Source organism: Anoplophora glabripennis, unplaced genomic scaffold (assembly GCF_000390285.2).
Source record: "Anoplophora glabripennis isolate ALB-LARVAE unplaced genomic scaffold, Agla_2.0 scaffold1027, whole genome shotgun sequence".
NCBI classification, from domain to species: domain Eukaryota; kingdom Metazoa; phylum Arthropoda; class Insecta; order Coleoptera; family Cerambycidae; genus Anoplophora; species Anoplophora glabripennis.
In genome coordinates, this window is record NW_019417377.1 from 52,210 (window position 1) to 124,298 (window position 72,089).

The 72,089-nt window shown below is 32.2% G+C and overlaps 1 non-coding gene across 1 annotated transcript; it reads right to left on the bottom strand.

The window, feature by feature from the left end:
* Nucleotides 1–25,223: 25,223 nt before the first annotated feature.
* Trnav-uac lies at nt 25,224–25,296 on the bottom strand. Its single transcript has one exon. It is a non-coding gene; the product is annotated as a tRNA-Val (tRNA).
* Between the last annotated feature and the right edge of the window lie 46,793 nt (nt 25,297–72,089).

Genomic DNA, 72,089 nt, shown 5'->3' on the forward strand with positions numbered 1-72,089 from the left:
ACGTTGTGCAAAACTATACTTATCTTATCAACTTCAACGTCACCTGTTACATGGGTGTTGTATAATAATGAAAAAGTAATATTAACGGTTGGTAGAAGGAAGCACAAAAAACAAACGCCTAGGTAGGAAATTCTGGAAGGAAACCTAGATAGTCGAAGATAGGCAGTTAAAGTGAGGACAGCGCGGAGTGAAAAGTAAGACGATCAGTGTAGTGTGAAAAATATAGAAGTAGTGGAAAATTAAGTGTTTAACCGTTATTAGTTAGCAGGTAATATTCTTTAAGTACTTTGTTGTTAATTGTTCTATGTAATCTTATGATTGTGATGGTTATGCATGCTTCATGACAATAATTCTTTGTATGTTTAGTTTCCATTGTTTTATGCTCAAGGGCATATATTTTTCTAAGGTAAAATTATTATAATTATTATTAACGATTGCTCATTATTTATTTCTTGTTAAAATATATATATTGTCATGGGCGTCCAGACATTTCAAAAATGACTCCTTTGTTTCACATTTAACTTGTTTTTGTCCTGGTTACGTTGTCCGAAAAACATAGATGTTTCATGATAATAATTCTGTATATGTTTAGCCTTCATTGTTTTACACTTAGGGGCGTATATTTTTCTAATATAAAATTGTTCAATTATTATTAACGATTGTTCATTATTTATTACATGTTAAACTATGTATATATTATCATGTCTGCCCAGATTTTGCAAAAACAACTCCTGTGTTTCACATTTAACTTGTTTTATCTTGATTATGTAGTTCTTTGATTTCTTGTTCTCACTTTATGTCATACGCATATAAGAGCTTTGTTGAATTTACTAACATTTTCGCCCTTGATTATTATTATTGTTGTTGTTCCCCGAAATCTCAACTCGTAGCTGGATAGCCTCCCATCGCGTCGTATGGGACTCCAGTACCTTACCTATTATTATTATTATTGTTATTGTTGTTATTATTATTATTCTAAACTCTTCAGTTTTACTTGGAAGTGTGTATGTCTAATTTGAGTGAGATGACATTTAGTGAGAAATTAAATAAGTCCAGTTTTAATTATCATTAGCAAAGGTTCTTAATGAATGCCTTTGGTTAGCGGTGGTTTTATATTTATATTTGGGCAGTAAGCGCAACGATCGTGGGTTTCTCTTCCATGCTCTTTCCCCACAGGAGCTCTAGGTGAGCCTGGCACTCTCATTTTATGTTAAATGGTTGTTGATGTTTTTGTTGTTCTTTATATTTGTCACATGTTTAATTTGAAGACTGTTTTAATAAAGTGCTTTTGTTTTATATAATTAAACCATACATCCCCTCAAAGAAAGTTAGTAGCCAGCGCCTTCCGGTCAATTAAAAGGATAAATACACACAACGTAGGGATTCCTTATGATGATCACACATTTCTGGCCACAACTACGTTTATGATATTTTTTTCGATCGAACCTGGGGTTGTTATACTACAACGTGGGTTCCAAAATCTTGTGGCAGAAATTTTCTTACGATTTTAATTTAGTAGAGATGGAAATTAAGTCTTTCAGAATGCAGCTATAACTTTGGTTTAACATATTGAGTGCTAATGCTTGTCGTATAGCAGATCGTTTAGGACAGCATAGATGCTCTTATTCTCTCAGCACTTTCAAGGGTGGGTACGGAATGAGTTCTTCCTTTTGGTTTTTCTCTACCACATGAAGCGAAATTTATTTGCCCACTTTCTAATTCTGATTCGACTCAGATTTAAATGAAAGTGACAATGAAATAGATGCTGGGTGGTTACAATAAAATTGTTGTTCTCAAAATAAATTTCAATCGAAAGAGAACGTTGAATATTGGACGAACGCTCCATATTCACAACTAAACTGACATTTCTAGCAATCGATTTGTCTTAAATTTCCATTTATCGCGAAAGCATGACGATTTGAATTTGTATCTCGCTATATTGTGAAACAAACTAACTTTGAAAATGGATATTTCATTCTGCCTAACTCTTTATATTAAAAAAAAATTATGAAACTTTCTCGAGTTCGATGTTCAAGACATATTCAACTGTCAAATCAGGTATTTAATATCTTCATTTGTTTTCGTCAAAGTAATTTAATTTTCGTAATATTTTCGGCCATTCATATATCTCCGCTGTGGTTAGAATTAAATTATACTGACAGTACTTCTCGGCCTAGAACCGAGTGATGATGTTAGTTTTTTAGAGAATTTCATGGTTTCGCAGCAATGAAACAAACAACCCACAATAGTTTAGTTAAATAATTAATTAGTCAAAACAATTAACTTCTATTCAAAAGTCAATGCATACTGAGTTATAGACCTTCAAAAATTGTTTCGCGAAATCACTTCTGGGGCTATATCTCATTAAGTCTTTACATTTGAATAAGAAGTAAATTGATCTACCTAAATGGTAAAAAATATTAAATTTAATTATGAATTTAACAAAAAAAATGGATTATCGTACTCTCACTGTCCTCAATTAATTACTGCAGCAGAAAAATTAAATCCATTTTTCTCAAGAACTACGATTTAAGCAATACGGAATAAGTATAATTCTTAGGCCTAAAAATAGTTGTCTTCGGGTTGATAATCCGTGGCTAATGAACTTGCTCGCCGCCACTTACAGACTTACAATGCTCTTCCTTATCTAGGAATCTTTGACTTTCCCTTGTTGTTCTCGGTCTAGGCTCTGAGGAGGCGGACCCGTTATCAGAACTCATAGGCCCGTCATAATATTGATTTCTGTTCTTGTTGTTGGTTCGCAGGCCATTACGAACGGAATCCGTTGTTACATCCAAAGCTTCCAAAAATTTTGAGATGCGGTTTTTACCAGTAATTCTCTTATTTTGTCAACGACACTGATTACATTAGAAAAATTATTTTCAATATTGTAACGAGAAACAGTAATCTCCATTAAATCTTAATAAATGTCGACTGACTTGATTGTAAACTGGAGCAAAATCAAGTTCTTTTTATTTACGTAATACCACTCACTTTATTTATAAAAATAGTAGCATACTTGAACAAAAGAAACCTTATTTCTTGCGAATACATTTATGATTTACATATTTATTTTTTCTTTATTTAAGTTACGTTCGTATGTTTTTTTTAAGATAAACGCCCGTATTCACATATAAGTTATTATCTTAACATACATAATGTAAAATAAATTGATAGAATTTATATGTCCATAAATCCGTTACGAATGCAATTCATAAAAGCGAAATGTTGTACCTAATACTTTACACATGCATTCAATATTTAGGCAAGGTACCTTCTAAACCTGTCGCAACAACTTCTTAAAGTTTTTCTTAGGTCATTATAGACTAAAAAACCTTAATGAATCAAGGGGATAAAATCACTGATTTCCGAAATACAGAGCATTTTTGAAAAATATATATCACGTTCATCCAAATATCTCTGAGTGTGCAGTGGTTTTAGATTGCTGGTTCATAAAACTTTTCGAACTAAAATGATCCCCGGAACAACCTTCTGGTGTTATGACAAGGAATTAAACACAATTTATACTTTCCCTAAAAAATATTTATTGTTAGCAAATTGACGACAGATAATAATAACAATTAGAAATTTCTTAGTAAAAGTCAAATAATAATAAAATTAAAGTTAGTGAAAAAGTCCTCAGTTTTGTGTCGTATAGCGTAATCAGTGACAACAGGAATGTCAGATGTCACATTTTGCTTCTTAATTTGCTAACTATCTAATACGTAAGTAAGCACCTAAATGTGTCATAATACAAATATGACTATACAGGGTGTCTCATAATTAGTATCCAATAATTTACTATTTGATTCTTTTTTAATTGCCAGTGTTGCGAGAAACTACTACTCGGCGGGCTATATGCCCCGACCGGCATTGAATTATACTCGCAACACCTAGTGCAACAGCTAAGATCGTTGGTCAGTTTAACCCACCAGGCACAGACCGGTTTCGGACTTATTAGTCCTCATCAGTGTGTCATAGGTGAGACAACTGACGAACGATCCAGCCGTTATGCGGCCGTATCCTTACGACCAGGAGGTTAATTGTATGCGGAGCACACATGGCTCCATCTACCGTGCAGACTCCCAACTGTGCCATTCAAATGGCTACAGTAGGAAGCGACCTGCTATATTGCCAGGTACTTTGTTGCACGACTGCACGACTTCGGAAATATTAAAAAAAAAATGAATTTCTTGAGGCCCCATTTAGGGGGCGTAGCTCCCTTAGGAAGCATTTTTCGTCCCATGTTTATATAAAAAATATTCCTATTTTTGGCAATAGAATCAAGTAAATTATTGGACACTAATTATGAGACACCCTGTATATACATTTCAAATCAACAGAAATAAATAATTCAATGTAAATAAATTTTCGTAATTAAAATGTATAAAATGTAAGTTTATAAAGAAAAAAAAAGAACATACTTTGTATATTCAATTTGAAAAGGGCAAAATGCCAAAGATATTAAACGTACCTTCTACAATAAAATGGATGGCACATTTCTACATTTTATTGTTTAATTTTCTGGGAAAAACGTATCTTCGTAATCACAACATTTAAAATAATTTTACCCGAAATAAAACCTGGAATTTACAAGTAGATATAATAAAATAAAGGACTGATTTTAGTTCTGTTCAAAATTAAACCAGTTGGATGCTTTAAAAACATTTACGAATTTTGTGAACATTTTCATTCATTTTCCATTAATAAATGTTTTAATCCCAAAAATTTCAGTTAACAAAAAAATAAATAAATAAAATTACTTTCATTATAGCTCCATAAATCCATATTATCATTTTTACTCTTAGGTCTTACGTTCAAATCTCATGATTATTAAAGAAAACACAATTCAACTAACACTGTGAGTTTGATAGTATACTACTTCTGCAATGTGTAGTAAAATCGCTAGTAAAATAAAATAGGTAAAACATAATCTAGCTACTTCTTATGTCTAATTAATATGTATTTCTTTAATCCCACCAAATACTCTCATCATAGAAAACTAGTTACCTGCTACAAGAAAAATTGTTCATTTTTTCCCGATAGCCATGAGCCAATCTTAATATTTAAGATGTGAAATAAACCTAAATAAATATTGTTCTTATGATATGTTACAGAAACGGGTAATAAGCTAGCAAGAAATATATGTATTATAAATACTTATATGTATAATATAACGTAACATGGCATAAAATTCCGCAATGAAATTCCCAAATCCAATTACATTACTTTGACACAAAAGTGATTTATTCGAATTTTATTCACCAAAGCATAAAATGAGACACGTATTTTTCCTAAAGGAAAATGTTTTTAATAAAAGCAAAACACAAAATGCTTAGCTATATAACATTTACGAAGGTATTTCGGAAAGTACCTAACTACTCAATTTAATACTCTCACACACATATTAATTTATTTAGTTTTATGTATTTAGTTCCAATACTAGACTGGTAAAACTCCAAATACAAGTCAGAAGATATCAATAATGCAATATATTTCAAACTAAAAGAACAAAATTACAGACAAAGGTTACAAAAAAATGAAGTCAAATAGATATTTACAATATTTTATTTTTTATAATGTAATTGGACGAGGCACTCCGGAACCAGATCAACATTGGCCACCCAGATCACCTGATATGAACCCTATTGATTTTTTTGTTAGGGGGCATCTGAAAACATTACTTTATAAGGTTTATAAGGTTATAAGGTTATAAGGTTAACACTGAACCTGAGGAGCACTTACGTCAACAAATCTGGTTGGTTGTGAAGTAATAAGAGCTACTCTTGGAATTTTTGCATGTGTTTGAGCTGCAATTTCAAGAAGGTGTGAAGCAGGTATTTTGGCTGAAGATGGCCATTTCCAAAATTTGTTATAATAAATCATAGTAAAGTAATTGTTATGTAATTATTTTGTTATTATTTTACGTAATGTAATGAGTATCGTAAAAATGCTCTTAATCAAATAAGTCAATTTTGTTGCAAATCGGTTTGGAATACAAAAAAGTGTATAAGGAAACAAAAAGTTAATATAATAATGGCGCATATGATAACCTATTTTATTTGTAATATTATACAGGGTGATATATTTTTTTGGCAAATAATGGTCGATGATACCCATACCTCCACCACTGGTAAGTTTCTAAAGCTGGTAATTTTTTGTTTCATACGTACTATCATACTAAATATGCATGCCGAATTTGGTAAAATTATCTCAAGCGGTTTAGAAATTAAAAATTAAAAACTGATTTTTTTTAATTTTTGACACGGTAGCCTAAGACCCTACATTTATATAACAAAAAACCCTTATTTTTGTCCACAGAATATGCCCCTGGATCTTTGACCTCTACTTAAGAAACACCCTGTATATTGCGTAACCTACAACTGAAAATATCAACTGTATGCTATGGAATTGTAATTAACAGGCATTACATACAGGGTGGGCCACCAGTAACGCCTCGGTCGCTAGTGACCAAACGGCAAATGTTATAGAAACCTATTTAGGTGGGTATGTGTAGGTTGATTACGGCTACACTTTAAAAATATTTTGAAATATACAGGGTGTCCAGGAAAAGCGTACCATATCAAAGTTATGTTTTTTTTAAATGGAACTATACTTTAATGCATTTTTGAAAGCACCGTAAAAAAATAGATGAACTTTATTAAAAGTTCTGCATACCTAGGACTTATAGTTTGTGAGTTATTTCAATTTTAGTGAAAATGCAAGCATAGCGTAAAAATTTAATATTAGCAATAAAAAAATTATTTTAAGGAAGCAGCTTTGGAGGGTGTATTTTAGATCCTTGAAATTATAAATTGTTATATTTGTCGTCACTTAGTATTATACAGGGTGTTCAAAAAACTGCTGAATACTTCTCTCAACTTTAAACAGCAATAACTTGGTTATTTTAAATGGAACACCCAGTATATTTTTACTTTGTGAGTTGGGAAATTTAAAACTCTTCAAACTTTGTATAGGTTCCCCATACCTATCTCTAACGGTATTGGAGTAATTGTGCCGTTTCATTTTTTATCGATTTTTTTTGTAAGATGTATCCACGTGTCTTTATCGAGGTCTTTACTGAATTGGTTTGGATTCTTCTTGATGACGTCTCTTTAAAAATATTGAGAAAAATGAGGATGCAATTGGATGGCGCACCTGTAAATTTATCATATTCAGTGAGAAATTATTTAAATCGAAAATTTAGTAACAAATGGATAAGTAGGAATGGTGCATGTCAGTGGCCACGTAGCAGTCCAGACCTCACCGTAATGGACTTATTTGTTGCGAGCTATATAAAAAATATACAATGTTCCACCTACTACTTGCAATGATATTAAAAGAAAGGATTAGATATGCATTTGCGTGAGAATATCATTTGAAGATAGAATAAGATGCTGTATTCAAGAGAATGGTTATCAATTCGAACATAAATTCAAATTTTTCTTTGTATTTTCTAAAAGTAAAATTTCCTTTTATCATTATCACGACAATATTCAAAAAAAGTTTTCTAATAAAAAATATTATTTTATAAGCAGAATAATTATAAAAAATTATTAATTTTGTATAAATAAGTTTGTAGTAAGTAACTGAATTATTTATAAAAATGAAAAATTTTTATTAAAGAAAATTTTACTTTTAGAAGAAACAAAGAAAAATTTTAATAAATGTTCGAATTGATAACCATTCTCTTGAATACAGCATCTTATTCTATCTTCATATGATATTCTCACATTCCTTAGAATATTTAGGGTGATTGTGGCAAATATATCTCTAATCCTTCCCTTCACATCATCGCAAGTAGTAGGTGGAACACTGTGTACAAGATTTTTTATAGCCCGAAACAAAGAAGTCCATTACGGGAGGTTTGGACACCTGTGGTAGCCACTGACATGGACCATTCCTACCTACTCATTTATTACTTAATTATCGATTTATATCATTTCTCACTGAATATGAAAAATGTGCAGGTGCGCCATCTAATTGCATTAACATTTTTCTCCTTATATTTAAAGAGACGTCATCAAGAAGAACCCAAACCAATTCAGTAAAAACCTCGATAAAGACACGTGGATACATCTTACAAAAAAAATCGATAAAAAACGAAACGGCACAAATATCTCCAATACCGTTAGAGATAGGTATAGGCAACCTATACACAGCTTGAAAGAGTTTTTAATTTCCCATCTCCCAAAGTAAAAATATACTGGGTGTTCCATTTAAAATAACCAAGTTATTGCTGTTTAAAGTTGAGAGAAGTATTCAGCAGTTTTTTGAACACCCTGTATAATACTAAGTGACGACAAATATAACAATTTATAATTTCAAGGATCTAAAATACACCCTCCAAAGCTGCTTCCTTAAAATAATTTTTTTATTGCTAATATTAAATTTTTACGCTATGCTTGCATTTTCACTAAAATTGAAATAACTCACAAACTATAAGTCCTAGGTATGCAGAACTTTTAATAAAGTTCATCTATTTTTTTACGGTGCTTTCAAAAATGCATTAAAGTATAGTTCCATTTAAAAAAAACATAACTTTGATATGGTACGCTTTTCCTGGACACCCTGTATATTTCAAAATATTTTTAAAGTGTAGCCGTAATCAACCTACACATACCCACCTAAATAGGTTTCTGTAACATTTGCCGTTTGGTCACTAGTGACCGAGGCGTTACTGGTGGCCCACCCTGTATTATGGGGAAAATTTAAGAATGTTTGTTTTCGCAATAAGCAGATATATTAATAATTGACTATGCCGTGTTACTAAATTAGGTACTAAAAACAATTGTGAATAATTTAAATAAGAACGAAACCGAATAAGTTCTGGAGTGTAAGTCAGTATGGGGAAATCCTTTTCCAGGATAATTACCGCCGTCTTTGTACCATAGAATCTTCACAAAATGTCCCTGAATCGATCCAATTACAGCCCTGTTTGACTCGTATCCAGAATTCCAAACTCGTCATGCATATTCAAGTTTAGACGTAACATATGCGTTAAATAGAATGATTAGAGTATAAGGAAACTCCCTATATTCAGAGAGTTGCTTAATTTTGTATACCTTCATGTTTCTAAACCCAACACAAGTTCTCGGTAAGTAAGTAAATAAAAAGTAAATGAAAAAATTATTCCACCAACACAAAAATAGCAACGATAGAAAGAAAGATGTTGCTATATCTACGTTTTACTTAGTATTACTTTTCCAAGTGATTGAAATTGTAACTGATATAAATATTAATATACCGAAATTACAAATATAATATGAAACTTTTTGAAAAAATTAAATTTTGGAACGGCAACTTCAAAAATGTTGACAATGTTGACAATGTGTCATAAGTTGACTCAAAGTTCTTAGAACCCCAGCAAAGACACAGACGAAAAATTCCTGGTTATGTCCAGGGTAAGCCTTCTCCTGGTGATGGGTATTCAAACCGTACACTGTTGGCCAAGGAAACACCTCTACAATATGAGGAAGGAAGGCGAGACATTTTTCCATGTACTATGCGAGCGCATTGTGTCTCATCAACGAGAGAATCCGTGCTAGAATAACGTTGGCCTTCTATGATCTACATTAGAGAAATCTCTCTGAGCAACGTCATCACCTTTTTCTCTTTGATAGGATGGTTAACGGTTCAAGAGAGCTGATCTCTCGCTGGGAGGTGTAACCTGAGGGGTTATTTCTTTATTTATTTATCTATTTAATTCTCGAAAGGAAGTTTATTATCATTATACTTTAATTAATACATACGTGGGAACTTAGAAATGTTGTATGTTCAGAGAATGAATTTTCAGGCACTTACCTGCTTACGTAGAATGTAACCCAGTGGCTGGCTATACAGGGTGACACTGAAATTGGAGAAACAAAAGAAAACACCAAAACTTCCATTAAGGATTTTATTAACAATAAACCAAACAAACAAACAAACAAAATACCAACACAACGGCTCGAACGACATTATTAATTTATTTATTTACACACGACAGCGTACCGAAATTCAGGGAATGCGAGTTTCATACAAAATTTGGAAAAACTTTATCCATTATTAAATTTAATTAATTAGCCCGAGACTCTACAGTTAATAATTAGACTGCTCAATGTGAAACTCAAGGAGGAACTGCCTTTTTTCTCCTAGATCTCCTAAATTCCACAATTCGCTTTGACCCGCCCATTTCTTGGGTCCAGAAGTTTCTGTTCTTGTCTTATTGGCGAGAACCTGAATATCGGAACGCTGGTATAACTAACTATATTAGGTTAGTAATTATTTAATTGATTGGACTTTACATTTATACAAGAATTCTGACTTACTAGTAACTCTAGCCTTCCCCTAGTGACTCCGCGTAGCAATTACGGGATGGATTAGTCGATCTCATTTAATCTACTCTTATAGCTTGGAAAAATCCGTCAAAAAAACCAGCTTATTAATATACTTTTCTTTTTCAATCATTATCTATTTCACAATTTAATTTAAGTCTACATTGGAACCCCTACGCTCTTCTCGCGGTTTCGCGCGTTATTAAAAAGTTGGGTTTCTACGCGCCACCTCCCAGACGCTTAACACATGGCCCCGACAGTTTAAGTGAACTCGTTAAAATATTGGCAAATTCTCCAAAGGACTACCTACTTGAAAGCCCTCAACTTTCGACAATTTGTGTTGACAAGAATATTTTACTTTTTTGCCCATCCGTTCCGAGAACTAAAAATAAATGACTGCGCGTCCCGGCTTTTGTTACAGAGGATACATAAGGGGCCTAATTCATTATTCTGAGTTACCCTCCAAACTAATCCAGAATCATCTCCTAAGGTTAGGCCAGATTATAGCTTTAGATCTGCTTGATTCATTTAGCTGCTTCTCGTCTTAGGTGCTCCATGTGATCGAGGAAATTACCGCCTCCAATCCGCTATATATTAGGATCGGCATCTCGCTTTGAGACCTTGCCATCAACCGTCTTGTTTCGTGGTGATGTTGATGGATTTTCAGTATGCATAATCTCGATTGTTACGTCAGGTTGGGCGCCATATCGTATCGTCGTTATTAAAAGGAGAATGAAGATTGTAGGACCAGATTGTTGAAAATATGTAAAACTATTTATTAATGACACTAAGAACGTCACAGATTGGATGGTATATGTGACTTTTTAAAACTTGGAGTTACAAAAGCTGTTGATTGACTTTTTTTTCTCTTTTCATAAAAAATTCGGTCAATCTTTGGCAACGGGGATCTTGTTTTAACATTTTATACGTAAAATACCCTGCCACACTGGAGATGGCTTCCTGGTACAACGACAAACAGGAGAGATATTAGCCAATGAATTTCAGAGTGAGCATCTTTCCATTTAACCAAAACATATTCTCAAAGGAAGATTGCACCAAGTACACTGACTAATATGGTAAACATTTTTCGCCATGTCCATCCAAATAGAGGACGTAAAATTAGTTCTACTTAATAGTAAAAAAAGGATTAAGGATACCTATATAGGGTATCCAAAATTAAGAAACCTAAACAAAACAAAAAGGTGTATAGAACCTGAAAATTATATCTAAAAATACAATTAGATTTTCTAAAGAAATGTTAGGTTTATTAAAGTTTGATAATGATGTGTATAGACATGTTTCTAGAAGAGTCATTCCAAACTGACGATGGTCAGAACCTTACATATTAAGGATTAGGTATTATATACCAATATATTAATATAAAATATTTTTATTAATTTTTTTGTCTTATCTACTCTACTACAATTAAATACAATACAAGGATTGTTTTTATAATTAAAAACATTTTTACTTTATTAGCAATTACTTTAAATTAGTCAATTTTTAATACATCTCTTTGTATTGCATTTTGCCTATTTTACAGGGCATAATCTCTTGCTCTTTTTGACATAAAATTCTACTCTAATTTAAACATGGCCGTTCTTATTGATAATTTAGATCGATCTCGAGGATTTTGTGTAGTTTTTAGAAATATGGTTGTTGGGCTTGTATTTATTTTTAGTCAGGTAAGTTCTATAGTTTAGTCTGCATCTTTCTACTAAGGTTTGATGCGATAGAAAAGTATCATTTATAGGTTATAGCTATATGTTTTGTTTCTAGTGCACTTTAATCTTTATTTTAGGTACCTGTATTTGCTAGCTTACATTTTTCCTTGTTGGAAACTGCGTGGATGTTCTGCATACCATTTATGGGGCCACTGGAAACCTCTCTGGACTGCTCACAACTGGTAACGGAAATTTTCTTTTTTGATGGCAAATTTCTTTCTTGAAGTTTTTGATAACAAACAAACTTTTAACTTTTCTGGTAAGTTTAATTTTCTTACTTGACTATTCTTTCTTGTACAAAATTAAAATTTCTTGGGGCTTCCTCTTTACTCTGCATTCTCCCAAAACCCAAACCGTAAGCAATCAACAACTTTTGTTTTCCATCCTTTCTAGAATTTTCTGGTCTTAATTTTGCTTAAGATCCCTTCACAGAATTTCCAGTCCTTGGATGTCCTTTTTTAACAACACTTTTCACTACACTCCTTATAACTAATACATTTTTTACAAATATCTTTTTATTTTAACATACAATTCTATCACTAATTATTAAAATATTACTTATTTTATGTTTTTTTTATAGGTCATCTCCAGGTACTTGTAAAGCCAACTTTAGTTTTGACATTTATGAAAAATTATAATTTAATTTGACAACTGATAAAAATTTTCATATATGACTTAAGTTCATTTAAGATATCTTCTATGCAGTTACTCATCTTCCCAGGATATGCATACCAGATTAATCTATAGATATTTGGCTTTTATTTGATATACGTCACTCTAGGTTTAAATTCTGTTTTCTCAATGTACTGAGTGTTAACAAGTGTCGATATCATGCATTATTTTGAAAAATTTATTTTGTACATACTTGTGAATTAAATTAAAATTATCAATTTTATACTATGTGATATCCTTAAATGTTACTTATTTTATATTCAGAATCTTTATATTAACAATTTTATACTATTTTGTGGTTGCTATAATAATAGTTAATTTTTATATATGATCCAAAGTTGGGTCAGGTAATTTTTCATTCGTAATTCGTTGTGTACATTTCCAATTCGTTACAATATCAACAGATACTACTAAACGAAAATGAAGACACTATTTTTTCCAGAAACTTATACGCCATAAAAAATCTTACGTATACACAAAGCAATGAATGAGACTATAATGTATAAACGTTTCTTTCCTTCCAAGCAAATACTCATATATCTTTTTCAACATGGAAGTCGGAGAAAGAACGCATTTCTTTACGATACAGTATAGATGATACGCAATAAAAGTCAGGTGCGTCCAAAACCCGTAACGTTCTTTCTCCGAAGAGGCCACAATAAAATGTTTGTTGTTTATGAGTACAATAAAACCAATTATCAACTAAAAATATAATACTGACTAAATGTCGCACATAATTATCATATTAAAGTTATTAAAAATAGGTTTCAGACAACATATTTGATGTAACTCTGTATAAATAATACCTATAAGTTATCAATAGCCAAAACAGCCAAAAATGTGTACCACATTTAACAATGTTCTGAAGGATTGAGTTTGAAAATATTTAAGAAACATTGTCTCTAGGTCGTCTTCAAGCTGATTTACGAAGGTTGTTACGTTAAATTTCGGGCTGTTAGTAATTTCTAAAAATACGCCTTGTATATACAATATTACTTTATTCTTGTTAAAGAATATAGTATAGATATTAGACAGTAGCGGCTTGTGAAGGAGGACTCTGGGACTCCGCCCCCCCCCCCCCCAGATATTTTCAAACTATGAACTTAAAATAATGTATTTATTTAAATCAATAAGAAATCTAAATAGCATGCATTCAACATCTCTTGGATGTTAGGTTGGTTGCATAAAGTGCATGTACTCCGTGAATATAGCTCAGATTAATGCCATCTGCCATCTATGAGCGTATCAAAGAGTTATGTTTGACCGCGCGCGCAATCCACACTCCATCGCGGACTGTGAAATCTGAGTCCATCGTGCAAGCATATTTTTACATATGATTGGACAAATTGGCACGTGGAGGGGATAGGCGACGATAGGCTCGCGGGCGTTGTTTTGGGACTCCATGAGGCAGTAACCCGTATCACCGAAGTGTGGTTATACGTGTTTTGTTTTTGCTTTGGCGCTTTTTAAGACATTATATTTTATAAGTTTAAGTTTAAAATGAGGGTTTGTGAAATTAAGAAACTTGTTATTAGTAATTTAAGTTTAGAGGAAAAAGTCGAATTGAAAAATAACGGACGTTAACGCCAGTGTTGAATTTAGTTCAAGTGCAGAAAGAGTGCAAACGTGGGCCGGCTTTCGCAAATTTGATAAAAACATTTATGCTAAGACCCTGTGGTTGTGTGGTTGTGCCCAAACAAATGGATTTTTTTGTTTTGTATGTTTATTGTTTGGAGGAGGCGAAGAAAACTGGACGAAAACTGCAGTTTCTGACTTGAAACATTTAGAAATTAAAATTAAGAAACATGAAAATTCCCCTAAACACAAAAATAAGTTGGTGAGTTTTTTACTTTTAGGAAGAGTAAATAAATATTGCTTCTTGTTTAAATAGTGCTTACGCAGAACAAATAAATAGTAAATAGTCATAACGAAACAGTTAAGAAAAATCGATTGCTTTTTCAAAAATTATAAATATCTTAAAACTATGTGGTACTTGTAACCTTCCTCTTCGTGGACATAATAAAAAAAGTGACTCGGTAAACAAAGAGGTATTTTTAGAACTGATAGACTATAGTGCAAAAATTGATCCCGTTTTAGATAAACATCTTAGCGATACCCATGTTTTTAAAGGAACTTCAAAAACTATACAGAATGAACTATTACAGTAATCTACATAATTATATCCTAACTGGGTTAGGATATAATTATGGATGGTGGATCGATTATCCACTTCAGCCCCCACACGTTGGAATTTTATTTCTCGCATTGTATCTAAGTAGCTACTGTACACACTGACAGTATTCACTTTGGGGTACTTGCAAAACACAATGACCTTCAAATTTCTTAAAATTTTTCGCTTTTATGATGTACGTCCTCTTTTCAAAATGCGCCCCCCCTGTATTCAAACCCACGGGCCGCCACTCATATTAGATTAGTTTTAATAAAGCCAAGCAAAGAGACGATGTAGACTAAAGGAAACAAGGAGATAAGGAATGAGAAAAATGTCATGTGGGTAGTGCTCCAGGGGACTTGAAATTTCCTTGATTATTGTGATTAACCTTAATTGGGTTATGAATTCAAGGTTTCCACATACGTTTGGAAGAATTGGTGCTGGCTGTGGCAACGAAATAGTTTACGAATATTTATTTATAATTAGGATTCATATAGCACACGACGACGGTATCACTATCGAACTGTCCTTTTCTTACGTAATCCGACTAGTTGGCTGAAAGAACACTGAAAGATTTGTTAATATTTTTTATTTTCCACCCGTTCGAGCGTCTAAAGTGTAATATTGTTTGTATTTTATAGTTATATGATCAGTCTGTAGACCTATTTCAGTATTCTTCGTCATTGTAAATGTTAAGTAGTAGTAGATAAGGAAGGAACAATAAGTTTATGTATATAAAAACAATTTGAAAAACAAGCTTTTAGTGACGTCATTCTTATTATTCTCAGCAAACCCTTTCATTTGATAAAAAATAACTGGTCCGACATCTTTGGGAGTCCGCTATATTGAATTTAGAATGACGTAACTTAACTAACCATGCATTGTCATCCAAACGACACGTGTATGTAAAATCGGTTGGGGATAACTGTTTTAAAATTCAGTTATAAGATTTGATCCATACTAACAAGGCAAGTTAAATAAAATCTTGTAAAAGACCTGGGAAAAGGTATGTGCATAATTATTATAGATTTATTTATACCTATAACATAGCTAGTGTTGTTTAGTTTCTTTCATAATATTACTATCGTAACATATTAGCGTTTTGATCCACGGCACAGGTGGTGTCAGCGACTGTTCTGTACCCGCTAGTGTATCGGCCGGTCTCAGGATCAAAGTTATTATACTAGCTATTCCCTATTTCGAGAGGACGTATAGCGGTGATAGTTAGAAAACCGCAAGTTAATTTTTCTTTACTTAATTTCGATTAATTTTACTTAACGATTTTATAATTGTGTATATATTATTTGTCATACTCAGTTTAGTGACAAGATAATTTCGTATATTTGTAGCAACCAGTAATATACAATTATAGATTTAAATCTTAGTTAAGAGCCAATTTTTTTTATTATCTTCTTTATAAAGGCTAACCTGTGGGTTTATCATTCAAGTTAAATCAGTAGGCACTTGCATATACAGGGTGTTCCATAAATATACCAGGGATGGTAGAGGACATCAAACCAAAATTTTTTCACTTTATAAGCATACGTTCGAAAACGTTAGTTTTTTTGCATCAAATAAACACCCAGTGTTTTTTTTAGATAAAGCAACCGAAAACAACTTTTTCCACTTGAGAGTTTTGAGTAACTTGCTTTGTTTTCAAGAAAAAAAATTGAATCATTAATGATTATCGTCAATAACAATTATTATCGACGTCCATCGACTTTTTTACAAATTTCAACACGCGTATGTTCATAAAGAAAAAAAATTGTTTTGATGTCTCTTACACGTCTTATGTCTCCTAAACGTTTGTCGGTATATTTATGGAACACCTTATACAATTACTAAGTTAAGGTTATTTCCTATTTATATGATACTCGTAAGCAGGCTACAATCTTTTGCCTATTGGTCAGATTGTTATGACAGCATATCTTTTCCCTTAATAATCACTATTAGCTGTTAACTTCTGATAGTAATTTTAACGACTTTTCTTTATTGTTCATTGTGCTGTGCTTGTACCAAATCATATTTATTTTACTGTATACTGAAATTAAAGCGAATTCGTTTACCTCTTCTTGCGTTCTGCAACAAACTGTCACATTTGCGAAGCGCCTAAGCGTCGCAGTCGCCTATTTTTGTGTTTGATTAATAATTTTCACTTACTTATACAGGGTGATTCAGAACTTATCCAAAAAAAAAAATTGGATGTACGGGGACTCTTACAAACACAATTTTGTAAAGAAAAAATCAAAAAGGGCAGTTCGAAAATGATTTAAAAATACACTTCTGCACGGCACTGGAAACTGGTCCACTGTAAAACCTGACCTAGCACAATGCTACCGGTATGCGGCATGGCGGTAGTGTGATAAAAACGGACAAAAACTTGAAAGAATTTTGCAAGGAAAGAAATAAATAGAATTTTATAGCACCTATTTTATATCTGCAAACTCTACTGCTTTTGTTCAAAATTTTGTCCACCGACGTGTAAACACATTTGGGTCCGTCTCACTCAGTTTCTACGAACTAACACAAATGTTGTCTTGCTTCACCACAATACAAATGGTGTCTTGCTTCTCCATAAATTAAAACGATATCCATCAACTCCGAGTTGCTATACACGTAAGCCATTTTTAACACTAACTACTAAAAAACTTTTGTAAACACTATCACAACGACAATTGTAAAATCGGATTTTAGTATTCGGAGTCGCTGAGGCCACGTAGCTCTCCACGCGTATTGTGAATGACGCTAGAGACTACAGTTGTCCAGTTACGTAATGCTTGAAAGTACTACAACTTCAATAATTTTTTTCTTGAAAACTATAAGGATTTTACAAAAAATTTTTTAATTTCTCATGGCGCATCTGTTCCCAAATTTTTTTCCATAAGTTGTGAATCATGTATGTTTTAATTTCTGCCTTATTGCCAACCTGGTATTAAATTTACATTCAGCGTATAGTGAAGGCGCTCACTACTTGTAGTTGTCTTGTTATCAACTTGAATCGCTCAATGTTTTTTTTTACGTTTTGTTGTAGTTTTAATTACATGCTCTGGTTGATCTAGATTTATCTTATTGGAGACTACGCTTTCAATAAACATTTGCGTCTATACAGTATTATTTTTATTAACCCCGTTTGGTAGATTTGGAGGTTAATCAGCGTCGGTATTCGTTGGGCCCAAAACAATAATCGTTATGTACTAAACCTCTCTTTCTCCACTGAGGTGTAGCGGTGAATACCCTATGTTGGCTATGATGATCATATTTTAATAGATAGTTTCGTTTTCTTTTCTTTTATTTTTCTTTTTCCTTCGGGAGGCAACAAGGTAAGGTGTAAGGTGTCAGAAATGGCCCCTAGTTCTTTTGAACTTGTCTTAATGTTGTTCAAGGGACTCCCCATAGAAGTTTGACAGTCAAATTAAGGGAAACATACATACAGGCTATCTCCTAAAAAACGCCGCAAGCCATAACTCCGTTATGTGTAGTCTGATTTTAAAAAAAAAATTAACTGAAATGGCTCTAAATACACTATAAAGCAAGCCTCATTTACTATTTTTTTTTTGAAAAGCGATAGTCAACTTTTTTTTCAAATGGCAATATAGTTTTTTTGTTATTTATTCTTGTGCAGATTTATTTTCTGAATCCAACGATGTATATGAACTTTACTTTTGTAATGCATTTATTACAGAAAAGACGACAAAATATTAGTCGGTACCGCATTCGGCACCCGGCTACTAATTAATGACAAATGTATTTTTACTAATCACCTGTGCTATAGAAAACAAAAAATAATACAGCAAAGCAAATAAAACTCAAAAGAGAATTTTGTAGTTAACAGAAAATAAATAATACAATGAATAAAAGAAAAACAATTTAATTAAATACATTAACCATTATACAAAGTTCAACACGAAATAACATTAATTAAACACAAAACACATTAAACGAAGAACAACAAACACAAAACAACTAAAGAAACAAATTGTAGCCGTCCTCTGTTGCTTGTACTTTTTGAGGAATGGCTTGAATTTGTGCTTTTTCAATTACAATTCTCTTTGATGCTCTATTATTATTAGAAATTTCCCGAATGGAAGTTCTTGGGTTTTCTTCAACGTTAAGAAGAATATTGAACTCGATGTTTTCATTAAATTGGCATTCTTCTCGCTTTGGTTTCTGAAAAGCACCATAGTTTCTCAAATTTTCTTCAAGTCTTACAAATCTACGTGGTTCTGGAACTTCTCTGAGAGGAAATAGTTCTCTGTAAAGGCGAACTCCTGCACCTCGATTTTTATTACACCGAAAGTATGCCTGAATCAATTAAACATCACACAGAAAGAGTATAATGCGTAAAAAACTGAGACACCAATGCTAAAATGACATTTACTTGCTTTGCTGCATTATTTTTTGTTTTCCAGGCATACATGATTAGTCAAAATATGTTTGTTGTCAATTAAGCGACCGGGCGCTAATAATGCGGTATTGACTGATATTTTCATGCTTTTTCTGTAATACGTGCTCCACAGAAGTAGACTTTATATACATCGTTGAATTCAGAATAAAATTCTGCACAATATTAAATAAAAAAATATACTTATGTAAGCAGTACAAGATTGGCGTTTGGAATTTCAACATAGCCGGCCAGCCTTAGACGACTTTGTTTGGGTTATAAGTAATGAATAGGCGCTATTTCAATATAAACATTTGTGATTTGGAAGCGGACATAATACTCCTGAGACATTCATTCATTTATATACTGTTAACATGTTAACACGCATTACTCTTATTGTGAATTACTAAACTTATATTATATAGGTTTTTTACCTTAATTGTTTAGTATTTAATTTTCTTACACTTATTGCCATTTGAAAAAAAAGTTGACTATCGCTTTACAAAAAAAATAATAATAATAAATACGCCCCAATAGGCTCACTCTATAGTGTATTTAGAGCCATTTCATATAATTTTTTGTTTTTTAAAATCAGACTATAAATGACGGAGTTATGGCTTGCGGCGTTTTTTAGGAGACAGCTTGTATATGAAACATATGTTCCACTTTCGAATTAAATTAAACTTACAAATTCACCTTTCTATTTATATTTCTGAATGTATGCCGACATGATGGTAGTACAAGCTGTCTGTGTTTCAGATCGGAAGCAACTGTCCAAACATTGTTAGCCCTGATTGATGATCTGCTAAAATAGGTGGGTTGCAGATTTTAGAAAAAAATAAATAGAATTACCTTATATAATCATTTTTCACTACAGATATAGTATAGACGTTTATTTCATGAGTAACGAAATCCAGCAGGCTAACGAAATGTAATATCCCTTGGGGTCTTTTAACATTTTTTACGTGAACATCAACAGCCGAGTTAAAAATAGCACAAATATACGCCCGGACCAAAATTGATTACTTACAATTTATCTAATACGTCCACTGAACATCGACATTAAATTTTGGTATACAAACTTTTATAATCCTTTAAATTATTTTTAAAGATAACTCTATTTTGTTTTATTAAATTATATTACTCAAAAAAGAAGAAAAAAAAAGAATAAATAAATATCTACTGACATTACTTAGAAAATGGTGCGACATATTGAGAACTGCTGGAGTCAAGAGGGAATGGTACGTATCGCTTTATACAAAACTGTAAATATTCATCATCATCTGAGGTCGTAACTAACACACGTGCTTTTTGAATGAGTATTACAAACACAGCACTTTGCGCATGACTAATAGAAAAAGGATTAACATACATTCGTTTGTGGTTGCAAAATTTTGTCTACTATTGTTTTTACTGAAATCAAAAAATGCAATAAAACACTTCCACTCTAACCGATACCGAAACACAAGGAGCATTAAATATGCTTTAGAAACCAACCACCAAATCAACAAACCATTCAGGCTATTAATCGATGTTTTCCATCACCTCGACTATTTAGACTTGAAAGACCGAGTGTAGGTGAAAGCAAAATACCTAAACCTCGGCGGTATTGATAAAAGAGGGATCAGTCCGAGTGGATTCTGCTTCAGATGTTTTCTACAAAGTAACAGTTATCTACAAGTTTTTTCACTCGACTGGACCTAAATATCTTAGTGGTACTCGATTAATGAGGTGCATTACTAAAAGATATTTTTTCTGACGACTTTTATGAAAATAATTTTTAAAAAATCAGTTTCTCCACGTCTCATTAAAAAAAAATCTCTTCATAAACACTATATAAACATTATGCATTTTAAAAAACATAATGTAAAACTAGTTTGTATTCGAGAAGACAAGTTTATTACTTTTTAAAATACAATAATGAATTAAATAATCCATAGAATTGTAAGAGCAGTTTTCAAGTACAATTATAACTAAAATTTAATAAGTCCAACCTAAACAAAAAAAACAAAGTAGAAACTTTATGCGATTACGATTTGTGACTATTGTGTTTTTAACTGATTGCAATGTAGGCATTGTAATGGTTTCAGTAACATTTTTATAGTCTAAACAATTTTTTACAATACATTTTTATCATTGGTAACAAAAGTTCTCCAAGTTCTAAATACAAACTTCTACAAAATTTATTAGCACAATACGTGGAAAATTTTACTCTTTGCTTCACCGAAGTATGAACTGTTTGAGAAAAATATGTCCAGAACAACAGTATCAGATATTTTTAATCCAATTCTCAATATACAAGGTCTGTTCAGAAAATAACCAAACTTTATTTTTCTAAACTTTAATTATTGGTTCTTGTCTCCTTCAAAGTATTCCCCTTACCTATTTACACACTTTTCGGAGCGGTGTTTCCATTTTGTGAATCAGTCCTAGATAACTTCATTTGAAATGGCCTGAAAAAGTCTGTGACGAATTTGCTTTGATGTCATCTAACATCTGACATCTAACGTTTAAAACCGGAATTCTTTCAACAGTGATTTGAATTTCGAAGGGACGATAGTAATCTAATTTTTTGCACAAAACTGACGAATTGACAAATATGAATGTGCGGACGCATTGTCATGGTGCAAGAACCATGAATTGTCTCATCACAACTGGCCTCATTTTGCAGATTTTTTCCCGTAATCATTGTAAAACGCCTTGATAGTACACACGATTCACTGTTTCACCTAGAGGCAAGAATTCAAAATACACAATTCCATTAAAGTCGAAAAAATCAGTGACCTTCACTTTGACACTGGATCGAGACTGACGTGTATTCTTGGGGCATGGAGATCCTTTGCAAATCCATTTCGATGATTAAACTTTTGTTTCAATGTTGTAGCCACTAACATCAAGAAATTCCGCTAGAAAACCTTTTCGAGACTTCAAACCGACTTCAATAGTCTGCGATTGGAAAAACATTGGAATTCTTAATCCCACTGCATTGTAATCATATGACCTTGTAATCTCGTAATTATGTAACCCAGAAATATGTTTTTTGGACGATCTTAATCGTAAAAACTCGTCACCAATTGTGTAATCAAGGAAGTATGATTGCGTTTTTTCAATGTAGATACAAAGAGAAAAATCTCAGGTAGCTTTGTTACATAAATCTCTATTTCTCAGATAGATCATGGATCTACAGGAGCTTGCATGCCCTGAGTTAAGGGATTACGGAGTTACAGCAGGATTATAGACCCAATTCCTCAGAGTTTCGTGGTTATATATCCACGCATATTGGAGGTTATAGAGTTACGGGGTTATAGGATGGTGGAGTTATGTTTCCACATAGTTTCATGGTTATACAAACACACCCCAAGTTATAAGGTTATGGAGTTAAGGAGGCTTGCCAACTCAGTCAAGTAGCTTCGAGGCCCTGAGGTATGAGTTTTATGTTCCCACATAAAGTTCTTTCCAGCAAAAAATCAGAAAGCGTCCGGGAACTGTATTGAATGCGCATGTCTAGTCCAAACTTCGTTGAGAACTAAATTTCTGCTGGAACGAATTTATGAAAGTATTTTCATTCTTCGGTAAAGTTCGATGTACAAATAAATGTAACAGCTCTTCATCACCACTTATTTGTAGCTCTGATATTACACTATCGTTTCCAATACTACTTTCTCCTAAATCTGACATTATTGCAACCAGTCAAAATAATTCGGAGAAATTCTACTGAATAACCAAATCGTCTGTAACCGCAAGAAATTGCTGCTGGAATATAAAACTTTCTACAAGAAATTGTGTGGATTATTTGCAGGAACAAATTTACAAAATGGCGCATGCGTCTGATCGTTCAAACCAGTTTGTGATCGCTGCTGGAAAGAACCTATAATTTCATGGTTCTATAACCCGCACATCCAGCATTGTGGTGTTACGGGTTATGGGATTACATGGGTTATGATGTTATGGTGCAATGCGATCATGACTGAATGTTTTTCGAATCACTGACTATTCAAGTCAGTTCGCAATCTCGAAAAACCGTTTTATGGAAGAGTTTCTTGAAGTTAGGTTCAAAAAACGAACCGATCCGAGAATTATGATCTTACATTCGGATTCAGAGAGTCAAAACACAAGAGACGCTGTGTTATTCGGCACTCCAAGAATTGATCTTTAGTCTGATATTGAAGTTTATGGACCGTGGGGCAGTCAGTGCAGTCAACTATTTTATGAGTTACTAGAAAATTACACGAATTTATTCTGAAATAAATTTGTTTCATAATTTTAAACGACGTGTACCATAAGTAAGTAGTTAATATAAATGAAAGAAAATATTCCGTTTTTAATTATTTTTTACGTATTTTTTATTGATGTTAAAATAACTATGTTAATTGAGGAGATAATTGCCGTCCTACTATATGAAATTGCCATTTTTAATGCACCTATTTATTACACATGTATCTAGATCAAGGTCAAATTGAACTGAATTAGGTTATACTGTACATATCAAGGGCTCTTAATTACTTATACTTCTAACTTTAAAAGTAATAAATAATAAAATAGACATAATCTCAAATAGTAGGAATGTAAGACAAAAGAAAGGTTAAACTCTTTAACTTTTCTATTTTCATAGTTCTCTTTACTATGGTTTTGGCAATTTATAAAAACAAAATATACAAAACTGTTATTGAAAATTGTGTAGACGTAATGTAGGGAAAAAAGATAACTGACGTAGCGGTATGGATTTTCAATGATTTATGCTGGATTTAATTGTTTGCTAATTCGAAATTCTTTGTACACACAAACGATATTCACCTGTATCACGTAACAGAAGCAAATATTGAATGGATAATTTAATTTCCACCTCGTTACGAAAACTGGGATCAATTTAATTACTAGGAGAAACTCCAGCTGTTAATTCAAACACACTCAGCAATCAGATTTAAAACCGAGGCAAAAAAGTATATATTCTCTTCTTGATTGAATTGGTTAACGGCAACCGGTGGCCATTCAATTAGACAAGTTGGGATTTAATTTTCGAGGAATTTGGCCTAGACAGCTGATTTGTATAATGAGGTATTTAAAATACGCAGACTGGCGCAAATCTAATTCTAAGCGGTTCTATAGATTCGCCGTCTGTCGTTTGGATCATTGACACTATTTTACAGTAGATTTATTTTATTTCTTCCCTGTCCTTTTCACTTGTGCAGGAAAACGTTTTAAAATAGATAATTGTGTAGCATGATTTATTTCTGCATTTTTGCGTTGCGTTGTTTGATTGTTTACTGACTACTTTTAATAGTAAAGTTTAATAATTTGCACGCGTTGCTCAACACTGTAACTTACCATATTGATTTGCCCAACAATAATAAATTATTATATCCTCGAAATTTTACAGCTGTAGTTTCACCAATATGCTCTCTATACGTCAAAGTTCGAGTGCCCTTATAGGAAAAATCTATACATTAAATAATACATAAAAAAGTTAAATCCTTAGCCGATTGCTCCAAAATTTTTCCTATTGACGTTTTTCTGTATCCTGTATTTTCTAAGATCCCAGTGATCACCAAAATAGCTCACCCACTATATAATAAACTATCATTGTTATTTAATAATATATTTGTTTCTAAATGTATAAGAATAAAATACGAACTATGCTGCGTACCGATAAAACAAAATGCATCTTCAAATTCAAGTTTTTTTTGCTCTCCTTGACTAGCAATGTACAAAATTAATTATTAATCATTACAATTATTTTATGTACTAGCTTCGGTACACGTCAGTAATACCAAATGTAGGTTATATCTACAAAGTAACACCCGTGAAATTACCTTAGCAACAATTTGAATTGCATGCAGTACATTAGTAAATATTTGTCTGTTTTCGTTAGAGAGTAAAATTAGTTCCTGGAGAACTAAAAGTACAACTTTGCTCTATGTAACTAGAAACTAAAACAGTATTTTCAGTTCAGTGCAAAAGAATGGTTCCGCCCGGGATCGAACCGGGGACCTTCTGCGTGTAAAGCAGACGTGATAACCGCTACACTACGGAACCGGTTGCTAATAAAATTGCTAAAAACATCGGTAATATTTTCATAGGCAAGTATTTAAAGCGTAACAAGTAAAGCATATCATGAATCCAACTAATTCGATTTGATGTGTATTTTTATCTAATATAGGTAACGTCTGTAAAATCAACAGAAAAGTTTGGAAAAAAGGGAAAAATTGAGCTATCCAATCTCGACTTATTTTTCCATAATACAAAAGACGTATCAAAGTTCTCTCGCCAAGTTGATAACAGATTTGCTGTAAAAAAATTTTTGTTATATTTGATTAATATTATCTACTTAATCATATAATACAGGATGATTTCCACAATAAGGAAGATAATTTTTTAGGTTATTTGTTTGTACATTCGAGATAGCCTGTTTCCGGATTAATAGACATATTTCGAAAGATGTAGATTAATGAAATTTGGACAGGTAACTTAATTTAGAAAAAGTTTATACAAGGTGATTCAGAACGTGTAAAAAAAATCAAAAAGAGCAGTTCAAAAATGATTACATTTCTGCACAGCACTGGAAACTGGTCCACTGTAAAACCTGACTATGCGCAAGACAAAGCATGCAGTCGGCGATCGGCACGGCGGCAAAGTGTGAAAAATGAGCAGACAAAAAATTGAAAGAATTTCCCAAGGAAAGAAATAAATAAACACCTATTTTATATCAGCAAATTCAACTGCTTTTGCCGCTATTGTTATTATTAATTAATAAAATTAATTAGTGGGTTTAATTAATAAAATAATTTGACATACTTGATGTTACAACAACTGTTCAAAATAATGTTCACCAACGAGTAAACACATTTGGACCCGTCTTACCAGTTTCTACGAACTAACGCAAATGTTGTTTTACTTCACCATAAATTAAAATGATACCCATCAACTCCGAGTTGCTATATAGGTAAACCGTTTTTGACACTTGAAAACCTAATGTAAACACTATTGCAGAAACATTAATACTAAAATCGGATTTCAATATTTCGATATTCTAAATAGCCTGGGGCTACGTAGAGAGATAGCGCATTGCGCAGATAGAATGCATTCCGATGACGCTAAAAACTACAGTAGCCCAGTGATGTAAAGGTTAAAAATACTATAACTTCAAAATTTTTTTCTCGGAAGTTACAAGGATTTTACAATTTTTTTACCGTATTGACTCCATTTTTCATGCCACATCTATTCCAAATTTTTTTGGATAAGTTGTGAATCACCTTATGTACAGTTATATCAGTTAAAGAGTGACAGTGACAGCGGAAGACACTGTTACTATAATTCCGATGATATTGAGTATTTTGGAAATTTGATTAATCCGTTTGATTCCTAATTGCCTTTTAAAGGAAAAAATCTTTGGTTTTATTTGAAAAATGAGTCATGTTCGAGTTATCATTTTTTTAGTAAAATAAGTTCAGTATACAGTAATAAAATAAAATTTTTTATAGTTTTATTACAATTGCAAGTCCGGGAAAATGAATTTGCCTTTTGTTCTTCCTCAGAAAATTCAAATTTTGTCAGGCAAAGATTTATATTTGCACAAGGGCTTCCATGTTACTTGTGAAAGGAATAATTATAAATATATTTTCGATTTATTGGCCCGTATGGTAAATATATTTTAGAATAAAAAAGCAACAACCCTAAATAACTATTTTTTTATAATTTTTTTTTTGATGATTTATTTTTAAATACAATTAGAGATCAAATAAACTGATGAATTTCCGAATAGGTATGTCTACCACCGGTATGCATTATTTGGGTTTATTTAAATTACCGACCTTACTCTCTGTAATTGCCTGAAACATCATTCACGATAAATGTAGACACACACTTTGTGTGTCGAAAACTAGACTGTTATGACCATATGTTCATAGGACCTTTTTTGCTTAAAATTAGCTGAGTACCTACCCTCTTCGTTATCGGAACGTGCTTACGGACCACCCTGTACACTGTGTAGGCAATTCGCTAAATATAAAAATAATTTTGAAACATCCCGAGAGAGAAACACGCATTTTTAAAGCATTTGTAACGTTTTTTACCACATAATTATCAACAGAATACCCATAAACCTACATTAATGCTTTATTTATTTGATATAAATAAACAAAAGGCGAATTAATCAATTCATAAATTACACCAAGCTGTAATGATGTTTCTTATATTAAACGACTAATTCATATCTATAATTATTTGAAATTGTTAGTATTTGCTTTATATAGGGTGATTCAGTCATAATGTCATTAATTTTAACCACGTATTCGGAAGGCTTAATAAAGACAGAAAATCGAAAAAAAAAATTTACTCGACTTTTAAAAATGAAATAAATCAACCCATAACTCCCGCTACGAGGGCGGCCCTGGCAGATGCAGGGATGTTCGGAAAATTTTGTAACGGAATGTCGCGAATAGTTGTCGGCTAAAGCGAACAGGTTGCCAAGTTCACATCATAATGTGTGGTTCACATTTACTGTTAGACGTATTCAAGTAAATAAAGGAGCATGCTGCATTTTATTATAAATAATTTTAACAATTGTATTAGTGCATAATGTTTTAACAAGCCTGACTTCTCGAAATCAACTTTCGTTAAAAGAAAATAAATAAAGTAGAGATAGTTACCTGTTTGTAGGCACACCGTATTTTATCAAATAAAAAAAGTCGGCACACTACTAAATACCCGAATATACAAAATGCACTACACACGGTTACAAAACCATTAACAATTTAAAGCGTTTATTCAAATCTACCACCGTCCATACCTCCCGCACTTTTCCAACTGCATCTATCATACCATACGGCGCAGCGAACGTGCAGGACATCGACAAAATGACTTAAATGTGATAGAGGCTGTTTTAAATTTAGTCGAGGAGCAGCCTACAATTTCAAGGCGACTGGAGACATCACAAACCAAAGTTTGCGGATATTGCGCGAGAATTCACTCAACCCGTACCATTTTCAAAGCTTTAGAACCAGCTGATTTCCCCAATCGTCTTGAATTTTGCAGTTGCAGCTAAACCGAAGTGCAGCAGACGCTAACTTTATTTTTATTTTTAAAACAAAGTACACAGGACGGATGAACGCTGTTCTCGTGTTGACATTTTAAACAGGTAAAAAACATATTACTTTCTCAAAAACAATAAATACCTACCTAGGTTACACCAAAGTTTATATTTACACTAAAGTTTACATTTATTATGTAAACTTTGGTTATACGCAACTGCATATTGAATAATAAATTGAAATACTAAAACTGTGTATTATTTAACTTAATAAATTATAAAACGTTAAAACGTTAATAATATTAAAAATGATAAATTGTAATAACCGTACATTGGAAAACAATCATCCCGATTCATTACATTTTCCTTTGATAAAAGACCGACAACTTTTTGCTCTATGGAATGCGATCCTACTACAGTTCGTATTAGTCTAGGAGCCAGATAGGGTTCCGTTTACTAGCTATAAAAATTAAAACTTTTTACAGCCATTTAAACATTTAATTTGTTGATAGCAATTAAACTCACCACTTTCAGGCTTTGCGACCAAGTTTTTTGGATTCAGGAGCTCAAAATACTACGTATAAGTTGTTTGCAGCCGTGGCACTCTGTTGGCCACAGCACCCTATCTGGCTCCTAGATTATGCACACGTACACGTGCAAATTAAAAGTGGGTCAAATAAAAAGGTTATTGACCCTAGATACAGGTTAACCTAGGTCGGAAACACGTACCGAGTTGTTTGTCTCCGTCCGATTGTTTTTTTATTTTCTATTACTTACAGTCAATATTTAAATACTATATACATTGCACCCTCCCTTTATAATTTATCTAGTGAGTGTTGGTTTATTATGTCATTATTTCTGTAATGAAATTGAAATGGTTGTGAAATGAAATTTAAATTACTTGAACTCTTGAAGTTTTTTAACTTCAATATTATTTAAAGTGAAACAGAGCTAATTTCTTTGCAGCCATAATAGTCACATTTGGTCAGATGAAAACCCGCACACTACTCGTTGGTTTAGCTTTCAGAGGAGGTTCAGTGTCAATGTATGGGCAGGAGTATATGGCGGTCGTTTAATTAGGCCGCATTTTCTACCTGAACACCTGAATGGGCCGCATTACTTTCAATTTTTAGTAGAATTTTTTGAAAACCTTCCCCTTCAGATGCTACGGGATATGTGGTATATGCACGACGGAGATATGGGGTTATATGAAATCTGTCGTGTATCACACCGAGGTAGAGAATGTAGAACAGTTGCGGAATCGCATCGAAGATGCCGCTGAAGAAATACGTAACAACCCTGGTTTATTCCATCGCAGCCGCCGCTCATCTATCCAACATGTACACTTGTGCATAGACGGTAACGGTAATGTATTTGAACATTTGCGCGAAGACTTACAGCAAATTAAAAAATTAACATTATGATGTTAATAAAAACTGATTTTTGGCAAGGCATGCTCAGACCTCCTCGAGGTTCTTGCTGGACAACAATAACAATTTAATGTGTTGATTGCATAATTATAAAAAATAATTTATAGCATTTTAAATTATTATTGGCTGACGTGAGCAAACCGTTTATTTATTGTCTTTATATGCGCGAAAATATATAAATATGGCAACGTTGCATCTAGGGCGCGTTGTTCATATCGTAGCCTTGCACAAATTCTGAATAAGCGACTGACGTCAGCCGGTCAGTAACGGCCTGAAAAGGGGGTTAAATAATGACTTGAAAATATTTTTGTTCTGCTTAAATATGCATTTAATTTTTTTTAATCACACCACCGTATTATACTCATTTTTCTCTATCTGCTCTTAAAATTAATGACATTATGACTGAATCACCCTGTATAGGACGAACGCTTACAATGTCCGCTGCGCTTTATCACTTGTTTTACCGAAAGATATATCAAACTATTAAAATGATAAAAGCGTATCTTTTTAATGTGATGTGAAATTCATAATTTCAAATGATCACCCAGTGAGAAATTATTACGCATGTGAAAAGCTGGGGCAATATATTCAAATAAATATATTGTACTTTTTTTTTTTAAAATCGCCGTTGATAAAGACCAACACGTAAACAGGAGCTACCATAGAAAGATCTTTTTTTTTCTCACATTTTACTTAAGGACCCCATACACGTTCCGGAAATCCTCTGAGGAAAAACTGTGCAGCCATGGCCTTCGGGAATGTCTGAATGCACCTTTCGCCCCACACGCTGCCGAATACCTTTCAGTTCGCTGGTAAGCAATGAACGTGACGTACGATATTTTAGCTCTTGTCGGTTTTTATTAGCGAGACAGTGCATTATTAAAAGAAGTCGTAAGAAAATACCTGTCAAAAAATATGGACAAAAGAGTAGATACAGAAAAGCAGATATTTCCCTACATAAACTTGCTTTCAGAGTTGAAAGTTGTGCCTAGAGATTGCCATAATTACTAGCGTATAGACTCCTGCTGTTTTTTCTCAATTGTTTTTAATTTTTATTAAATAGGTAGTTTCTTTTTAACTCTATCATGGCAATTTCTATTTTTAACTTGCCACAGGCAAGATTGCGGCTCGTAAATTTTCAAGAAATCTTAAAAGCCAGGATTGCATAGTTTCTCCTCAGAGGATTTCCGCAATGTGAATGGGGCCCTTTAGGATCGTTTCATCGGGTAGCCTTGAAAATGGAATTGAATGATGAAAAACACTAAACTTTTAGAAAAAATGAGATTCTACCTTCAGACTCGTGGAATAACCTTAAAGGTGGGCATACACTAGTCGACTTGCCGGTCGTCCAACCTTCCGGACGCAAATCCGGAAGTCTAATCTGTACTCTCGGTTACAGTATACCTACATATTACTTTTTAATGCTGGATTTTGTTCAGTTGTACAGTAAGTTTAGCCAAAAGGTGTAGACATGATCTCGGAATATGATCTTTCCTTGATTGGAGTGGCAATTGCTTGTTGCTTGTAGTCAGTTAATTTCAAGGGTTTGTTTAAATATTGCTTGCTTTTTGAATCATACAAGCAAGGCAGGATCTATATAACTCAATAAATTCTGTTAAAAGTTCGTGAGAACAAGTATGTCACCACAGAGCACCTAGAGTGTACGTTTCCTATCCCAAAGCATGGGAACCGATGTAGCCAAATTGCGGGGAAGTGGAGTGTGTAAAGTAATCTGACCGCGCATACGTTGATCAGGTCCGGATTAAATAGTACTTTTACACTTATGACAAATATTCATTGTTCAAGTTTGGAATTCCGAAAATAATATATTTCAATGTTTTGTCTAAATAAACCACAAAATAATTTAAATATATTTATTGTCCTCTAAGTAATGTTAGTTTATTTAATATTTGTCTTTTAGTAGATTTCACTGATTTAAATATTTTAACTTCATATACTTTGTTCATACAGTCCTCACATGTTCTTATCCATATTTTTTAAAAAAATTCACATTAAAAAAGTTTTTTAATACATGATACACAATTTTATTTTTCTGTAGCTTGTGTGTACTGTTTTTATAGGAGTTATTAGAAAAATATATTATTATTTCTATTTCTTAAATTGTCATTTTTCTTTTTTAAACGACAGTTTGCTTATCACTCTTGGCAAGTTTAAAATTGGCACTGCATTTTTGGATAAATTTCTAGCGCCTCCTCTTGAAAATGTCAAGAACATAAATAGACGATTTTGAGGACGCCCAATCTCTTTTTTAATAGCTTTGACCCTTTCCATTTTCATTTCCACTCTCTTTAGAAAAGCTGAGAATAAAATAAGAAAATAGGTACCTAATGTAATTTAACATTAATGTATGTTTATTATTGAAATTTTTTGTTGAGGGTTCAATATTTACAATTATTTTTAATAGCCACCATGAAAATAAACACCAATTGTGACAAAAAACTAATTGTAAATAGCTGGTTGATAATATGAGCCTGTATATTTACATCAGTTAATAACGTGGCTCTAAAAAACATGAAGCCAACACTGGAAATAAGTGCATGTGAGATGGAGAATGCTGCGCGAAGCCGCCGAAATGGCATAAAATATTTTTATGTTATTACTTACCTAAAGAATAAAATTTCAGCATTATTGTGATCAGATCTGCTATTACAATTGTCAACGATACACTGCCCCATGATTGCACAAATAAAAACAATATATTTAATAAAATACTAACAATGTTAACACATCAAATGTCTAACAGCAACTGAGAGCACGAGGCTGGCAGGGCCGAGGTTTGGCTGACGGTTGGCTTCACCGGCTTGCCTCTACAGTTCAGTCTATTTTGTCTATGTATGTCACCATTTTTTTTACAAAAATATGTATGCGATAATACGATATGTTATCACATTGCTCTCTTTCTATTCACAAACTCTCGGCCTTTACTCACTCCCCAAGCATACACACGCTAGCAGTTTTTCGGGAGGTCGACAGTTCAGGGCAGGCCTTCCGGCCAATATACCCACTAACGTTACGGTTTGCCTTCCGGTTTGGAAATCGATGGGCCTGCCTTCCGGTAAACTGCATCGTGTATGCCGGCCTTAACATGAATGCGGTAATAATGTCTATATCACACTTATTACGTAAATAACCGTTATAAAATTAATATAAGCAAATAAAAATGTCTGAAATTAGCATTTTTTTATTTACTTAATTACTCTCTATATAATGTTCAAATACACGTAGGGATTAGTAGTTCCTCGCAAAACTTCCATATTTTCTTCAAGAGTAATGACTTTTACGTTTCGTTTCATAATGGTAAATATTAATTTTCCTTGCAATTTCTTTAATTGTTCCTTTTGCTACCCGCTAAGGTAAAAAATTGATTGAAGTTTCTAGGAACTTTATGAACAATATTGTATAACTAATTTTTTAAACAGTTTTATTGTTCTACCTGTAATTGATATAACATTGCACGATAAAAGAAATTAACAGATCTTATCCCTCTTATTAGTGATCAGCTCTAAAATAGCACAGCATATGACTGAAAATTAAATGTTTACTTATTTGATTTCTGACATTATTATCTATTAATATTGTGGTTTTGTTATTTACGAAAGTATTTAGAAAAAGGAACACAACTGTATATTTTATTATTAGTTCTTGTAGTTTCTAATTAAATTTATAAAGGGGTCCCAAATGTAATGCAGAATTTGAATTGTGTGCTATCTTGTGTTGGCAGCATTGTGTAGGGTCACATGTTGTAGTAAACAAGTTGCAGTTAGACAAAATGGAGCGCTACGACGGATAAGCAGTGAAGATTGTGAAAATTATTTACAAAAAAATGGACTAACCTCCCACCAGCGTAAAATCGACACCACACTGACTCTTTGGGTATACAGTAGTCGTACTTGAATGACCCGAGGATTGTCTTTTCCCCAAATTCGATACTTTTACTTGTTCACGTATCCGCATCGTCGCTAAAGATAAATTTCTTAGCAACATCATCGTCCACTTGATTCCCCAATATCCCATCGATGAATTTCCGGCGCATTAAATGGTCATCTGGTTTCAATTTCTGGCTTAACTGAATCATGAATGGATGCAGATCTTTTGTTAAAATTCGCTGCATTGAGCTTTTTGAAATGTTTAATTGCAGTGACCTATGGCACTGAGGTTACGGGAATTTTCACCATAGTATCACCATAGCAATATATTCGGCTGAGCGGCCAGTACGAGACCGGTTTGTTTTTTTTATTGTCTGCAACCGAATCTGTTTGTTTAAATTTGAAAACTAATCGTTTCATAGTCGTTTCATTTGGGGCGTTTCTTCTACCGAAAATTTCACGTAATTTTCGCACAGTCTCAGCTACACACTCTCCGTACTTGTAATTAATTTCCAGAATCTTCAATTGTTTTATCTAACCGCAACGTGTTTACTCCAACGTGTGATCCTGTACAATGCTACCAACTCTTTGGAATGAAGATGGCGCACAATTTAAATCCTGCGTTACATTTGGGACACTCTTTAAATGTTCATCTAATTCAAATTAATTGCAAAAATTTACTTACAAGTTTCAATTGAAGTCATAATCCTATTTGATATGTACCAAACATCGATATATGCGAAAGAATCTTCGTAGACAATTTCTACTGACTTAAAGTTAAAAGGAAACAACTGTGTATCTACGTATAAAGTAATATACAGGCTGTCTACTATAAGAGGGCCACTCCTATGTATCTCGCTTAATACACGATGCACGTCAAAAATCTTTATATTTTTTTGCATTTTTTGAGGCCTTGATGCTTGTAAGAAAAAATTGAGATCCATGGCCAACTTTATGAGAAATCATGAAAAAACCGGAAAAGTACCGAAAGTTTATGGCCGTCTAACTTTTTTTATTTTAAGAGATAGAGAAAACTTATTTTAATAAAATTTCATGCAAAATTGATATCTTTCACGTGATGTTAACAAATTTAATTAAATTTAATACTATTATTAATTAAATTTTTTAATTAAATTTTAAATTTAATTTAATGCGATGTACCTATTATACGTTAGCTTTATCTTTTATATTTATTACATTTTTATAATTCTGATATCAAAAATGTAGATTAATGTATAGAAATTGTTTTAAACAAGCCAACTACAAAAATTTTTATAAATATGATGTACTTGAAGCTAAGAATCTGCAATATCTGGTACCCATCAGTTTACCATCATAGAAGTAAAGTCCTATGATTTTGATATCAAGAATTCTAACCCTAACCAAAACCTCTGTTGAAATGCAGTTTCTCCGTGCCAATGTAAATTACCATTAGTCCATTTGAAGAAAATGTTCCATTGTTACAAATATTAGGTACATCTGATCAGAGAATTCTTCTGTATATAAAAGGATTTTCCTTCTTTCTTTCTTGTCACCACCTACAGAATCCTAATCTCCTCGGTTTATCTTCCTCCTTCAAGCTCAGGAGGTGCACTTTTTTCACCATATAACATTTGAAACTACTTTTTCGTAATATCCTTCTTCTATCCTTCTCTAAATTGTAGTTTACTTCAATCTCTCACTGTTTTACTAGTCCAGTTGGTAGAGGTTCGGCCTGTGTCACACCTTGATAACCCAGAAATAACTACACAGGCCTACTTTAAATGATGAGTACAATAACAGGCTGATTTGCTGACAAAGTATTTTATCAGGAAAAAAAGTTATTAACAATTTAATCGTGAAAATAATTTTGTTTAGTAAATTTCTTTAAATAACTCAGCGGGATGATTTTGTACGAAAAAATGCTTAGGACATGATTTTGTTCGTAATAAAAATAGCTAAAAAATGGTGGTGGTCCGATTACGAAATTTGCAATAACAAAGCCGTGAAATTGAAAAAACGGTATAAAATGTCAATTTTTTAAAGTTGCTGTAAAAATGTCAATTATAAACAAAACGTGATAAAACTTTCGAAAACTATAGTTCAATATATATACAATAATGACGCTAAAGCCGAAAATCAGGAGATCAAAACTTTTTGTTCTACATATAAGGTGTTATACATTCATCGGCATCTGAAACTCGAAACTTTGCCAAATTTGTTCGAAGCTTTGCTGACACTTGAAATTTGGTACACACATAGTGTAAATATGCAGAAACCAAAAGCAATTTGCAAAATTCAAGTATCTTCATTTTTGCAGTTTTGGTAAGGTTTTATACGTCACCCTAGTTTTATACGTCACCGTTTTTTTAATTTTTGGACGTATATTTATGTATATTTATAAAATATTCCATTACGGTAGATTAGCCAGCATAATTACCTACAATTTAAAAAAATATATATTTTCATCGTTTAGATCCTAAGCTACTTAACATTTTGCGCCTGTTAGCCGTAGTCGTACATTATTCAACATATTAACATAAAACAAAATCGTACGTGTGGGGTAAACCTTTAACTTTTCATTTTCGAGCGCGAGCTCCGCTCTTCGGCGCTTGTATACTATTAGAAATATGCAACAGTAAATTTAAACAATTGTTTACTTAAAGTTAAAGGTTTACCCCACACGTACGATTTTGTTTTATGTTAATATGTTGAATAATGTACGACTACGGCTAACAGGCGCAAAATGTTAAGTAGCTTAGGATCTAAACGATGAAAATATATATTTTTTTAAATTGTAGGTAATTATGCTGGCTAATCTACCGTAATGGAATATTTTATAAATATACATAAATATACGTCCAAAAATTAAAAAAACGGTGACGTATAAAACTAGGGTGACGTATAAAACCTTACCAAAACTGCAAAAATGAAGATACTTGAATTTTGCAAATTGCTTTTGGTTTCTGCATATTTACACTATGTGTGTACCAAATTTCAAGTGTCAGCAAAGCTTCGAACAAATTTGGCAAAGTTTCGAGTTTCAGATGCCGATGAATGTATAACACCTTATAGAACAAAAAGTTTTGCTCTCCTGATTTTCGGCTTTAGCGTCATTATTGTATATATATTGAACTATAGTTTTCGAAAGTTTTATCACTTTTTGTTTATAATTGACATTTTTACAGCAACTTTAAAAAATTGACGTTTTATACCGTTTTTTTCAATCTCACGGCTTTGTTATTGCAAATTTCGTAATCGGACCACTACCATTTTGTAGCTTTTTTTATTACGAATAAAATCATGTCCTAAGCATTTTTTCGTACAAAGTCATCCCGCTGTTATTTAAAGAAAACTACTAAAAAAAAAAAATTTTCACGATTAAATTGTTAATAACTTTTTTTCCTGATAAAATACTTTGTCAGCAAAATAGCCTGCTTTTGTACTCATCATTTAAAGTATTCATGTGTAGTTATTTCCGAGTTATCAAGAAAATGTCACCAACAGTAACTTTTCGGCCTCTGCCGACTGGACTATACTCATTTTTCCTATTTACATAATTTAAAATTCTGTTAACATTACCCTATTTTATTAACAACAGCTGATTTTATTAGCGAAGGTTTTCTACATTCCACAAGTGCTTGAATAGAATTGAAATTGCATTGATAGTACAATACAAACATATTACACTTCTCAATATGTGAAAATATCATTATTATTCAAAATTTTAGATTTTCAAATGTATAAACTATAACAATAAACAATTTGTTATATAATGACATTACTGGGATAACACATTTGTTTTCTGCTGCATTTAGCGTAAGCTACTTTGTCTGTGCACAATGAACAACAACAATGTTGACATCTCTTTTTTCGCTAAAGTAAAAAAACAATATTATAATAATGTGTGTATTTTGCTTAAAAGTAGTACATTACATTTATTAAATGTTTTATAGTAGACACGTGTCTACAACAATTTTTACGTAAACACGAAAATGTTTACATTTTTATACCACAATTATAAAAAATGTAATAAATATAAAAGATACAGGCAACATGTAGTATATTGCATGAAAGAGGAAAAAATAAGCAATTTTTTGTAGCCACAGCCTGCTTCGATGACAATATTTTTTTGCCCGCATAGAGACCGCAGCAAATTACATACGATATTTTAAAAATCTGTTTACATTAGGCGAAAGATATCAATTTTGCCATAAAATTTTATTAAAATAAGTTTTCTCTATCTCTTAAAATAAAAAAGTTAGGCGACCCTAAACTTTCGGTACTTTTTCGATTTTTTTATGATTATTCACAAAGTTGGCCATGGATCTCAAATTTATTACGAGCATAAAGGCCTCAAAAAATTACTACAAAAAACAAAGATTTTTGACGTGCGTCGAATATTAAGCGAGATTCATTGGAGTGGCCCTCTTATAGTAGACAGCCTGTATAGTAGATTAGTTTGTTTTTAATCTAAAAAGAAGTTTTCGTTGTTGGATAAATTTGGACATTACATTAATTTCACATTAAAACGAGGTTAAAGGAACACAAAAGTCACCTCAAAAATAACAACTGGGAAAAATCGGCGGTAGCAGAGCATAGGGCGGACACAGGACACACAGTGGATCTGAGTGAAACCAACATGGTGGTGAGAGAGAGAAGTTTTTGGCCCCGACTATACAGAGAAACTTTAGAAATTTACAAAAATCCTAACAACTTCAACAGGGATGGTGGCGTGGATCTGCCAGGTATATGGAAGAGAGTCATCCGTGAAAGCAACCCACTGGAACGTCAACAATGCGTACGAGGTCACCTACCGGAACATCATGGACCACGTCAAATATAAATAGTGACAGGACTTGTAGATCTCCAGTTTCAGAGTAACTTCTGAAGAAGAGAGCGATACGTTTCTCGAAACGTCAAGTGTTATAAACCGACGACGTGGCAACCAGCCCGGAAATCATTCAACCATTAACGACAGCCACGGAAGCCTACAAACAAAACAAAATTACATTAATTTACCTTCTCATTAAAAGCGAGGGGCTAAATTTCAGATAATAAATGAACAAATCCTGGACCAGCCTCCAATTATTTATGGATCAGTAAGCATATTGTTTTCAATTAATAATTCTCATTCGCTTCTCGACCATATTAATGCTTGGGTGATAATAATTGTGTGAAATGCCCGCAATAGTCGAAGGGGTGAAATAGCGATAACCTCGCATTAAATCCTTTAGAAATTGAAACTAAAAGATGAGTGACCGATCTAGCAATCATGTAGTTAATATATGTACTTATATATCATCATATAAAATTTGAACAAAAATTAACCAATCACCTCGACTGTTCGAGGGTTTTTATGCCGCAAAAAATAAAATATAAGAAACACATTAGTGGTAAAATGTATCAGTATGAAATTTTACACTACTGTAAATGAAATTAACCACAAACCACACGAAATTAACGAGACTGTACATGCTATTCCTAACCAAAAATAATCCCTATACCATTCCCACCCATATTCTACAATGAGTACATTAGTGGCATTGACGCGTGATTTTGTCCAGTGCCACGAAGAACCAAACACGTTATTAGACGTTGGGCATTTATTATGGATAATATACGTCATCAATCGTTAAGGTCCGTGAGTGAGTCGTACATGACGAACCAGGAGTGGACTCAGGGTACCGCATTGAATAATTTCGTCTGGAAAAGCATAAATGCTTCAATGAACAACACTAATCGTTTCTAGAATTAAGGTAAATGATGATCAGTATCTGCGTCTGTTAATTTAGACGTTAGTAACTAAAATAAAATGTTGTAAAATAAATTTTTCACATTGTTTTTGATTGATGAAGATATAACTACGGTAGGTATTGTTAGAAATATCGTCACTATTTGTCTTCTTTCTTACTGATCTACACAAACAGTTTTCTTGTACGTGCTGTTCAGAAACATTGATTTATGTTATCTGATTTGAAATAGTTATATAATTTTTTCATGAAGCATCCCAAAGAATAATTTTTATAAACTTCGATAGACTAATCAAACTTTTTTTCCTTCTCGAGTTTTTCGCATGTAGGTACTATGTTTAAAAATTCAAAAATTTTGATAAAGTTAGGAGCATTGTTAACCACGGAGCATATGCCAAAAGTACAATTTAATATTTCACATAAATTTTTCTTTATTTTAATGAAATAACTGTTCCATTACTATTTTGAGAAATTAGAACAAATAGTCTTGTCTATACTTCGCTGCTGACGAGTGAAGACACTGTCATTAGTTTTTTACTAGTTTTTCATTTTTACTCGTAAAACATGCATTATGCGAAAGAATCTTACGAGAACTAATTCGTTTACTGAAAATAGTAAGTATATCTAAATTTATAAAAGAAAATTATCTTCGGTATAGAATAACATCGACTTAAATGTTGGACACTGTCAGAATCCCAGTAAGTAGTTTCAGGTCAGAAGATTCGTTATTTACATTGTTTGGTTATAATTGTGTAAGACAGGGTGTTTTGAGAGCACGACGTATCCAGTATGACAGGAAGAAATTTCAGTTAAACACTTACTCTGTGACACTTAAAAAAGTGAATTCCACTCAATAATGACAAGTAAATAGAGATAATAAAATAGAAAAATAGATAAAAACTATTCTCACATAATTTTTTAAATGGATGTTTTTCAGGAGGATCAAAAATAAATATTTTATTTATTAATATTCTGCTTAATCGTTGTGAAATAATTAAGTTTAAAATTACTTGATTGGTCAAGTTTGTGTTGAAAAAAATTTACTTATGCGAGCGTCTCCATAAATAAGAATCATCAAAAATTTCTGTAAACTTCTCTATTTTCCCCATGTTTTCTAAACTGGAATTGTAACATTAAAATACAGCCTAAAAATAGAAAACGAAACCATACACCAAAATACCATCACCAGCACCAAAATACGAAACGAAACCAACCCTCCTCCCGTTTAAACCTAATTTTATTACCTGTGAGTATCGTACAACCCTTGAAAAATCCTTTAATTGCTAAAAGAGGAACACAAAATTTTTATCATAAAATCAGATTGAGGGTAGTCTTGGCGATTTTTAGGGGGTGGCGACGGTTGGGGAGAGTCGCTATCATTATATTCATGATCAGCGCCCTCAATGCGCAGCACCATCGAAAATGGGTGGGAGGGTTGAGCAACAAATAAGCCTTTTTGCATTCTTTTATTACACTAATATAATGATGTAACACAGAATGTATCTATACTCGACGGCCGAAATTATAGATAGTGATTCATCGCTAGCTCTTGGACTAGTAAGGAGGATGAGGCGTGCGGGGATCGAAAATCCATAGACGTGTATACGTAAAAGGCAACAAGATGTAGAAAATATGGAAAAAATATAATAAAACATATTACTATTACTATTACTTTTAGAGGTTTTATCGAGAAAACTTCAAAAATATTTTAGTAACATTTTGTTTTTAAATTTTAAGTATTTTCTATAAAACGATGCCCTCTTGGGCATCGATAACCCACCACCACCCGGCTTACGCCGCCGCAAAATATTGTAATGTTTACTATTAATATATTTATTTAAGTAGGTACTTACATATTTTATAATAATTATCTCACGAATATTATCACTGTCACACTTTCACTTCACTGCCGCATAATCACTTCACTATTAATATATTTAAATACTTACATATCACATTATTCACATTATATATTTCACATATCACTGTTGCTATCACTATCACTAGAATCATCTTCACCCAAATGAATAATGACTGGTTCAATGAACACTTCTACAGTTGTATCAAGATCCCACATACGTTGTTCCTCTTTCTGTGCATGTCCAATACACTTACACCATGTTTCAGCAGTGACGTGATTAATAGCATCCTGTAATAATAATTTCACGTCGTTTATTTTAAAGGTGGTGTTTTTTCGTGCGATTTCATTCTTTATTTGTGCCCAAACCAACTCAATTGGGTTTAATTCACAGTGGTATGGCGGTAAACGGAGTACACGAATTCCTCGATCTTTGGCCATCTCATCCACTACATACTTAATGTATTGACCTTTTTCTCTTTGGACAATTTTTAATAATTGTACTTTTAGCATGGTTTCTGTATATTCAATATTTTTCGATTGTAACCAGTCCATAATATTTCCTTTTCTCCATGCTGATGTCGGGAACATTTCAACTCTTCTACTATGATAAGGTGCGTTATCCATCACAACAACTGCTCCTGGCTCCAGATATGATAAAACATATTCAAACCATTTTTCAAACACGTCGCTGTTCATATCTTCATGATAATCTCCCGTTTTTCGTGACTCAAATACATGCAAACCATTTTCTAAAAATCCCGTATCGCTTCCAATATGTGTTATAATCAATCTTCGTCCTTTTCCAGAAGGTGCCTTTAATCCAGTAGAAAATCCATCTAAAAACGCTCGTCTCTTACTCTTAACATTACCATCCTGCCAAACTTTTGATACAGTATGACCTTCGTTTACCCATGTTTCATCCATGTAATATATCTTCTTACCAGATGCACGAAGTTCTCTTATTTTTTCTAAGTATTCTCTTCGCCATACCACAATTTCGTCCTTTTCAACGAGCATACTATTCCGATTCCGTTTCAAATATCGAAAATTCATGTCACGCATTATTCTTCTAAGAACCTTATCAGAGAAATTAGGAATATCCTCATCTTCAGCTATTGCAGCTTGAATTTTCTTTATCGTTGGTATTTCATTTCTAAAGAAAAATCCATGAATTTTCCTACGTATGGAGTATTTCACGTCAACGTCGACTTCTATTTTCTTCCTCCCTCGTGTTTCCACTTTTTTCTTCTTTGGATTCACTTCTACACTATTTTTTATGGCACGATAAACAGTAGCAATGGATACTTTTGTCAACGAACTACACATATCAACAACTTCACTTACACTTGTATTAGAATTTCGCGACCGAATTCCTTTATACACGTTTTTTACCATTATTAATTCCGCATCGCATAGGTTAGGGCGTTTATGAGCAACAGACCGTTTGCTACAACCGGCACTTTGATCCATTTTAATTATTATTCCTACGTTTTAAAACGTCCCGATTGTATTTTTTTAATTTATAAATTTACTATAGTCACGGAATATGCAAACCCTCGCGCGGTTATAGTTTGACGTTTCCAACTACGGCTAACTCGAATTCTACGTACGTCCGTTTACACCCACTAAAAAGAGCATTTCCTTATCTGTAATAAGTGCGATAGACAGAGATAGGAAATAAATCGCGTTCAGTGTAACTCAGTCTATAACTGTTATAGATCCTATCGATGTGCAAAGAGAGCGGCACATCATTTAACATAAGCAAATAATATTGAACCGTTATAAAAATCATTTTAAGTTTTATACACTTTACGGTAATAGTGTTTCTATATTATGTATGAATCACTATCTATATTTTCGGCCGTCGAGTATAGTAGTATAACTTGTGCCGTATTATGTCATTGTGATTTTTTAGAGTTAATGCTGTTACTACTTTAGAGATCGCTATTTTAAAAAAAAGTTTAAGTTAAGGAATAATATAGTTAATGTAAAGAATCGTCAATAATTTTCTTTGATCAAAAAATATATATTTTTTTGTTTTGCACAGAAATAGGCACGTCAATCAGACATACCTTATTTTTGGAAGTAGAGCAAATTTTGCATCAAAAGTAAACTCTTAAAATTCATAAAAGTATCATGAAATAGCTATTAAAATTTTTATGAGCTTGAAAATATCGTAGAAAAGTTTAACTAAAAAATATCGTGAAGATTGATTTTTTTTTTCAAAGATGTATCTGCCTTTAAAAATTAATTTCATTTGAAATATACATATTACACATTAGATAAAAGTTACTCCATTAAAATTATACCTAAAAATTTTCTATTTTTTATCAATCGCTACATTCTAATTGTATGAACAAAATAACAGAACTTATTAAGTTTAGAAAAAATATTACTATTTTTATCGTATCGATTATTAATTAAAAAAAACAAAAAGAAGCTTTCTTTCGTATTGAAAATGAGCTAATATACAGCATATTACAATACTACTACTACTTTTTATTATGTTTTATTGTTCTAGAAAATCCTTTCAAATTTCAAGGCTATAATTTGGTACATAAATGAGATAAGAACTATTACTTTGAAGTAAATTGGTCGAAAAGGCCCGAATTACGCATAGAAATATCCGATATTGAGTTAAAGTGCATATTTGTACTACTTACTTGAAATTCTCTATGTTGTTTTAGTTAACAAAATTGTTCCAAAAGAGCACTTTATTTGATGGTGTAGTAAAAGTGCGGTATTATTTCTAGCTTCGCAGAATAGTTGGCAATACTTCGATAAGAATTGAGATTTTAGTTTAATTAGTTTTTTAAACTTTATTATTAATTCTACATATTATTGATCCTTATCTCCTTCAAAGTACTCACAGATGCTATTCCCAGTGGTGTTTTGATTTCGCGAAGCTTCCTTTATTTGAAATGTGCTTTGAAGTTTGTGATGAATTTGCTTTGATGTCATCAATAGTCCGAAAACGGCATGCTTTCAACACCGATTTTAAATTCGGAAATAAGAAAAACTCGCAAGGAGTCAGGTCTGGCAAATAAGAATGGTGAGGTACGACAATAATCTGATTTTTGGCACAACACTGACAAATTCACAAAGCTGAGTGGTGCGGATTTTTTCACGTAACCATTGTTAAACATTTTGATAGTACACACGGTTCCCTGTTTCACCTTGAGACAATAATTTAAATCGTGATGGCACAGGAAGATCTTAATTCTCAAAGAAAAAGTATTTCAGACTCGTGATCTGAAGACGATCAATTTTCAATTTAAAAAAAAATAATAATTCTATAATTGTTGTATAGATTATATCCCACTAGACAGATGCAAATAATTTATATTTCTTTTTAACAGATAGTTTAAAAGTCATCCGTAACTACACCGACTCTAGCCTATTCTCTAAATCAATAACATAATCACGTTTTTACTTAACAAAAGTTTTGAAGAGCAAAATCTAAATGTATATACCAATACATACATTTTTTATAACATAGTCCAAGCTTCACGTCACATTTTTTATGAAGTCATTTTGTAAAATTGTTATTTTATTTTAAGGAAAAGTACCCATTTATACTTCACTAACAATTATTTACTTTATTCAAATCATTGTGGAATTATTAAGTCTAATATGCAGGCAATACGTTCAATATTCTTGTCTGAAAGTATCTTGTTGCTACAGTGTAGTAGATAAATGGATTGTCGAACCATAGAAAAAAAAACACTTAAAAGAAAAGATAAGATAAGAAACTGGGTCACGAAAACTGAAACAGACAGTTTTAATACTTATCTCGTGCTTAGTTTCAGTTTTATAACTTCTTTTTGTTAAGTTTCGTATTTCCCCATCTTGCCTTTTTTTTCCAATATGTTCAGAGCTAACTTCTGACACACTATCCGTCTATTTTTTCGAAGGTTGTAAAAGGTCCGAATATACCAAAATAAATGCGGGTGCAAAAATCAGATCTATAATTAGAAAACTTAAAATGGTACTTCGTAAACCTTTTCTTTCATCTGTTAGTCAATTATTTCGCCATTTGAGAAGTCCTAATTCTCCCAATCCAGTCAGGAAAATGAATAGCCACTCTCATAATTACTTTTTCAATTCAAATGACTCAGGTGGATCGGTACTTTTGTTTTGAACGAAAATTCAAGTATATATCAAAAGTTTAAACAAAACAAACCTTGAAATTTTGAATTTATTGTTAGTTATTAGCTATTTCTATTGATATTTTTTACTGGCTAAATAATAAAAGATACTTCTTATAAGCAAATCCTCAGCTGTTTTGATACAAATTTTATTATAAAAGATCCAATGTATTAAATTTGATAAAAATGAACATAACTTCTTTAACATGATGTGCGGCAAAATCTCAAAACGGCTCTTATTCAAGGAGCTAAATAAAGGAATGTTATAAATTTATTGAACTGAACAAAGAAATCCTATACAATTAATTATCTAAAAATTATAAAATTTTTGAAAGAATTTTCATTTTCATTTAAAACGATTCCATAATTGTTAAATTTATTCTATGGCAATAATTTAAGAACAAATCTTTTAATTGATTCGTATTTGTGATAATTTTTTATATTATTTACTATTTACAAAAGTTAAAATAATATTGTACTACATAGACGGTAAAATAGTGTTAAACTTCCATTTATTTAATTTATTCATGTCAATTTTATTATTATATTATTGTCATTATTAACTAATATCTATAAATGCCTTTTTACAAAAATAAAACAGATTTTGAATCTAAAATACATTTATCGGAATATATTTGTATCATAATTTTCAAATAATCATTGTTTGTTTATTTATTTCAGTGAAAGACATTTTAGCAAGGTCTATTAATTTAATCAAGAATATACAGGGTGTTTCTCAAATAAATGCGTTCCTTGAAAAGGGTGATAGAGGGCACGAAAATGAGCAACTTTTATTAAGCAACTGATGGTCTTGTGTTCTTTAGGTTTGTGTTGAAGTATTTCTTAGCCAGCGTATAAAATGTTTTCTGATCAAGAACTGGCAGATATAGTGTTAATGTACGGAGAATGTCAGTACAATTTAAATAAGACTTGTCGTTTGTATACGGTCCGTTACCATAACAGATGACAATCTAACGGTAGAACGGTGCAAAAATCAATTCAAAGATTATGGGATACCGAGAATGTCTACCTGATATATCAAAGCCGCACGTATTTTCGATAACGAAGGAAACATCATAAACCTCGTTGAGGAAGCTCCGAGGCGCAGTACTCCCAACATTGGCCGAGAAATGGGTGTATCTAGCAACAATTATTACGTCCCTATCATGTACAAAGGGTTCAGGCATTAAATAACAATGATTTTCAGCCCCGTGTGGAATTTTGTCAGTGGTTTCAACATCAAATAGAACAAGATCCCGATTTTACAAGCACGATGTGATGCAAATCCTCACAATGTCCAGATATCTCGGTTCCAGCAACTGTTTTCAGTGAATGTGTACACCACACATGTTTTCGGTGACAGATTACTCGGTCCGTCATACATGATGGTACCTCTTGCCATGTTTCTAGTGCAGTGTGCGAAATTTTACATACCAACTTTCCGAAAAGGTGAATAGGACGAAATGGCCCTATACGTTGGCCATCACAAGTCCGGATATGAACGCTCTAGACTTTTTTGTTTGGGAGTGTATGAAACAAAACTTGTACCGAATGCAGCAGATCTTCTACAACCTATTTTTGCTGCAGCTAATGAAATTCGACAAATGCCGGGAGTATTTGCAAGTATGCGGCGTAATTTCGACCGTCGTTGAATAAATTTCAGCATTTTCGAACACTAAATTTAAACCGCCATTAGCGGTGCGCGATATCAAAGGTACAGCTGACTGCCGCACCAGGGACGGCTTAAATTTGTTTAAACCTTCATGTGATTTTTTTTTTTCAATTTAAAACGTAACGTTTTAGACCATCAGTTGCTTAATAAAAGTTGCTCATTTTCATGCCCTCTATCACCCATTTCAAGGAACGCACTTATTTCTGGAACACTGAATAATAAGCATACACTCATTTGCAATTATGTACTGTTTTTCTGCCAAACCAATGAAAATTTTAAATAAGTAACCGCTTGCGGAAGTGGATATTTATTTATTTTTTCTTTTTCCATGCAACAGATGAAATAAAGAGTAAAAGAAAAAATGCTTAAATAAAAATTATATTTTAATAGAAAACAATGGAAATGTGATGATTAGGCCAAATATACTTTAATCCAACATTACTGACAGGGATATACAAGTTTATGAAAAACATCACAGATATGCAAATATTTTGAAAGTTGTTGGACATAAATGAATGACATTTGAATTAGCCATTTAATTAAATAAATAAATCCATTCACAAAATTTATATACAATTTTATCAATCAGTACCGGAAATATCAAGAGACAGACTCATTAAAACTGTCAAATTTTCGACAGCACTTTATAAGTTCATTTAATTCGCAATTGCATTTGAAAGAAAAAATTTTTCTTCAATTTTAATAGTAGAACGAGTTATTTTCGAGTTATTATTTGTTTCAGTCTAAAATAAACTGACTACACATAAATAAAATATTTATAGATTTATTTTATAGTAACTACAATTTTAATTAAACATAAAAAGCATGTGCTGAAAATTTAATTTTGTGATAGATAGCAAGGGGCAAATTTGTATGTTATCAGATTTTCAGGATTTTTAACAATTAAGTACATTGTATTTAAAATTCTATTTGCAATAAAAAATGTCTATACATTTTTTTTGTGAAACGGAGTTTTAATTTATTTTTGATTTGTTGTACTACATGATAATTTTATTTTAGGCTAAAAAAATAATAACCTGAAAATAAATTGGACCTTTCTCCTTTGAAATACATTGCAAACTAATGAACTTACAAACAGAAGAACAAAATTCCGAAAATACTCAATGGTGTCGAAATTCTGAAATTCACAGCGAGGATCTCTCCCAGTAACTTCGCCACTGATTTTTACATATTATGTATTTTACAACTGAAGTAACTTTGAACAAAGATATATTTGTCCTTATTTATCACATTTTGTCCTTATTTGGAAAAGTTTGTACTCCTTGATTTAAATACACCCTGTATATGTAGATAAATGTATTCGTTATTCAAGAATTTTTTTCTGGTTTGTAATTATGAGATACGGAATAATACCTAAATTTAACAAAGCACCTTTATCTTTCTATTGAAATATTCAATCTCAGTTATTGTATTATTGGAACATATGCTCCTCTCTAATTTTACCTAATATACACTACTAATAATAAAGATTAGATAGGCTATAATACCGAATAGATAAAATAAATACATACAAAGCCATAAAAGATATATACAAAATTTATTTACAGTTAATTTATCACCGATTCTGTTTCTACCCGAAACACCATTAGGTGGAAATAATATTTTATTTATGTTATTAGTATACAGGTAGGTAAAGAGTAGTCCATCAAGAATGGTCCAAATCTTCCAAATCATCCAAATGGACCAGGACGGAGAAACAGCATTAAATATTGAATTTTTACATTTATCAAGTTCCCATATTTTACGGTTAGGAAAATGATGTGGTTTACACAACATTTCAAACGAAATTTTGACATTTAGTTGAATTATCTTTGACAATATTAAACTGAAAATGAAATTTTGAGATGAAGATGGAGAAATATTTTGAAATCTGAAGAAGAACGCAAAGCGAAAGTAAATATTTTGTCTGAACTTACGACGTCGTATCGTATAGTTTATAATTAACAATCTTCGGTTAATTTTTATCTTGACCTTAGTTGCTTTTACCAAGTGTTACAAGTGTTACAAGGCTTGGTGAAGCCACTGCTGAATGGAACGAAGAATCCTTTGGATAAAGATGCAAAAATCTTGAAGTAGTTTTTGGCGAAAAGCTAATGTTATTCTCTCACATCGAGCCAGAATAGCTCTTTAACAGTACAGGCAGCTATGTGGAAAATATTGAAACATCAACCCTAAAGAGATCTTATGATCATACATGCAGGTCGTAAGACCAATGGTAACGTATGGGACGGTGGTACGGTGGCCGAGAACGCTGCTATTGGGGATGAAAAGGCCCCTAAGTTGTTTTCAAAGGCTAGCTTATTGCATTATCACGGAGGATATAGAACCACATCTACTTCAGGTCGGGAGATCTTGCTGAACTTAAAAATAAGTAAATCATCAAAAGTTGTATAATGAGTTATAGGCACATTTGATCTTAAAATGACAGCTGACTATGTGATCTCAAGGTACAGTTTTCTGAATAACTTTCAGATCGTAATTCCAGACAGGAAGGACTGTTAAATACCAACTGATCTGGTAAATGGATAGTTGAGAGTTGATGGTGATTGAATACCATGCAACAGAGTTAATAGGGAAGAACGTTAAAAACCAAGGAATTATTAGGTATTTACTCTAATAGTTAGATAACCCTAAAGGCAATCAACTTAAACTAGATTAAGTTCAGACTAGTACATAGCCGTTTCGATTCTTTTCTAAGACTAAAAAGGCAGAACCCTATCTTGGCCAGCAAGGTATAAGTGACGTCGGTTCAACGAAAAGGCTGATGATTTAGTGGAACCGGACTCATCTACAAGGGTACAAGGATCCAAACCCTCTTGCGACGTCGCTATTTGTGCCATTCACACATTCAAACAGGAATTGATGAAAGACAATTTTAGAAATAGTGCCAAGAAACCTTTACGCAGAGGCAAGCGAAAAAGTTATTGAAAGAACCGCAAAGAAGTTAACGGCAGACTTACTGAATCAAAATAACAGAATAGAATGGTAACGATAGGACTGTTGATAAGACACTATAGACTTATATTACAACTTTATATAATTTTTTATATAATTTTACAGTAATAATAACCTTAAAATACATTTGGTACTTTATGTAGCAAAATAAATGCATAAATTACTCCATAGATCATTAATTTTCGTTTTCATATTTTCATTGTTATTAAGATGTAAAAAATTGTGTATCTAATTTTTAAACGGTTGAATACCATTTATATCAAACAAGTACATATAAAAAAGTACGACAATTACCCTAATATACTTATATAATTTATACATTTATTTATTTATTTGTTTGATGTTTTATTTCTTTCTTTCATGTTCATTATTGTTCTATACCATTTCTATACTGTTCTTAGAATCCCACGGAAATTTCTAAAAATCAACTATACAGGGTGAGTCAGTTTTTTGTGGTAGGATTTTAGTCGATAGAGATTAATTTTTTAATAAGAAAAGTTTCTATAAACCTCGTAGGTCTTAGAACGCTTCGTTTGTGAGATATAGGGTGTTGAAAACAAACTTTTTTAAGAATTTTTATTAATATTTCTAAAACATCAACAGATATTAAACTGAAATTTGGTATTAATGATACATTAGTTATGGTGAATAAAACCCACCAGTGACGTGCCCGAGGTGGGTTACTGCCCCCTTTAAAAAAACAATTCGTACGCCCGTGGATTTTTCTGGAAAATAACATCATTTCTAAATTTTTTAATTAATTCTGAACAAAACAGCTCTCTTTCAATTTTTTATAAAATGAACGGTTTTTGGATAAATTCATTTAGCATGAAACTGTTCAAACGATATTGGTAATAGGTACATTTATAAATTAATAAGAAAAATATGATGCCCTGAATATCAACAGAAGCAATTAAATAAATTTTAACAGTTGATAATCATCTGTTAATAAGAAAAGTTACTACAAACATAAAAAAAGTTAAACAAGTAAACAACAATAATTTGTTCAAAATGTGAGCCGTTTTGTTGAAAACACAATCCACACCTATGTTTAACAGATTGTCTAATCTGAGCAAAATAATTATTAACTAATAGTTCATGACAGGCATTTCTAATGCGATTTATTAATTCCTCTCTTGTTTCAATAGGGGTGGCATATACTTTTTCTTTCAAAAATCCCCATACAAAATCCATGGGAATGAGATCAGGGGATCGTGGAGGCCACGCAACTGGCCCCTCACGACCAATCCATCTATCTCGAAAGTGGTAATCCAACCAGTTCCTTACATATAAAATAAATAAATGCGCTGGACAATTTAATGGAATTTGTTCCCACATATTAACATGCTCTTCTTGCAAAAATCTTAAAAGGTTTTCTGAATTCACACGAGGTGCTAAGAAGTACGGTCCAAATAAATAATTATTATAAATTCCAACCCAAACATTTACACTAAATTCATTCTGAAAATGTCTTGGTCGAACTACATGTGGGTTTTCATGTGCCCACACATGCTGATTATGAAGATTTACAATTCCTCGACGAGTAAAGCAGGATTCATCAGTCCACAGAATTTCGTTCATTGCGAATTGAATTGAGGAGCCAATGACAAAAAGTCAGTCTTCGTTCTTCGTCACCCGGATGTAAGCCTTGAACGGGTTGTAAATAAAAAGCATGTTGGTGATCCCGTTTTAAAATTCGGCAAATTTTGGTTTGAGAAATGCTAAGAGCAACAAAGACTCTTCGAGTACTTGCTGTTGGGTCTCTCCTAAATTCGCGCAAAACTCGCAAACGAATTCTCTCTTGCCAATAATTAACGTTGTTTTGTTGTTCACCATTTCTTAGTCCTTGATCAATAAATCGGCGATGAATATTTACAAATACCGATGGATGAGGATGTCGTCTATTTGGAAATCTCCTCCTGTATTCCCTGGCTGCTTCCGTTAAGTTTCCATTTATGAATCCATAAATAAAATGAATATCCGCTTGCTCTTGATTTGTAAAATTAAAAGGCATTATAATGAAAAAAACAAACACAGAACTTAAAAAAGAACTAATTGACACATGTTACACAATGTTTGCGTTCTTATGTCAACGTTATGACATTTCATCGTTTTTGTTGATTTTCAGGGCACGTCATATTTTTCTTATTAAGTTCTTAATTAACAGTATCGTTGGAACATGCCAAATGAATTTAATCAAAAACTGTTAATTTTATAAAAAAATTAAAGAGAGCTGTTTTGTTCAGAATTAATTAAAAAATTTAGAAATTAAATTATTTTCCAGAAAAATCCACGGGCGTACGAATTATTTTTTTAAAGGGGGCAGTAACCCACCTCAGGCACGTCACTGGTGGGTAAAATGGATAATAGATATCTTTGTTTTATTCACCATAACTAATGTATTATTAATACCAAATTTCAGTTTAATATATGTTGATGTTTTGGAAATATTAATAAAAATTCTTAAAAAAAGTTTGTTTTCAACACCCTATATCTCACAAACGAAGCGTTCCAAGACCTACGGTTATAGGAACTTTTCTTATTAATGAATCTCTATCGACTGTTAAAATCCTTCCACAAAAAACTGACTCACCCTGTATAAACAGAATGAGTTTTTGAAGGTGAAGTAGTATTTTTGTTATTGCGAAACGTCAAGGTATGTAAACTATAGCTAAATAAAGGAAGTCCCTAAAGCTGCTAGTAAATTGAACACGTTCGTAGAAATAGCTTCAAATAACATAGCTTTCACCCAAAAAATTATACAAAAATGAAAAACGAAAAAGTTATAATGAAAAATTGATTTTGAAGTTCTGCCAGAATCCAAGAGATTGTCTAAAATTTCCTGGATACCCTCTATTTTCCTAAAAAACAAAACTTCGGTCCGTAACTCCTCCAGTAATCTGTATATTTTTTTCAGATGTTAAAAACAAATTTCTGTTAAACAATGAACTAAACCCACTAAGAATGTAAAAAGAGCAAAATTGTTTCCAATCCAACTCCGAAGAATTTATCAACCTGGCGTTGCTAATGATGATGTAGATATTCATAATACATCGAAGGAAGGTGAGTTTACAAATACGTAACAATTAAGATTTATTTTCTAAGAGGCTCCATAATAACAGAAAAAATACATATACGTTATTTTATACGCACTGTCAGTGAAATTACACTTATTTATCTTCAATATACTTCTTGTCAAGAATAACGAAATGACATTTATACTCAGTTCATACACTTTGAACGTGTAAACATGTATTTCGCTTTTGTTTTTGATCAAACTCTCATTTGTATAGTTTGCATACAAAAAAATATTTTATAGTTATGAACTTTACAACTATATAAATAACTGGATCATATAATAATGATATAAATAATTGCTGATTTGAATTCCTAAAAAAAAATTTTATATAATTTTTCGGTAAAATGTTTTTATGCTCATAAAAATTATTGGTACTAACTTATATAGTCGTAAAAATGGATAGAACTAACAATTTTAAAATCCCAGTAGAATATTTTACATAGTACGACTAATTCATTAAAAAATATATATGTTATTAATTTAAAATAATTAAATTACTTTTAGTTAGTTAAAACCTGAGATGAATAGGTTAAAATGATTACGGTAAAATAAATAAACAATAATTGCGTGGTTTTTACGAAATATTTCTGAAGTTTGACTTCTTACGTCCATTTCGTAGAACCAATAAGCTGAAATAGGTAACATAGCGTATAATAATTGTGAGAGTGAAATAAATTGATCAAATGTCACCAGGGATGGGCGGGTAGACAATGTCGACGTAGACAATGCAATTGTCTACGCGTAGACAATGATCTAGATGAAGACTTAATTTGGAAGAGTCGACAATGTAGACAATGTCGACAATGTCAACAATTAAGAAACTCTCAAAACTAGAAAAAGGTGTGGTAGGTATGTACCTCAAAAAAAGAATTTCGTAAGGCTGTAACTCGTGATTCTTGCAAAAAAAGAAAAATTGAAAATTTGGAATTTGGAAAAGTACCTACCTATCACAACCATCTATAAAAAAAATGTATGAACCGAGTACAAAAGATCAAACAATATCTGCCGAGAATTCACGAGAAAAAAAAGTGTGTCTCGCTTGATGCTCCTCGATAGTTTTAGGTCAGGTCAGATTGACCAAATTTTTTTTTTCTATAAAATCTCTAAATAAAGATATGTCGCATATATTCTTTAATGAAAATTTTATCATTTTTAAAGTCAGCAACAATTTGGAATATCTGATTAAGTTTTAAGAACACTTTGTGTAGATATTTTAGTTTAGTTAGAACACGTTAATTTTATTTTTTCTAAAGGTGTTAGAGTTACAGAAATTAATAGAAAAAAATTTTATTAAATATTTCTACTAATTTATAATATAGGTACCCTTTCAAAATAATTTTTGTTTCAATCCTAGATCATATTATGTAAATATATAAGATCTAAGATTTTAATACAGATCATATAGAGCTGAGCTTTTCAATAAACGATAAATGGTAACATATTTCTGTAAATATTTGCAGAGGCACAAGATAATGTTTTTATTGCATTTTCTCAAACTAAATATTATGTGTATTTATTGGTATATGTACCTCTATACATATATGAGTATTATATGTATTCCCTAGTTTTCACTTAATGAGGTCACGAATGGAGACACAAATTTTAAAATTAAATAAACTGTTTTTTACTGACTGTCTTAATTTATATATTTATATAATTTTTTTTATAATTTTTGTTTTAAAAAATATTAAAAAATATATATTAAGTATACAAAAATGAAAGTTTTCACTTTCTTAATCTTAACCGACCAAAATTATAATTTGCTTTACGTCCGCTCATTTTATGTTTATGTAAAAACAGCCAAACAGAAAAAGTTGAGTGATGAATTGAGTACAGCACAAAATAGATCATACGTAAATGTAACGCAAATATAATATAGGTTAGATTAAACTGAAATTAGAGCGCAAACTCCGCTTTGTCTACATTGTCTACATAGTCTACGTTGTTTACATAGTCTACGCGAAGTCTACACGTAGACGTCGACAATTAAAGTCGACGCGTAAACGCCCATCCCTGAATGTCACAAGCGGTACACTTTAATAAAATTGTTATATTGGTAGGTTCATAATTATTATTTTTAGGGTTATTTGTATGTGGAAAAATATTACATTGAAATACTTTGTATTTATCACATACTAAAATTTAAAGTTTTATAACGCTTTTTTATATCTACATACAGTGCGACCCATTTCAAATGGAAACATGCCTAGAAAAATGGTAGTTATTGTCCGACTTATTTCGGGTTTGTTCTAAAAGATGGAGCACTAAAAACTCTATTCTGGCGCAAAATATTCTATGTTCAAGGCCTACTTCGAATTTCTTTTATTGTCAAAGTTTGCAAAAACTGTTTAGCGATTTTTTTATGTCAAATCTAACTACGGCACTGGATTCAGCATCCCCTAAAAAGGTTTTACGCCAAATTTCGTAAATAAATATTTAATAATGAGGGATTTATAGCAATTTTAATGTTGTAGGCTTATTTTATTAAATATGTACAGTTACAGCAATTTTATTAAAAATTTTGGCTGTGAAAAATGATTTAAAAAAATGAGAAATTAATATCATTAATCACATTAAACATAAAAATTTATGATTAACTGTTAATAATAATTAGGTATTTAAATAAATAAGTGAGAAAACAACGGAAAATTAAAGCATTAAACTAAAATTAAAATACGACAATACAATTTATTTTAATTTTTAAGTCAATATTTATGTCGATGCACTTTTGAAATCGTTTACAAATATTTTTTACATGTAATTTTTGCGAGGTAACTATACCTACTTTACGGACATTATTTGATTTTACAAATCTATTTAACTTGTCCCGTCATACACCAAGCATAGAAAACTGATAAAAGTGCAATGAAGAGCAAATTATTTTTATAGCCAAATAATTTTTATAGTTCAAACACAAGTTTTTACAAACCTTGGAACCTGGTGATGATGAAATGAAGATGGAATTTTGCTTATGGCCTCAAGGAGTACCTCAAGAATAGAAATCTTCTAAAAACTATTTTATTAAGCGATGAGGCAACTTTTACAACTATACAACTATTAGTGTATGGTATAGTTACAAAATTCTAGTACTGGGCTACAGAAAAACCAGAGTCGGTTATTAATTGCAAATGACTCAATAAAACAATCATTAGCCCTTTCTTTTCTGAGGGTAATTATGAATAGCGTAGTTTTTGCAGTTCCTAAGAAATAAATTTTAGAATATAATACATGAACTTCCAGTACAAGAAAAAGTAAGTCTTCAATTTCAGTTAGATGGATGTCATATCCACAATGCAAGAGTGGTTACCGAATGGCTTCATGTTAACTTTCCTAAACGATGGATAGGTAGAAATAGCTCCCTAATTGGATGGTCACCCAGGTCCCCGGACTTAACGCCGTTGGACTTCTTTTTACGAAATTTGGCACAAAACCGCTTTAGGGGATGCTGAATCTAGTTAGATTTGAAATAAAAAAACTCGCTAAACAGTTTTTCTGAAATTTGACGGAAAAAAATTCGAAGTAGGCCTTGAACATAGAAATCAAATTTTATTATTTTGCGCTAGAATTAGTCCAGACAGTATCTGTTTCAAAAAGCCATATTTGGGTGAATCGTATATCCACGAAGATTTTTCGCTTTTTGGCTTTCAAATATCACTAGAAATGAGAATTTTTCTATGCGCATAAAAAAAACGTGGGCTTAACTTTTGGCAGCACAGTATGTTAAAGAAATTCGAAAAATGTCATATTTTTCTTCCTATTTAATTATGTATCTTTTCAAGAGTTGATTTTAGGCGAAAATGGAAGAGGAAAAAAATGTTTACAAATAAATTTTTTTTTACAAAACATGTCTAGTTACAAATCGAATGAATCATGATTTTTACAGCAAAAATCGAAAAAGTCGCAAAAATGGGGTTAAAAAACAATACCTTTTAGGGAATTTTTTGGGGTATTTAAATTGGGTAAAGGACCTTTATACTTGGTTCAAGAAAACTTCATGTTATGTAGAATCATCAAACCAAATTTCATCAAAATCGGTTCGATAGATTTTGCATAATAATTTTGCAATCCAGATTTTGAAAAACAAAATGCATTTTTTTCAAATTTTTGCACAGCAAAAACCAAGGCCCTTAGATACTTGAAAATTTAACCACATATAGAAGGGCTCTCAAGCTTTCAAACTTTTTTTGAAAAATTCGAATCCGTCAATTAGGAGAGTTCTGGCGCTTGATTAAACATTGGTCGCATTTTTGTACTTATTAAGCAGAGAGAGCGGCCGCTTCGGCCTGCTCGAAATTGAATCGGCGAGTTCAAAGCCGCGATGCGCTTAAAAATTTTTAATATCTCACTTTCTAGAGGTTGATTAAACATTGGTCGAATTTTTGAACGTCGAACACCGGAAAAAATTATTTGTAAATTTTTCTTAATCAAGTTATTTCCTACAACTTTGCATTTGAAGTACTAGTCTATTACCTCAAATAAAAAAGTTGGCCTGTCAGATTCTAAAAAAATAACACTGTATATACAGGTTGTAGAGATTCTTTTCCTAATGGTATATACGTGTATCTATTTTTTTCAAGGTCGTATTTTTCGAATACGAAATAATATATTGAAATGAAAGAAAGATTCCTTTTTTAATATTAATTTTTTTTGTGATTAAAGTATAATTCAAATATTATTTATTGTTTAAAATATAAGCAAATGAGAAATTAACTCATTATATTACTAATTTCCGTCATATTTTGAAAATAATTGTTGTTTAAACAATTTCAGAATATTTAAATAAATTTGTTTTTGATCTTTGATAAACAGTATATAAGTTTATGCACTTACCTTTGATACAATAAAAAATTAAAGTTGATAAATAAAGGAAGTTTAAAGATCTAAGGTCAAGTATCTAAGGGCCTTGGTTTTTGCTGTGCAAAAATTTGAAAATTTGCACATTCTTTTCAAAATCTGGATTGCAAAATTATTATGCAAAATCTATAGAACCGAATCTGATGAAATTTGGTGTGATGATTCTACAGAACATCAAGTTTTCTTGAGCCAAGTATAAAGGTCCTATACCCAATTTAAATACCCTAAAAAAATCCATGAAAAGTATTGTTTTTTAACCCCATTTTTGCAATATTTTCGATTTTTACCGTAATAATCATGATTCATTCGATTTGTAATTAGTCATGTTTTGTAAAAAATTTAATGACAAACATTTTTTTCCTCTTCCATTTTCGCCTAAAATCAACTCTTCAAAAGATACATAGGAAGAAAAATATGACATTTTTTAATTTTTTTAACATGTGCGTGCCGCCAAAAGTTAAGCCCACGTTTTTTATGCGCACAGAAAAATTTTCATTTCTAGTGATATTTGAAAGCTATATTTTGCTATAAAATGCAATTTTACGAATTCATTTGCATGTAAGAAATGCCACTTTTTAGATGTCATACATGTAGGTAACTAAAACCCGTGACCATAAAAATATGAACGACCATGATGTAAAAGCGGACTTGAAGTAATTGCGTATGAAATATTTGCACCCTTAAAATAATTTAACGCCTCGGCCAACAAAGTCTTTTCGTCCATAAAAGTGCAACTATTATAAGGCCTGGGTACAAACAAATAATTTCAATAATTTTTAGCACCTTGTGTATCGAAAACAAAAAACTTGAAGGCTTTTCTATGATTTTTTGTTTGCAAGTTGCCTAAGCATTTTGTTACGCCTTGTAAGCTTCATTAAAACATAATAATAATAAGTATTATTTTTGTTCTGTACTATTCTTAAAAATAATTAAATTTATCTTACAATTAGTATGTTATTGTAATTGAATTACATATATTTAAATAAACAAAAAGATATGTATTAGAGAGCAGTTACTTCTTATATCCGCATAAGAATTTACCGAGCAACAAATATTACTCTTTAGTAGACTTTCGCTCACTAAAATAAGAAAACGGCAGTAGATACCACTTCAGTTAAAATTAACACTAGAAAAGATAGATAAAACAATAAAATTTATTATAAAATAGTTTCTCTTTGTTGTATTAAACTTTATTATACTTTTGGTTATACACACACATAAGATTTTTTTTGTAATTTTAATTTATTATACTTTTAATTGTTTTGCCGGAACTTTAGTTAATTAAATTTGTTGGTTAGTCAGTTTTTTATATCTATTTAAAAAAAACATTATTGCGTTCATCTGTTTAAAACGTTTGTCTTATTCTAAAACTTACAGTAACATGTTTGCGGTTTGATCTCCAAGAGAAGAAATATCAGTCGCCAATAATTACACTTCACCCAACCATTTAGAAAAATCCGTTGTACTCGACAATGTTCCAGAACTGGAAAAAGGACCACGTCTGATTCATAGCGGAGCCGTAGTATTCGCAGTTCATTCACAAAACTTTTCTCGCGTAAACTTTCAGCGGTTTTGGGCGCCAAAGCTATGGAACTTCCGTTGGCAGTTCTCAGCCGCGCTCGGGTAAAACTGCGCGAAAACGCTTCGGCAAGTTGGAAGTTGGTGTGCTCTCCAGCGCATGTTTCAAGTTTAAAAAAAGTGTGGGCTATCTGTTAAATCGATAGGTAAGTGGTAGGACGATTACTAATTGACCAGTATTTTTTAATTCAAGCTTATCTGTCTAAATATAAATTCATTATCGATTTCCTATTAAGAAATTATTTATCGGTCACATGATTCAGAAATTTTAATGGAGTAAGTGAGAAAAAAGGAAAAGTTTAATAAATAAATAATAATATAAACTTATTTCTGTCTAACAAAGAACTGAGCAATGTTAAAGTATCAAGTGTTTTAAATATACAGGGTGGCCAAATGAAAACAAAACAGAGCCATTTTCCGGAACTGCGTCAAGATTGTAGAAAAACGCTCAGACCCGTCGATTTTAGATTAAAGGGGGACATTCTTTGCTGATACTTTTGACTCCGCCACTTTCACCCCCCAAGCAAGGGTAAGCATCAGCCCAAAATATTTAAATGGCATTGGGGGTTGAGTAATATTGCTTTTGAAAGCTCTTACAATTCTCTTTACAACAGACTTTAAATTTTATAATCCCGCCCAATACTTTGAACAAAATTTACATTTTAAAATTTAAATTATGTTTAATTGCTTACTTACTACTTACTTGATTAAATGTTCAAACTGATGACCGCCCGCTGACATACAAGAATAAAGATTTTGTTCGAAACGTTCGCGCACATTCCGAAGCATTTCCGGAGTGATTCGACGGAATTCGTCGACGATTCTTTGACGCAAATCTTCCAGCGACGCTGGCAGTGTTTTATAGATTTTACTTTTTAGGTATCCCCACAAAAAGAAATCAAGGGGCGATAAATCCGGTGAACGTGGAGGCCACTCAATGCTGCCTCTTTTCCCAATCCAATTTCGTAGAAAACCTTGGTCCAAATACTGACGGATAATTAACGCATAATGCAGAGGAGCACCGTCCTGTTGAAAAATCAAATGATCTTCATCATACTCTGAAACATTTTCAATAATATCAGTCAAGGCAGGGTCTATAGCGTCTTCCAGTAATTGCAAATACATTTGGCCAGTCAAATTACCAGGTAGAAAAAAAGGACCCACCAGCCGGTCACCCAAAAATTCCAGCCCATACATTTAATTTTTCCGGTTGCTGTGTATGCACCTCGTGAAAAACTCTTGGGTTTGAATCGACCAATAGCGGCAATTGTGACGATTTACCGTCCCGTTTAAGAAAAAACTGCAGTCATCAGAAAAACAGATGTTAAAAAAGAACTGTGGATTGTTTCCTGCTCACTCACTCATTATTTCGCAAAATTGCAAACGGCGGTCATAATCATCCTCATGAAGTTCCTGGACTAAATGTACATATTTTGTATGGATGGAATTTATTATTCTTCAAAATGGTTTGTAGGCTAGTTCGATTGATCCCAGACACAGATGCCAGCTGCCTCGTACTTAATGTAGGACCAAGATGAACTTGTCCCAAAACTGCAACTTCACTAGCTTCATTAACTATAGGTTTTTAAATTTCTCGTTTTTTATTGGCTACGTTCCCTGTGTCTTGAAATTTTTTTACTAACTCTAGAACATACTTCCTCCTGACATGTCGATCTTGATGTTGTTCATTAAACAGCTGAGCTGTTCTATTCGCACATTTATTGATCATAAAGTAAAGCGAAATTATATCTACCCTTTTCGCAATGGAATAATAGTCCAAGAGCTAGCTACGTGTGGACTGCACTGATCGACTATAGTCATGATTTTTTGTTAAAAGTTTGTTATCACATTGACAAAGCCAGAGCCCATCAGTCAGAAGTCGCTCCAGAGGCGGAGAGCGTGAGCGGGCGGTTAAACGCGTAAAGTTTTGTCAACAAAAAAATAATCGAATATAGTCATGAAAACTGGGACACTTATAGATTTTAAGTGGATAAACATAGAAAAAATATCGTCAGAAGGCTAGGTGGTGGCTTAAGCGCTCTCAGAAACGATAAAGTAGTAAATTGTGAATTGAAAAATAAATCACAATATATAGTTCTGACATTTTGTTTCTTGTTAGTTTATAATGCAAATAGACTATCTGTAAAGTTACAGAAGTTAAAAGTCAAAAAAACATTATTTATCACTGCGCGTGCAAATTTTGCGGTGGTTGTTACGCCCGGCGTTTTTGATCTTTTATTGTTAATAAATGTTTAAGTACAGTTCTAGCATTTTACGTAGCCAATCTTTATATTATATATTATGTTTCTTATAACGAAACAACAGAAGTTTACTCAGAGGTTAAGGCTATGCCAGAGCTACATAAGTTTAAGTGTAATCGAATAAATTGCTATAATTTTTTTTATTTGGTAATATTTGTTTTCACAATGGTTTTAAATTGGTTTTTCTACCGAAATACGCACAGTGCACTTTACTCTGAATCGCAATCTGATGATTCGTCCTGAGTACCATCATCGCTGCTGTACTCTACATCTGTCTTTTTTTTGTCATTGTAACTGCAATTGAAAACACACACTTTAACACTCGCCATTATTGGTGGCTTAAAAATTTATCAATACACGAAAAATCTAATGCACAAGCAGTGAACGAGAAGCGAGTTGACGCTTGGTTACTATTTTGAAAGCCAGGCCAAAATAACGGTCTGACTACACAGGCCGACAAAAGAAATCCTGTGTTTTTGAGACGTGAACCTATCCTTCTTTAGTAAAATTTTCCGCTGAATCCGAAAATGATAAGAAACAATTCTGACGTGTGGATTCCAGACCACATACCCTTAATTTCCCCAAAAATTAAAAAATTCAAACTAGTCATCCAACCGCTTTAGTAAAATTTTCCACTGAATCCGAAAATGATAAAAAGAAAAATTTATGGACTCTCCCTCACACACCCTCAATTCCCCCCAAAAATTTAAACTGCCCATCCAACTTACCATTAGTAAAATTCGCTAAATCCGAAAATTGCAAAAAAATTGTTTGGACATGCCCCCTGCTCATCCCTATCTCTCACTTGTTTATTTCAAAAATAAAAATAAATACAAATCAGACGTGGCAACCGTTATAACTTTTATAAAATCTGTCGGTAAAACCAAAACTAAATAATATTGATGAACTAAGTTTCTTTTGCTCCTACACTTAACCTCGCCCTCCAGATATCATTTACAAATTACGGTTAGCATCCTAAGACTGATGAAATTTTTCAGTAAAAGCTTACTATTTTCCAAAAGCTCTTAAGTAACATTAAGCTAGTAGCATGCGGAAGGTATTTTCTAAAACGTTTTAGCATTTTAACTTCGCATTCAATTAAAATGCGAGTTCAAGCCCTAGGGCCACGTCAAGGCGTCTACCAACCCAGAGTAAGTTATAACCTAGCTTAAAGTTACTTAAGAACTTGAGACATTTTGGAAAACAATAAGCTTTCAATGAAAAATGTCACCAATGCTAGGATGCTAACGCTAACGCTAAGTGTGCGAGCAAAGGGAGATTTTAGTTCAAAAATATTTTTTAGTTTTGGTTTTATCGACAGATTTTAGTTATAACGGTTGCCACGTTTGATTTGTATTTATTTTTATTTTTGAAAGAAGAAAGTGAGAGATACAAATGAGTAGAGTGATCCCTCACGTCCAAACAATTTTTTTGCCATTTTCGGATTCAGCGAATTTTACTAAATATAAGTAGATTGTATGACCAGTTTGGATTTTTTTGCATTTTTAGGGGGAATTGAGGGTGTGGGGGCAATCCATACGTCCGAACTTTTTTTATGAATTTTCGGATTCAGCGAAAAATTTTACTAAGGATGGGTAGGTTGGATAGCCAGTTTGGATTTTTTAAATTTTTGATGGGAATTGAGAGTATGTGAGGAAAATCCATACGTCAGAAAATTTTCTTTTTATCTGTCTCGGATTCAGCGGAAATTTTTTTTAGGGTAGGGTCATGTTGCAAAAACAAACAATTTTTTTGTCGGCCCGTGCTATCGTCTTGCGCGCTATACTTGACTCTAACATAGTCTTAACCTCTGACTAAACTTCTGTTGTTTCGTTATAACATAAACATATATGTAAAGAGTGGCTATGTAAAATGCCTGAACTATATTTATTCATTTCTTAACAATAAAAGAATAAAAACGCCGGACGTAGCAGCTACGGCAAAATTTGCACGCGCGGTGATCAATAATGTTTTTTTGGCTATTAGCCTCACTTTTAACAAAAAATCACCACTGTAGTCGATCAGTGCAGTCCACACGTAGCTAGCTCTCCGTCTATAAACCATAATGTTTAATTTTCAAAAACACAATTAAATAGACTACCAACCAACGCTTCCAAATAATACTAGAAAATAATTTGGAATCCACTAATTTTACGTTCATTGTGTGTGTATCCGCTATAATTTTTAAGATAAAAGCGCATCAAGCGGCAAAAGCAGTAAGCTCCGAGACAAGGTAATTTTGACATTGCCGTTCGTGTTTACAGATTTATTTGAACAACATTCGTTTTATTTCCCATTATTATTACTAATTTTGTTATTAAACTGCGGTTATTTGACTTTTGTGATATTTTATAGGTTTCAAATATTTCATAAATAAATTTTAATGCAAGTATTTATGTCTACCTTGTTTGTTTCTAGCATTACAATTTAATGTACATTTTTATAAGGTTATAACTATGAAGTTATCCGTTGTGGATTACCAACATTTCCTATTTAAGTGCCAACGAAAACTATCGTTGCATATCAAAAGGAGATGAGGCAGTTTTTAACGCTGGTCATGTGGTACTATGTGGGAAAGTTGGACAAAGTGATTTAAATTTAGAAACTTATTCATTGTGTCTTCAAACTAGTGCCCTTACTAACAACGCTCTTGAAATTCAGAGAGTATTGTCTATCGACAATAATATTTTGAAAATTTCTTCAATTTGATGAAAACTTAATTCTGGATTTTTCTTGGACCGTGAAGAACAACCATGAACTGAACAATTTCTTCTTTTTATCCATAACCCTAAATAATGTCAATAACTGCTGAAGTTTTCCTCACACTATTTTTTAATATAACAGTGTTCAAAAGCAAAGACTATATACAGTTTTAAATAAAATACAAAACGAAATGTCATACATAAGAAATGTTTACCTTGTTTCACTAGTATCACTTGCCACCGCCAGAGGGCGAGCTCTTAAGCCGGTCCCAGAAACGTTGGACATATCGCCATTTGCCACATCGTGTGGGCGGGCGCTGGCGAATTGCATGTGTCCAACGTTGGCTACATGCCACGTTCGGGCTTCTGTCGGTAAATTTAAGCCGCATCAAAGGAGCTTCCAGCGTTGGAAGCATATTGGAAGCATCGTTCGTCACACACCCACACGAGCGATCGTGTGTTTGACGTATTCCAGGAGCGCCGAAAAATTCGACATTGTACTGGTTTAGTTTTTCTTTTGTCTATAATGTCATACTGAATATTATAAAATATATAATATAAAGTTTTCAAAGTTTGTACTTACTTTTCACAAGTGGGTTATATGTTAAGTAAAACTTTACTAATGTCTTGAATTTCAACAGATTTCAATTTAGAGATATTTAGATATGTAGCATCCACCACCTTCTAACACGTCTTTTTTTGTTTTTTGTAATAATAGTTTTGCACTGCATAATACTATCATGCCAACAGTTGTTGTCTCTTCATATTTAATTTTTTACTATTCTGTGAATCTGCAGTATGAGTACGACACTGACGGACGTTGGCCACATATGTATTTCTAATGTTCAACAAAAGTTCACCCCATCGTGTAGCAGACACACTTGCCATACTTTTATGACGAAAATTGTGTCCAACGTTGGAACGAACTTTGGAACCAACATTGGAACGAACGTTGGCCACATCGTCTGGGACCGGCTTTAGCTGCATTCGCAGATAGCATTCATTTCAGTTTTTTACAATTGTTTTTTTTACGAAAGTAATAGTAAATCGCCAAAAACCAATGTAACGCAAGAAATATTAAATTTATACCATTGGCGTACTTAACACGAATGACTGACATTTTTACCGTTACTAATAATTGTTTGTACATAAGTTTCAACTTTAAAATCAAAATTCTTAATAAGTATTGGGCGGAATTATAAAATTTAAAGTCTGTTGTAAAGAGAATTGTAAGAGCTTTCAAAAGAAATATTACTCAACCCCCAATGCCATTTAAATATTTTGGGGTGATGCTTACCCTTGCTTGGAGGTGAAAGTCAAAAATACCAGCGAAGAATGTCCCTCTTTTTTTTTAATTTCATTCAAAACATTTCTAAGATTATAGAAGCTTTCGGAAACTTCAATCGGAGGTCAGATACATTAACAATTTCCAGCTGCTTTTAGACTTCAAGGAAGTATTTAGTGGCATCTCTTTCAGTCAAGCAATCGTGCGTGAAACATTCAATCTAAATAATTTTAGATGTCATTTGAAATCAGATATAAAGTTTTACGTCAGTATCAGTACATGTTAATATTTTACAATTTACGCATTTTAATAGGTATTTCTTGTGGGTATTTGTTAACTTTCTGTAAACACTAACAGGAAGAAAGAGGTATTTAAATGTTAAATAAAATTATCACGAAAACTAAAAACACTGACTTATTTAGTGTCCGCAAAAACTTACCCGTATCAAATTTCAATACAACATATTGTTGTATTGAAAAAACGTAGCGAAATTTTCATTTTACCTTTGATTTCCATTATTTCAGAAACAAGGCACATGGCCCACAGAAAAAAAATGTGTTATCTTTCGACATTCTACGAGCCTCATATTCAAGCACACTATGTTATATTAATATCCAATTGGCATATGACAAATATGAAATTTAAAGTTTTTTTCAGAATATTTCAAGTATTTTTAACTATAATGAAAACAACTACTTTGACCCATCCAACATTGAATTCCAAGCCCAATATCTAATAAGTAGCTCATCAGACATACCTACATATAGAGGTTCCAAACTTATTAAATGTCTATCTACCGACATGTTTCAAGTATGGGTAAGATATACCTAAACTACAAAATATATGACATATCTTAAATATTATTGCTACACAGCATCAGTTTGTATCTACTAACAAAGAGTGACCTACTAATTTGTAGGTACTATAAAAATATTGTATTCAGAGACAAAACAAGTTTCCTTCGTCTATATATGAAGTAGTAAAAATAAAACATTTGTCACCAAATGGAATAAATTCAATATCTCAATTATTGTGCATATTTATAAAAAATCCCAAGATAAGTCGATTTTGGATTCCTGCGACGTAAAAATTTCATCCATAAATTCAACCCCTTTCGAGTGGCAGTTGCAACCCCTAAACTTTTAAATGGGATGTAGAGGCTTGTGATACCTTATATAAAAGCTCAATTCATTCTCTATTCAAAAATGCTATAACTTTAATATTTACTGCAAAAATTTGCGATCTGCTTGACGAAATTCATTACAACAAATAAAAACAAAAACTTACAATGTTTTGTTCTTAAAATCTAACAAAAACAATTTCAGTGTTCTTTCTTAGCATTGCAACTAAAAAGAAGATATAAAAACTTATAAAAATTCTTCATAGCATTACCAGTTTTACTGAAAACGACGTAGCTACTGGCTATGTAATAGACAGCAATAAATAGTTACCGGTGTTTTGCGCATTGTTGAAGTTTTGCTAACTACAATTCCTAAACATGGTTTATTTAACAGAAATGTATGAAATAACAATTATACAGATGGTTGGTTACGGAGATAGAATGCGATCATTGACCGAAATTGCTCGCCTATTTCAAGAAATATTTCCTATTTTCCACTTACATTCTAAAGTACAATTAACAAAATTGAAGAGCAATTTCGCCAAATACGACATGTATGTCAGAGAAAAAAAAAAGTTCCAATGCAATGAGTAACGGTCCAGCTATGTACTAAGTTTAAAGAAAACTCACATAGTTCAAATTGATAAGCAGCTTCAGCATTGAATGTTTCCCATTCCTCGATTGTTATTATTAAGAGAAAATAAAATGCATCCTTATAAACTGATCCCAATTCAGGAGCTTAAGGACGATTTTGATAGGAAAACGTATTTTTGTGAACAAAGGTTAGATAACCATGTCATTGGTCCTTTTTTCATTGATAACAATTTGGAGATAGTTATTTACTTCTACTCCAAAATAATGTCGTGCCAACATTGGCAAACTTATATCCTGCTCAAGCAAACACACAAGTTCCAACCGATGTGATATGGTTCCAGGAGAATGGAGCACAAGCACAATACCAAATCAATGCCCAGCAATAACTCGACATAACATTTTCAAATTTGTGGATAGCGAGGGTGAGGATTGCTAGAATGGCCTGCACGTTCTCCTGATGTTATACCTTTAGATTTCTTTCTATGGGGTTAGGTGAAGAATATGGTACACAAAACTTTAAGTCACGCGATATAGCTGACTTGAGAAGAGAAATTATGGTTGCGGTTAGGTCGGTCACGCCTCAGATGTTAGAAAACGTTAGCAGACATTTTTATTTATGGTTGGGATGCTGCCAAGACATTCAAGAATTTCATTTTGAACATCTCCTACGTCCAAGTTTTTTTTTATTTTGTTGTAGTGAATTTCGTCAAACAGATCAATTTATTTTTTTTATCTCTAATTTTTGCAATAAATATGAAAACCATAATTTTTTTGAATAGGGAATGAAACGACCTTTCAAATATACCCCTACTTCCCATTTAAAAATTTAGGGTTGCAACTGCCACTCGAAGGGGGTTAAATGAAGAGACGAAATTTTTACGCTAGGTACAGAATGTCATTTCAGATTCTAAAATCGACGTTTCTCGGGATTTTTTTTATAAATGTTCCTAATACTTGAGATACTGAATTTATTCCATTTGGCCGTTCCAAACTGTATAATATTTAAAAAATACACTACAACGCCATTATAACTAATATAACTCAAATAACAAAAGACAACAATGTAATAACAAATCAGTTTGAAATATGTAATACTTTCTGCATCTACTTTTCAAAGGTAGCGCTAAACTCGTTAAATGGAACATACTGTCCCTGAGTAATCTTTGTACAAATCGCAGACATTGTTTGGCCTCACTCTTTTTCCATGATATAACTGCGGAAGAAATTGAAAATCATCTGTCACAAATGAAAAATAAGTCTTCAAGTGGGCCGGACAGCTTGCCAATAAAAGTCTTAAAGTATATTTATCAATATATGTATAGTACACGCTTTATGTTTTGTGTTTAATTTGGCAATTCGGTCTGGGATTTTCCAGATGCTCTCAAAATCTCAAACATAATACCACTTCTTATTGAAAACTATAGACCTATAACTCTATTATCCTGTTTCTCAAAACTTTTTGAGAAAATAGTACAGTCGGATTTATAATTTTATCAATAAAAAAGGTCTTTTAAATAGCAATCAACATGGTTTTCGACCTAAATATTCAACTTGATAAACTTGATAAAAACCTATATGTGATAACTCTTTTTTTCGACCTGACGAAAGCTTTTGATTGTGCCAGCAAGGTTTTTTTAATAAGAAAGTTAATTAATTTGGGTATAAGGCAACCGATAAACGATTGGATCTACTCCTTTCTGTCAGACCGAAAAATCGTAGTAAAAATAAACGATCATTTTTCAAGTCCACTAATTAACCTAGGAGTCCCACAAGGGAGTGTGTTATCTCCATTACTTTTTATTTTGTTTATTAATGACATGGATCAGTCTTTCACAGAGAATGTCAACGGTGTATTATATGTGGATGATACAACAATCTGCATTACTGCTTCATCACCTGATGAACTGCAAAAGAAAGTAAGTTTGACCCTTCAACAATTTTATGAATGGTATTCACCATTCTTATAGTTATTAACTCCACCAAAACTAAGTACATATTTTTTTCACAAAAGGCGCGAAAATCCGAACATTTTAGTAAAAATGAATAACTTTGTTATTGATAATGTTGACACTACTAAATTCTTAGGATTATAAATAGATGAACATCTTAACTGGAGCAACCATATTAGCCATGTATTAAACAAAATAAAATCAGCCTTTTTGGCATAAGAAATCTGAAGAGTTGTATGAATAGACAATATTTACTAAATATATATTTTGCACTGGCTTACTCTCATATGAAATATTTAATAATTTACTGGGGATCTAGTTGCGACTTTCAAAGAGTATTTATTTACCAAAAAAAAAAATCACTCGGTTAATATTTTCTTTGAAACCCTTGGAGTCATGTCGCCCCACACTGATAAGTGATAAAAGATCACTTCCATGTGTCCTCATATATGAGGCAAGTGTTTTTATCAAAATGAATAGTAACCTGTTTCCCAGGCATGACAATGTTCATAATCATAATAAAAGAGGGAAATACAACGTACTGATAAATACATTTAATTTAACTATGTATAAGAAAGGGCCGTTCTATCTCTGTGGAACGATATTTAATAATTTACCGACACCGATACGAGAAGAAACATTAATAAATTTCGTAAGGAGCTTCGCTCATTCCTCTTACAAAACTGTTTTTACAGTTTGCAGGAATTTTACAATTATGACAATCGTTAAAACAAACTTTTTATATTGTATTTCAATTTTTATTCTTCTGTATTCCTACTGACGCTTCATATCCTGTAAAGGCTGACATGAATAAATGCTTATGATTATTATAATTATTAAAAATATACAAAATTTCCATGATGCGCGACTTTCAAGTTGATATGACATCTGAGAGAGAAATTCGATGAACGCGTTAAGTGACAGGAGTAATATGACGCGAGAACTTTTAGGCGTTTTCTATTTCACTGGTAGCTGGAGTCCAGGCAAGTGACCTTGAACTTTTTAAGTATTTTTCAAGTATAGTCGTTCCGAAGTCAGTTGAACATGTATAAAAAAAAACGAGCAATCTTTAATGAGTTTCATAGACGTCCCTAAAATGTCTATTATATGTTCTTTTGACCAACAACATATTTTAATTATTTATGTCCTCAAACAATTTTATTATATTGTAAATTTCGTTTTATTCGTTTCAACAGGTTTCCAAAATGACATGTTGTAATAATGTTAGTAAACCAAATATTCCTCTTATTTCTCCCTTTCGCAATTGTAATATGATTGATTAATAGAAGGTGCCTACAATAAATTAAAATTACCTGAATCACACCAAATTCCGCATTCCCGCACTGCACTGCCAAGCTACTTGTCGACAACTGAAATTTATGACGCAGTTGACCAGAGCAACTGTGGGTGAACGCTGTTTGCCCACACGCGCACTTTTCAACTGAGCGTATACATTTCTACCACCTGCACGTTTAGTTCGACCAGATCTGTATATATGTATAGCTAAATAAATATGGGAACAAGTTTTTCAAATATTTCAATGCCGAGTTGCTACGTCAACGACCGAACCTGGTACATACTGTCATCCTCGTGGTTCTTCAATTAATATCGGAAAGACTATACTCAAAAATCCAGAAAAAAGAACTAGTAGACTTAATTTTAATTTAAATAGATATGAGATATGCTCATTTAACAGATCCTGTGACTTTTATAACAGCAAAGTCGTCAATGCAACGCATATAAATTATTATCACCCTGTAGTGCCCTAAAAGAAGTATCAATAGGAAACAACTAAATAATTCAAAGTTTAATAGTAATAATAATTTGTGATGGGAGTATTTATAGTTAGTCTTCGACTTCCCTTATGGATCGTAAACAAAAAAGTGGGATACGTATGGAATCGATAGGCATCGGGGAGGAAATTAATAATTGATGAATGTTTTTTGTTTGCGACCGAGAGCATGATATTTTTATCAACCAAGACTAGCCTGCCTTTGTGTAGAAAAACCTCCTTGACCAATAACTTTCCCATCCCATCACAGAGGGGTTCGCTTATCTCAACATCTGCAAAGTCGATTAAAGAAAAGAAAAAAATGTATCGCTGTAACGTGTAGAGTAAAAATAACACATAATTCTATTTCTGTTTATATGAAAAAACATAAATAATTCCCATTTCTGTCGTATTTCGTCCATGTATAAATTTATCTAGTATCAACTTTAATGACATTAGATCGTTTTTATGTTTTATAAGTACATTATTTATTTTTAAGTGTGTATCAACTTTTTTCCAGAGCATTTCTAAAACAGATTAATGGAAATTGTTTCATACATCATAAAAATAATGTTGTTGTTAATTTAATTAAGTACATTTGTGAATTTTATGATCCGCTAGAAGTTTCTTAGTTCATTTCTCTTGTACCATATATATATATANGACACGACACCGAGTAATAGCAGAGAAAAATTCATGAAATTATAATGTAGACTATAAGAAAGACATAAATTACTTTTAAAGTAAAATAAAAATCTCATTTCATAGTTATTTCATATCAAAATTAAAATATTATCATTCAAAATTTAACTAATACATTTTAATTGAGAAGCATGTCGGAAAAGATAAAGTTTAGGATCGAAGTGGAAGCAAGAAAGCAAAAGAAAAATGCCACAAGAAGG